The 63,637-nt window shown below is 41.1% G+C and overlaps 1 protein-coding gene and 1 non-coding gene across 2 annotated transcripts; both read right to left on the bottom strand.

The window, feature by feature from the left end:
* Window positions 1-3,418: 3,418 nt before the first annotated feature.
* Window positions 3,419-3,491, bottom strand: Trnam-cau. The gene has a single exon. It is a non-coding gene; the product is annotated as a tRNA-Met (tRNA).
* A 17,293-nt stretch (window positions 3,492-20,784) lies between these two features.
* On the bottom strand, window positions 20,785-48,261 carry Nrros (negative regulator of reactive oxygen species). The gene is made up of 4 exons (XM_015486823.2): window positions 48,113-48,261; window positions 26,603-26,723; window positions 20,960-23,243; window positions 20,785-20,925 (listed from the first exon to the last, which is right to left on the bottom strand). Exons 1-3 carry the CDS (start codon window positions 48,217-48,219, stop codon window positions 21,273-21,275), a joined length of 2,199 nt encoding a protein of 732 aa, XP_015342309.1. The 5' UTR covers window positions 48,220-48,261; the 3' UTR covers window positions 20,785-20,925; window positions 20,960-21,272.
* Window positions 48,262-63,637: the final 15,376 nt, after the last annotated feature.

The raw sequence follows: 63,637 nt of genomic DNA, 5'->3' as shown, positions 1-63,637 counted from the left end.
GGTACCAAGGATTGAACTTGGGGGCACTCAACCACTGAGCCACACCCCTAGGCCCATTTTCTATTTTATTTAGAGACAGGGTCTCACTGAGTTATTAAGCACCTTGCCGTTGCTGAAGCTGGCTTTGAACTTGCAATCCTTCTTTCTCAGCCTCCAGAGCCTCTGGGATTACAGGCATGAGCCACCACACCAGGCCAAAGATTCCCTCTTAATTTCAACTCAGATGGGATAATTTAGGCCTGAAATATAATGATTTCAGAGCCCAAGGAAAACTTTATTTCTCTCCTCTGCCTCAAACTGTTGGCTAACATTTATGGAACAGGAACAAAATGTTTTTGCCACCCAAATAGAAATTTGTCTTAATTTGTAAATATCTTTGAATGAAGTGTAACTATCTCAGATTTCATTATATAAATCTCTGATTTAACATTATTAAGGTCTAAGTAGGAATCATATCTGAAAAGCAGGTTGTGATAGGAGAGGAGATAGGCAGAAAGGAGAGGGCCTGAGGCGTACCACTGGGCTCACCTGGGGAAGACGGATGCGGCAGCTGATGGCTCTGCCAGTTACCGATCATACTACTCCACAGTGATACATGCCTTCCCTTTCATAAACCCTTGTCCATTATTCAGGTGGGATGACAGAGCCAGAGCCGAGGCCAACCTGGAGGCAATAAAAAGGTGGCAATGCCACAGGCTGGGGAAAAGGCCCTACACACTGTACCAGGCAGCTAAAGGTTAGGGCAAGAGTTCCAAGTATAGCTACTAAATGTGGGAACCTTGCTCCCACCCCTTGCCCACCCAATCCCATTCCTGAAATCATCCTCCTACTTCTTTCCCATCATTCTTTGCTTTCCTCCCTCACTCCCACTACAAACTTACATTTACAGTCATAAAAAGGAGGGAAGTATGATTTTTTTAAAAAAAGAAATTTGTTCTATGGGGTTGGATTTGTAATCCTAGTCCCTTGGATCCAATTTATAGCTCTCCCGATTCTTTGAGCTTTTTTCACATTATCACTTGCTAGATGGGGGAAGTTCCATAAGCCAAATGCTACCCCCTTAATTAAATCCAGTCAATCTACTTATTGCTTCATTTACTTTTTTTTTTCTTCATTCAATCTTGAATTCTTTGCATAGTCTTTCCACCTGCTAGTGCTGCAGCAGTTCTAGACATTTAAACAAGTGCTGGCTGGATTTTGCATATCCTTGGTGGGTTAGACTCTGTGATCACATCTCCTAAAAAGGCCATCCTAATGACAGGAAGTTATGGATAGGCTGTACAAATCCGTGTTCTCTAGAGGAGAAGAAAAATAAAAACGAAACCCAAGGTAAATGGTTGACTCCTGAAACTTCCTACAGGGTATGTTTGGCCTGATGGTGTAGGAGGGAGAAAGCAAGCGTGGGTTACAAGGAAGGCATCTGCTGCTTTTTGTTTCACAAGCTCCACATTTCATTTTTGCCCTGGTCACTGCCTACATAGTTCTAAAAATTGCCACCAGGGGGCAGGAGTATGCCAATGTTCCATCTCTCCACCTGTCCATATTGGACTTCGAAAGAATTTCTTTCTCTGTTTTTGTTTTTATTTTTTAATTTTTATTTTATTTTATTTTTTGTACAGGGGATTGAACTCGAGGGCACTTGGCCACTGAGCCACATCCCCAGCCCTATTTTGTATTTTATTTAGTGACAGGGTCTCACTGAGTTGCCTAGTGCCTCGCTTTTTGCTCAGGCTGGCTTTGAGGCTCCGGAGCTGCTGGGATTACAGGCATGTGCCACCATGTCTGGCTCTCTTTTTTTTTCTTACTGGAGTTTAACCCAGAGGCATTCTTTCACTAAGCTGTATCTGCAGTCCCTCTTTATTTTTATTTTGAGATATGGTCATCCCAAATTGCCCAGTTTGACCTCAAACTTGAGATCCTCCTGCCTCAGCCTCCAGAGTTGCTGAAATACAAGTATGTACCACCACACTGGGTAAAATTTCTTCACAGAGGAATTTCTTTCTTTTTTTAATATTACTTTTTAGTTGTAGATGGACACAATACCTTTATTTTATTTGTTTATTTTTATGTGGTGATGGGGATTGAACCCAGTACCTCACACATGCTAGGCAAGAGCACTACCACTGAGCCACAACCTTGGCCCTTATAGAGGAATTTCTGATACTATTGTACAGATTAAGAAACTAAGTAGAATGAGGTAAATAGGTGACAGCATTTTATGAGTGGCAGAGGTGGAATGTAATCCACAGACTGGGCTTTTTAGAACTCACCTGAGTTTATAGCTGATTTCAACATTAGTTTTCAATGTTTTACAACTTTTTTTTTTAAGGCAATACATTAAGAAAACTTCAATGTTGCTGTAGCTCCTTTTTTCTGACTTTCTTTCACGTGTCCCTAGTGTGTGTCATTTCTACTCCTTTCAGTACTTTGCCTAATTTCATAAACAGAGCCTTGCGTCCTTCCACTAACCTTTACTGTGTGTCCCTCAGTTGATACATTTCCTTCTGTGTTGGTATCCTCACTGTTGTCTGTGACTTAAAGATGTCAGCAGAATCACTGGGATATAAACATGTGTGTTAATAAGATAGCTCTACAAGTGAGAGCTGGCTACCTGCCTTAAACAGGAGCACACACTCTTGGGGTGTTTTGCCAAGTGGGTCAGCAGATGCCTCACAGTCCCCCGGAGGCTGCTGTGTTAACCAGCATAATGAGTGTGAAAGAAGTTTCACGGGGGGAAGTTTGTGGTGTCCAAGATGTGTGGATTACCTGGAAATAGTGAAGAGGCATCCCTGCCATTTCACAGGGGGGTCACAGGCTTGGTGGCCCATACCCTGGTAGAGCAGCACTCTAGACTTGACTCCTGACTGGACCAGCTACAGACCCAAGAGAGTCTGGTCCCTTGGAGTTTGACAAGATAGTAATTGACTCCCTTAATTTGTTTTAATTGAGATGGAGTGCCTAAAAGGACAGAGACCTGAGGTTTCATCAAGTCCACAAGTTGTTCGTTTGTTTGTTTATGGCGTAACTTTTATTTTTTTGACTGAGTAAGACAAAGTAATTAATTCCAAAATGTGATGGTAGAATGGGTGAAGTACATGAGGAGTCTTGAATATCTTGTTGTTTCAGAATGTATAAAAACAAACTCAACAATTCATGAAAAGAGAAATCATGAGCAAGTGAGGTTCCATCTCAGGAATACAAGATGAATTTAATATTTGGAAATCAATCAGTGCCATTCACTATGTTAACAGAATAAAGGAAAAGAAAGTCTACAAAAATTCAGCACAGGCAGTAAAAACATTGGACAGAATTAAAATCCCATTTATACAACAAAAACCTTAGTGGCAAACCAGGACTAGAAGGAAAATTCTTTACCCTAATTAAGGGCATCAACAAATATTTGACATTTTTCCTTTTTTGGTGGTGCTGGGGATTGAACCCAGGGCCTTGTGCATATGAGGCAAGCACTCTACCAACTGAGCTATATCCCCAGCCCTAGCATCATTCTTAATGATAAAATTTTAATCTTCTCACCAAAATTTGGAACAAGAAAAGGATATTTGCTTTTACCACTTCTATTCAACATTATACAGAGATTCTAGCCAGTGTGCAGGGATGTGAGAGAAAACAAAAACCTAAAGATTATAAAGAAAAGAACATAATTGTTTTTATTATTATATAACATGTCATTTAAATATAAAACTCTAGGAAATCTACCCCAAAACTCCATCAGAACCAATATGTAAATTAGGAAAGTAGCAGGATACAAAGTATAAAAGATCCATTATGTTTCAAATATACTTGTATAGATGACTTGAAAAATCTGGAGGATTGGTTCTAAAATCTATTTACGCGCTATTTCAGAGAAACACCTGCACCCCCCCCCCGCCCCCAGCAAACACATCTGCATCTCTTTCCTTCTTGGGCCAGGGAAAAGTCCCAGTGGCAGTGAGGCAAGAGACGTCACCTGCATCCTCTCTCCACCTGTACCCTCTGACTAGAGGAAACAGCTTTCCCTGCTTTCTGCTCTTTGCAGGCTTGTTTCCTGCAGCTCATTTTTCGCCCTCTCAGCACTAGTAGCAGGTTTTACACATCACGGTGTGTTTCCTAATTAACAAGCCTTTGAGCAAATTTTCCTAAGCTATATTGTAACACTTTTGAAAATCTGTTTATATCAATTGTTTAAAGCAACAATGTAACTTGAAATATAAGACAAAATTGCAAAGTAAACACTTTTTTTTTTATATATATCAGGGATTGAACCTAGGGGTTCTTAACCATTGAGCCACATCCCCAGCCCTTTTTAAATGTTATTTAGAAACAGGGTCTCGCTAAGTTGCTTAGGCCCTTGCTACATTTCTGAGGCTGGCTTTGAACTTGTGACTCTCCCTCTTCAGCCTCCTGAGTCCCTGGGATTACAGGAATATACCACTGTGCCCAGCTCATTTATGTTATCTTTGTTATCTTAAGGAGTGCATGGTTTTACTACTATTCTTATCCTTATCATCATCATCATCATCCTCCTCCTTCTCCTCCTCCTCCTCCTCCTCCTCCTCCTCCTCCCCCCCTCCTCCTCCTTCTAACTTTTCCCTCTTTCTAAGGAGGTGTCTTCTTGTTGGTTTCATTAATTCCTGAAGAATCATCTCAAAAATGACAGCTACCATCTCCATTCACTGTTCTTGCCTACTTTGTTATTGTCTAGATTGGTTACTATTGTTGTTCCATAGTTCTTTTTGTTTTATGGAGATTCAGCAAAGTACCAATTTTAAATGCACAGTTTAAGGAATGTTACACATAAATACATTGTCCTTATGGCTTATGGAGACGTGCAGCACATCTCCCACACCCCATCAACCTACTCAATACCCAAGCCCCTAAAAGTTAAGAGATGTTACTCTAACTTCTTCCACCATAGATTGTTTTCATCTTTCCCTAAATGTCATTGAATCAAATGGTATATATGCTTTGATGGTACTGATTTCTTTTCTCAACACAGGGCAATAAGATTTATTCTAGGGGTTGGGGTTGTGGCTCAGCGGTAGAGCGCTTGCCTCGCACGTGCAAGACCCTGGGTTCGATCCTCAGCACCGCATAAAAAAATAAACAAGTGAAATAAAGGTGTTGTGTTCAACTACAACTAAAAAATAAATTTAAAAAAAAAGATTTATTCTACAACAGCAATTTACTCTTTGTTCCCATACGGTGTTCCATTCTAGAAACATATCACAATTTGGTTATCTAGTCTTTTTGTGAATGACTTCTATGTTGTCTCAAGTTTTCGGTTACCGCGAATAAAACTGCTAAAAACGCTCTTGTTGGTAAATTCAGTTTCCTTGGTAATATGCTAGGAATGGAATTACTAGGTTAATAGTATAGATTTACAATTAGCTTTAATATATACTATCCTATAGTTTCCTAAAGTTGCTTTGATTTACATTCCTACCAGCAATGGACAGAGTTTAGTGGTTCCACATACTCATCAACAACTGATATTAACAGTATTTTTAATATGAGCCATTCTGGTAAATTATTAGTAATTTATGGGGGTTTCAATTTACATTTTCCTGATTTGAGCATTTGTGGATTTTTTTTAATTACTTATTTATTTTGGGTACCAGAGATTAAACCCAGGGGTGCTCAACCATTGAGCCACATCCCAACCCTTTTTATTTTGAAATGGTCTTGCTAAGTTGCTTACTGCCTCCTAAGTTGCAGAGGCTGGCTTTAAATTTATGATCCTCCTGCCTCAGCCTCCAGAGCCATTGGGATTACAGAAGTGAGTCACCATGCCAGGCAAGCATTTTATAACTGTGTTACTGGGGATGGAATCCAGGGATTTGTGCAATGCTAGGAAAGCACTGTATCACTGAGCTACATCCCCAGCCCTGATGTGAGCATCTTATGTGCTTATTGGTTCATTTGGATATCCTCCTATGAAATTTTGTTCATGTTTTTCTCATAAAAAAAAAAAAAAACTAGGTTGTGAGGCTGGGGTTATGGTTCAGCAGTAGTACACTTGCCTGGCATGTATGAGGCACTGGGTTTGATTCTCAGCACCACATATAAACAAAATAAAGGTCTATCAACAACTAAAAAAAATTTAAAAAAATAAATTAGGTTGTCTTTATTGATTACAAAAGTTCTTCATACAGTCAGAAAATGAGGTCTTTATTGGTTAAACATATTATAAAAATTTCCCAATGCAAGACTTGTCTTTTCACTGTCAGTATGTCTTTGATAAATAACCTCAATTATAATTAATTTAATTTATCTTTTTTTCTTTTGGGTATTGCTATCGCCTTTGTGTCATGGCTAAATAATCTTTGCCTACCTAAAAACATGACTATATGGTTTTATTTTCTCCTAGAAATTTTGTTTTAGTTTTAACAGTTAGGTCTACAATCCATTCAGATGAAATTTTATCTATGGTACAAAATGAAAGATCAAGGTTCTTCATTTCCCCCATAAGAATATCTAATTGCCTTAGTCCCATTTATTAACAAGATCATTCTTTACCCATTGCATTTCAGTGGTGGCTTGTATACAGCAAGTAACTAAATATATGTTGAGTTTTTCTGGATTCTATTCTCTTTTATTGGCATATTTGTCCATTTTTACCTTCAAACAATGCCATCTTGATTAATTATAAATTTCTAATAAGTCTTTAAATCTGGTACTCCAACTCCTCCAACTTTGTTTTTCTAGGTCTTTTGCATTGCCTTTTTTTTTTTTTTTTTTGTATCAGGGATTGAACCCAGGAGCTCTTTTGAAATTGTAAAAAAGTGTATCTCTAAATTGCTGAGGGTGGCCTTAAAGTTTGATCCTCCTGCTTCTGCCTCCTGAATCACTAGATTTTAGGTGTCTGCCACCATACTCAGCTCTTCCTACCAATTTCTTTTAAAAAGTTGGTTGGAATTTTGATTGGGATTGTATTGAATCTATAGATTAATTTGGTGAGACTTGATACATTAATAATACTGACTTCTAATTCATTCATGTTACATATTTCTCCATTTATGTTTTCTAATTTCTCTTATGTTTTGTAGTTTTCAGTGTAGGGTTTTTTTTTTTTTTTTTTTGAGAGAGAGAGAGAGTTTTTTTTTAATATTTATTTTTTAGTTTTCGGTGGACATAACATCTTTATTTGTATGTGGTGCTGAGGACCCAACCCAGCGCCACGTGCATGCCAGGTGAGCGCACTACCGCTTGAGCCACATCCCCAGCCCCAGTGTAGGGTTCTTTACATCCTTTGTTAGATTTATTCCTAGATATGTTTTCTATTTGTTGTTGTTGTTTGTTGTTTTGTCTTTTTGATGGTGGTGGGGGATCAGGGATTGAACTCAGGGGCACTCAACCACTGAGCTACATCTCCAGTCCTACTTTTGTATTTTATATATATAAAAAAAAAAAAGTTTAAAAGATAATGATATATTTTGTTGCATTAATGTAAAAATCACTTACGGCTAAATTTTATTAGCTTTTATTAAACACTAAATTTTGGTCAAGACTAATTTCTTTGACACAATGAACTACAATTATGTTCAAAAAATGAATTAAGGTCTGTATGTCTTCCAGAATAATACTAGTGTTGCTAGCTACAAGAGAAAGCCAAGGAAAGAAAAAAGGGCTACTTGTCCTCTTTGAGGACCAGATTGAAAGAATGTGAAATGGTATATGAAGCCAAGAGATAATAACTTAAGGTTTTATAATATATAAAAACTTATGGTTTCATAACATAGTGTAGAGGGTATAGGGAGGTCAAGGAGATGCTTAACAATCTGCTCTTCACAGATTGTGGTTATCAAAGGCCAGACACATTTGTCATTGAAGAAAGAACTCAATTTTATTGGTTCTTCATCTAAGACAAATTGTTTTTGGATTTTGGAATAATATCAGAAATGAAGCAACAATTGCCTGACAACTATAGTAGACTATTTGGAGAATTTCAATGTCAGTATTCTACTCTCAGACTATAAAGACTTTACTGAAGTTCTCATAAAATGTAATAAATGCTAAGAATATGGAAAAAAAACAAAAAAGAAAAAAAAGAAATGGAGTTCATCTAGCTTTTGCTGAAGCTAATTTTGAACTCTCAATCCTCCTGCCTCAACCTCTCAACTTGCTGGGATTACAGGCATGCACCACCATGCCCAATTATACCTGGTGTTTTTTTAATGTTATGAATGATGTTTAAAAGATTTTCATTTTCTAACTGATTGTAGAAGCATAGAGAAATAGGGTTAGTTTTGTATATTAACTTTCTATTTAGCAGCCTTATTAAATTCAGTTTTGAATTCTAATAGTTATTTACAGACTTTCAGAATTTCTATGTACATCATCATATCATCTGTGAATAATGACAGCTTTCTTTCTTTCTCCCAATTTTTTAGCATTGTTTGATCATACCTATAGGCTTTTTACAGATTGATGTCATTTATCAAGTTAAAGAAGTTTCTCAGTATTATTGGTTTGTAGAGTGTTATTACATTAACAAGTATTGAATTCTGTCAAATGCTTTTTGCATATTGAGATGATTACAGTTATTCTCCCTTAGTCTGGTAATGTTAAATTTACATTAGCTGATTTTCAAATGTAATGTTAATCTTGTATTACTAGAATAAATCTGGTGATTTTTAAAAATTTGTTCTTTTTAGGTATACCTGAGAATAGAGTGTATTTTGACATGTCATACATACATACATGGAAAGGTGTGATTTTTAAAAATATAATGTTGGCTTTGATCACTAGTACTTTTTTAACCTCTCTCCCACTGTGCTAGCAGGTGTAGACTAAACACTTCTAGGCACCCACTCCAGGGGTCTTATTGAAGCTAACAGAATGTTCCTGAAAGTCTTATCTCAGTTAAATTAGGTTAGGTAAATTTAGGGTTAATAAATCTTGGATTACAAATTTTTAGATGAGCATTCTTTAAATAATTAACATATTTGCATGCAAAACTAAGCAGGGAACATAAAGTTTAAGGTAATAAAGGAGACAGATTCAAAAAGAAGGCAGAGATGCCAGTTTATCCTGATTTTGGCTACCCATGGGACATTCACAGGCCAGGTAAAGAGTCAGTGCTCTTAGCAAAGTCAGCCTAAGTCCCTCTTACAATATCAGTTAATATGTTTTCCAGTTTCTTTAAGATTCTGAGTTCAGAGCCTGGACTAATGTGTGTATTGGGTGACCAGAACTGTGGCCGATTGATGTTGTATGTCACCCAGCTTTGAAACGAAGAACCGAAAAGGGCTATTACCTTGTATATGTACCAAAGGCATGATTGATATAAGAACAGAAACTGATTCCCCTCTCAGGAGCACATTAAAATAAAACTGTTGATGCAGAGAAGGACTTATATCTCACATGTGCCACACACCCCTCCTGTAATTACCCGAACAGAGTACAGAGTACTTCAGTCCAGTACTAACCAGAGTAATTCAGTACTCAGTTCTCAAGGATACTGAGGAAAGTCAACAACACAGGAGGGACTGGGAGATGCAAATGAAGAAAAGTAAGAATGCCAACCAATAAAGGGAGGGAAAGGCATCTTATGTATCTCCAGAGCCAACTAATACTTGGCACAGAGCAGGGGCTTTATGAATAGCTGCTGAATAAATGAATAAATGGCCATTCCCTGTGTAGGACCCTGAAGGACATGGAACTGTGCATTAGGACTTGAGATAAGACCTAAAATGTTTTGATGTCAAAAATCACAAGAAAAGAGACTGAACTGTAATTCCCTGGTTGGGACATCAGATTTGAGGATGTGGAGTGGGGTAATGAAGCGGTTTGTTTTTTTTTAAGTTCTGTTGACTGATATCAAGAAATCTGTGGGCAGTTCAGGGAGTGCCTACATCACGCTCAGGAACCTCTAACCTTTCCTTAGTCCTCTCCTCCTCAGTTGCTGTCAGTCTGTTTGGGGACTGGGGGAGGGGAATTCAGTTCATTTTAGAAGCATTTAGGAGAAAGATTCCTAGTCAATATCCCACAAGTGGGTCCTAGAACTGAGACATACCAGTCTGGAAGGGTTACTGGACTTTTGGAGTCCAAGCTATCTAAAACACCCTAGACAACAGCAAAAATATACATAGAGTTTCCCCACAGACCTGAAGTTTACAGTTACACACAATAAGATAAGTGTTGGGCCAAATGCAGTGGCACATGCCTGTAATCCCAGTGGCTGGGGAGGCTGAGGCAGGAGGATCACAAGTTCAAAGCCAGCCTCAGTAACTTAGCGAGGCCCTAAAAGCAACTTAGTGATATTCTATCTCAAAATAAGATATGAAATATGTCTGGGGGTATAACTCAGTGATTAAATGCTCCTGGGTTTAATCCCTAGTTAAAAAAAAATCATGTATCTGGAAAAGGGAGCTTGGTATTGGAAAGGACAATATGTCACATTAAAAAATTGAAAAACATACAAAGGAACAATATTGACCAAATTTTGTTGTTATACTGTGTGCATGTGTGGATACGTGACAATGAATCCCACTGTTATGTATAACGTATAATGCATCAATAAAAATATGAAAAAAAGTATGAGCCTCTGATGACTCAACTGAGTGGAATTATTCAATTAGCAACCCTCTCTCAACACTTCCTGCAACCAAAAAAAGCTATACTTAATCTTCTCAAAGGAGGTTATAAGCATTGTCTTTCACCACCAGAAATTAAGCAGGATCTAGAGTTTATATTGAAACTTGTAATATGATAAGTTTTGGTTAGCAACTCAAAATTAAATTGTCCTTAAAGAATGAACACAGCTCAGGATGGGACATCAAAGTTCAGGCACCACTTAAGTCTTAACAAACAGGTTATGACAGTTGTCATCTTGGTTAGCAGGCAACAGGAAGAATTCAGTTCCCAAAGTGATACAGGGATTAAAACTACAAATTACAAAAATAAAGTGCAGCATTTTGTAAGCATTATAGATAGGTATTTATGGGTAAAGAAATCAACATTAGAAAAGCAAGCCTCTTTAAAAAGTTAAAATTTGGGGCTGGAGTTGTGGCTCAGCAGGAGAGCTCTCACCTGGCGCTAGGTTCGATCCTCAGCACCACATAAAAATAAATATGTAAAATAAAGATATTATTAAAAAAGTTAAAATTTGCTATTAAATTCACAAAAATATACTCAAGAAGAGCATCTAAAAATGTAAGAAAAGGGGAGTGAGAAGGTGCAGTTTGGAAGGGAAAAAATTATAAATTCAGTGATGAGATAATGGCATTCAATACCAGATTCCAGGAGAAGCTTCTCAAAATATCAGTTTTTTTTTCCCTTCCTTTGAAACCTGAAAAATGCATGGTATCTATTTATAAGATTCTAAATGCTCAAAGGAGAGAGTACTCAAGTTAATAGCCATCAGAAGAAAACAAATCAAATTGCTAAATGATTTCACTGTCAGTCTGAATCAACTTTAAAAGAATGAACAACACACCAGATATGATGGCCCACACTTGTAATTGCCCCAGCTCAGGAGGCTGATGCAGAAGGATCATGAGTTCAAAATCAGCCTCAGCAACTTAGCAAGACCCTAAGCAACTCAGCAAAACCCTGTCTCTAAATAAAATACAAAAAAAAAAGTGGGGGGGGTGCTGGGATGTGGCTCAGTAGTTAAGCACCCCTGAGTTCAATGCCCAGTACCAAAAAGAAAAAGAATGAACAACATAGCTACTCAGAGAGGTGAAGGAAGAGAATCAAAACTCCAAGGCCAGCCTGAACTACTTAGTGGGACCCTGTCTCACTAAGATTATATTTCAGCCACAGACTTTGTAAAGGCATTTCTTCTTGTGAACACATACTTTATGCAAAGTTATTTCATTTCTAAATGGAAATGTCTTTATAAACTCAATTTTTGGGGGGGTCCTCCTTTTACTTTTCTCCCCATTATATAATATGCTTTACTGGCAATATCTCAACTGAACTGTTTCTATATTTTGCATATTTTGCATTTCTACTGTGCTACTAAGTTTTATTCTGCTAATATTTAAAAAGATGACATTTCTTCTTTTTGCATTTATGGACTCTCCTTTTTTATTTTTTCAATGTGTAATTTTTTCATTCATCTAAACCCAAATCCAAATGGCATTAACTGGGTATATGGTAAAGTCCTATATCTCTGCTTTATCTTGGGTAATTAGTTCCTCTACATCAAGAAAACACATCCATTCTCTGAATTCACTAAATGGACTGCTGTTGCTCAACAGTTTGTCATTCCTCATATGGTGCAAACCACAGAATGTCGAATCTGTTTTTATATCACCAACACTTAAGTTCCCAATTCCCAGGTTATACTTGTATAGTCTCTTCTTTTTTGGGGGGGTACAGGGGATTAAACTCAGGGGCACTGGACCACTGAGCCACATCCCCAGCCCTATTTTTTGTATTCTATTTAGAGACAGGGTCTATACTGAGTTGTTTACGCCTTGTTTTTTGCTGAGGCTAGCTTTGAACACACAATCCTCCTGTCTCAGCCTCCCGAGTCTCTGAGATTAAAGGTGTGGGCCACAGCGCCCAGCAGTCTCCCCTTCTTAATGAATATTTGCATTGTATTTGTTCTGATTCATGTCACAGTAAAATTTATAGCCATCTTGTCAATGAATGTAGGGTTTTTAATCAACAGTGAAAAAGAAAAGAGAGGGGCTGGGGTGGTGGCTCAGTGGTAGAGTGCTCGCCTAGCATGCATGAGGCACTGGGTTCGATCCTCGGCACCACATAAAAACAAACTAATTTATCCACCTAAAACTTAAAAAATACATAAATAAATAAATATTTAAAAAAAAGAAAAGAGAACTGAATTCAATTTATGTTACAGTATTTCCTGCTACCAAGGAGAGCCCACCGGTAATGCTGAGCAGCTTCCTGTATAGATCTTCTTTGCTTCTTTGCTTTGGGTTGTTACTGGATACAAACTGACCATTTCCCTGGGATCTAATACATATTGCAGAATATTTGACAATTTTTTTACAAAAATTGGTCCAGAAGATAATGAAAATGCAATTGGAACTTCTGGGAAAAAAAAGAGTTAAATAGAAAAAAATATTATTTTTTTTTAAGAGAGAGAGAGAGAGAGAGAATTTTTTTAATATTTATTTTTTAGTTTTTGGTGGGGACAACATCTTTATTTTATTTTTATGTGGTGCTGAGGATCGAACCCAGCGCCCCACACATGCCAGGCCAGCGCGTTACCTTGAGCTACATCCCTAGCCCAAACACTATCTTTTGTAACAAAACTGTATGTAAAAGGAAAGAACCTAAAGCAATGATAGCAGCAAAGGTGACCGAGCTTCTGTTTCTATCCTCACCTAATAGGTCATCAATAGTTGCCTGTTAGGAAAACTGTAGAAAATTGAGTTGAGGAAGTAAAATTTACCCATATTTTAAGAGGAAAGTATGACATTTTCAAAAAGTTAGAAAATTGGAGGTATTTCCTTTTCTAATCTACAATTATGATCAAAGTGGAATTTTTGTTGTTCTCTCTTTTTGAGGAAGGATGTTCTACAAAATGAGACACAGAAAATAGAGGAAGATGATATTGTTCAAGCAATCTAGTTCAAGAAGTCATGATTAGCCTGAAAAGCTGGAGAGAAGCGCTCACATACTCCAAATTTTAGGAGAGGTGACCATTAGCAAATCCCTGTTTGTAAACAGTTCTTCCCACAGTTGTCCCAAAGACATATTTAAGAGGACGTCGGGCAGGGGTGAAGGAATGCAGGCAAACAACATTTTAACTGGGATAAAATTGGCATTTGAAGAAAATAGACTACTCTTAGCTTGCTTTATACTGACAAACTTTTTTGTTTGTCAGTATAAAGCAAGCTAAGAGTAGTCTATTTTGGCAAGCGATAAACTCTTCAGTGATATAGACAATAAACTTGTTTATATTGATTATAGTGATATCAGTAAATATATAAATACATGATGACCTGTGTCACCAGCACCTGTGGATTTGACCTCAGGGGGCAGGGTGTTATTTCCACTAAATCCCATGAAGTATCTCATAAGTAGTGAGGATGATCACGGCAGTAAAACAATAAAACAAAATCTGACATAAAAGTGATTCTTTCCAACACTGCAAAACTTTGTGGTACAGGCTCACAGAATGGAGATAAAGTCAAGCATTGGGACTGGACCTCATTCCTGACTTCTTGTTTAACCTCATGTAACCTTTGTCTTCCACAATAATCAGATAAAGTATGTTTTATCTCATTATCATGAGTTTGGCTATTATCCAGAGGACCTTCGGACAGCTACCCAATCTAGCCTGTCTCATGTGTAATTTGTCATTTGTCAGGAACTGCATATGGGCAAACTAATCGGTGACAAGACTAGCTACAGGAAATATTGATATTTGTTGAGATTTGCAGAACTGAAAATCATCTTGTGACGAGGCGATTAGAATCAGATGTGCATCATCTGGCCACCCACTGTGAGCAGGCACCCACCCGTCTGGGAACATCCATTAACCACCTATGTAAACCACTCCTCACTCAGTTTTCCAAGCAAGATGGGTTTCATGACATGAGTCCTCTACCTTCTCATCTAACTAGCTTTTCCAATAAAGTCACCTTCCTTTACTCAACACCTTGTCTCTCGACCTAACCAGCCTGGTGTGTAGTCAGCAGCCGGACACATTCCCATAACTGAGAATTTTTAAGGGCAATAAGCAGCAGTTAGGTCTGTTTCTTTGGTAATATTACCCTAAACGTCTCTTTATACTTTATTTTAAGATCTCCAGATTTGTTGTCCATTCTGTTGTTTTTCAAAAGGTCCTTTTTATAAAGAGAAATTACTTTCTGGATCCTGATTGATTTGAGAAGCAATTGACATCTGGAATGTACCTCTTCCTCTATATCTCAAGGAAAAAGTGAGCAGTTTTCTTCCTGGAGGCTGGTGTCCCTGATCTGGCCAACAGAGTTTTCCATTTTTTCCCTTTTCCCCCTTTTTTTCTTTATTTCTAACTTGCATTTTGCAGCATTTGGTAAGACAACAGGAAGTGCTAGGCTTCCTCTCCAGGGCATTCAGCTGAAGGATGTGCTCACCACATTGAAAACAGTAGCCGGAAAAGAGAAACACACCCACCCTCCAGAAAGCACGACCCTCTCCCTGGCCCCCTCACCATGGCTCTCCATGTCCTCCCCATCCAGGCCCCCTCCTCGTTGGAGGCTAGGAGGCCCGATTAGGGTTGCAACTGTTCAGACCAAGCCAGTGTTCAAGCCAACTCTATCCCCATTAAAACTTGGTTTTACTGTATGGCTCCCCATAATCTCTTCTTATGCATTTTTTTAAGGTCTGTGGGAAAGACTGTTTTCAAATTGTCATCTTCTAATACCATCTCTCTTAAGGATTTTTTTTGTTTGTTCGTTTGTTTCACTTGTGGTGCTGGGAATTGAACTCAGTCAGAGTCTTGTGCATGGTAGGAAAGTGTTCTACTACCTAACTACATCTCTAGTCCCCCTCTTAAGATTGTGAGATTATGCAAGAGACTTCTCTCAATGTAAGTCACATCAGAGATACTATTGTGTAAAGTTCCTCAGGGTTAACCATTGAGATTCAGACTCATTTGAGGTCATAATTGCTATGGATGTTCTGCATAAAATGGTTTGCTCTGTTGCCCTTTCTTCCTTCCTTCCTTCTTTTTTTTTTTTTTTTTTGGAGGGAAGCAGGTACAGGGACTGAACTCAGAGGCTCTTAACAACTGAGCCACATCCCTAGCCACCCCCCCCCCCCCCTTTTTTTTTTTTTTTTTTACTTAGAGACAGGAACATGCTAAGTTGTTTAGGGCCTCCCTAAATGGCTGAGGGAGGCTTTGAACTTGTGATCCTCCTGCCTTAGCCTCCTGTGCCTCTGGGATTACAGGCATGTGCCACCGTGCCTGGACCCCTTTTATTTTTTGAGACAGGGTCTCACTAAGGTGCTTGGGGCCTTGCTAAATTGCTAACTTGCAATTTTCTTGTCTCAGCCTCCCAAGTCACTGGGATTATAGGCATGTACTACCACCCCTGGCTGAATTGCCCTTTATAATCTTAACACCCTTGAAAAAAAGCAAAGCGGAAGATTACTGATTAGAAATTTTAAATATGACAGTTGTTGGGAATCTAGTTTTCATGTTTCACATCTTAAAGGATCTGGAAGGTGGGAGTGCAGGACTGCAAAGCTGAAGAGTGACACAGGTCCAAGAGCCCAATAACCACCAAGGACTGTCACTGTACTGGCATTTAATGGACAATTAAAACAAAAGCTGGGTCTGATATGAAAAACACAAGCAACTCTCAAGAGCAGTCATTAAAAAAAGACAGTTTTTAAAAGTCCTGAAACGTATCATTTGAGAGAAACTCCATCTGAGATGTCAAGGTGTTGCATTGCAAGCTCCTTTGAAGACTTTTCTGGGGTTTAGTTAGTCCCCTTTGACTATCTCCTTGGTAACACCAAGAGTTAAGAACTGCCAAGTTTCAGAATGGGTCAGTGTCTTAACATCTCATAAGTCTGAGTTAGTTACGTTTATTAATGTTTAACTGAATCTTTCTTCCCTGAGAAACTGCATCTCTAAAAGTTATATGTTTGAAAGATTTGGATCAAGTGATCAGCCTTAAAACTGCCTCCTCCCTGGCAAGACTTTCAGTCTCTAATCAATACTCACATGCACGCTGAACCTTTAAAATCTTGGTGAAAACCAGAGGCCTCTTGATTAGCCTTTCATCAAGATTGTTCAGCAGGAAGACGTTGCACATCAAGAAGAAGGGATTGTGTGAGATTCCTCCCGTTGTAAATTACCTCCAGAAAATCACCACACCATGCTGATGACTTCTTAACAGTCTCAGTTGCAGTAGGTGATCTTCTACTATGCTGGTCTTCCTTACCCCTGCCCCATATGAAGCCTCTTCACATTTCCCATTAATCAGCAAATGCTTACTGTTCAGCAACTTCTTATCACCTTTAGATTGACGGACTCGATAAAGATGGTCAAGTTGCTGAAGCTGCTTTCTCTTAACATAATGATAACATTTCTTAACATAATGATAACATCTTGACCACAGTTCTCTATGACCTTAGGCGAATTTTAACTGCTCTCAGCCTAGGTTTCCCCAAGATTAAGTAATTTTAGCCATATAAAGTATTTAGCACACACAGAGAAAAAGTTTGGTAATCATTAGTGGTAACGAAAGATAAGAAGAGCACTTACTAGTAAGTAAGGAGTATTTTTTTAAATATTTTTTTTAGTTGTAGTTGGACAACAATATCTTTATTTTATTTTTTTATGTGGTGCTGAGGATTGAACCCAGAGCCTTGCACATGCTAGGCGAGCGCTCTACCACTAAACCACAACCCCAGCCCAGGAGTATTTTTTAAATAACATTTTTCCTAGCCCTGCCACCATCTGTTTACTTTGGCCATCACCACACCCAGTCTTAGAGATCTTTAAGGATAGAAACTTCTCGCACTCCAATTTGGGTAAAATCTGAATACATTTGTGATACAATGAGATATGCCATCTTACTCATGTCAACACAGTGACTCAGAGGGACGCCATCTTTAAGGAACTGGCCTTCCTAGCTCTGGCTGCATTCTTAGCATTCTCCCCCAGTTCTGGGATTTTCTATCACAATATCACTAAATAAATAACCAGCTGCATCACCAAGGGTCTCAAAAGGAACCAGATGGTGCATTCCAACAAAGGTAACTCAAGGAGGATTTACAAAGGGACTACTTACAAAGAGTCAGTTAGGGAAAGGCAACCAACAAAGGACAAGGCAGTTACACAGGGCAGAAGAGACAGAACTGTTACCTACCCTAAGCCCAGAGGGAGGGACCAGCACCAAGAGTGGTTCCTAGACCCAGAGGCAGAGATTTATATATAAAGAGCCACCTTGAGAGGAGTGTTATCTTTGGTTGATAGTACCTATTCACCAGTTTGAGACAAATCCAAATGACAAGAGGGTAAATAACTGAACCTCATTTTCCTCTTTCTCTAATCTGTCAAGACTTCTTCTTAGCCAGATAGAACTGGAAGCCAGAGGGAAAGGGAGAAGTCACCTTGGAAGTCACCATGGAAGTCACCCTCCTGGGCAACAGAAATATGGAAAGTGGATATGGAGGGGCAAAGGGAAGTTATCTGGCACATTAAGTAAGTAAAAGTGGGTCATGCATGAATCAATAATGATGACAGATGGCCAGTGATATGACCTAAGGATCATTGTTTATCCAATTTCTTGCAACTGGGGTCCTTGGAAAAAATCAACTAAGCTCTAATAACTTATATTGTGCCTCTAACAAAACCTTAAGCTTTTATTTTGACCATATTTTCAATATCTGAATTGTTGTTATTCATGTTAACAGACCAGTCTCTGACATTTATCTTTGATTCTGAACATTTTCCTGTGTGAATATTCTGGCATGTGGCGACTGGGGGTGGACCCCACTTCCCACCCACTGAGGAAGAACTGCTTGGTGCTCGGTTCTGGCTGTATGGGAGATCTTAGGCTGATAACCACCCTGGTCCTACCAAGGAATTCTGGTATCAGGCTCTGTGGGTCTTTCCCTCTCCAGTACTCCCTGAGAGGACATTAGAGTACACTCTCAGAGGTGGATTATAGTACACTTGATCTTAGCCAAAAGGCCGAGAAGCGATGGTGGATTATAGTATACAAAGCTGGGCAAGGGTACAGAATCTGCTGCAGAAACTGTAGCTCAGGCCTGGAGGCAGAAATCCACACACTCTATTCAACCTTCTCACCACACTGAAAGAAATCCAGAAAATAGCTTTTTTAACTTAGGGATGGAATAAACTAGTAAAGAGAGACCACAGCCTTCTGAAGTCACTATCACCAGCAGAGGTAGGGCTCTGTCCTAATTTCTCAGTCTGAGACCCTACTAGGCAGGGCCCTAAGAGCAGGAAAGGTGGGTGGTCTATGTGGTGCCACTTGAATAACTTTGAAGGGCCTTCCATACCCCAGAGATGATCTCTCCAGCAGACCTGAGTTTCTGTCTTAACTTTCCATCATTAGAGTCATTCCTTTATATGATGAATTTGTTTCCAGAATATGCTGCTTAAAAGGGAATGGTGCTTGTTATTCTTTTTGTTTGCTCAACATCTTGCTTCCCTTCTTTGTTTTGATAACTCTGTCCCTTATGAGTATTTGCAGGAAGCAGAGCCCAGCTATCATAAACACGTCACTGAGGGGTACAGCATGTGCTGTTCCAGTTCTTCCAGGAGCCAGGCAGGGGCATAGGACCTAAGGTCAAATGACCATACACTTGCTCCAGATTGTGCATTAGCTAGTGAGTGACACAACAGAATTTGGGGGCATTTATTTTCTGCAGTGGGTGGCAGCAGTGGTAGCAATCCTGCAGTGGTGACAGCCATGCAAACCATGGTGTCCAATATTAAAGAGTGATTACAGCAATGTTCTCTCAATGATTGTTTTTGACGTAGTGTGGGCTGAGATTCCAACTGCTGCATGGCATCCCCATCCCTACCCATTTTCTGAGCCTCATCCTCAGCCTTACCAGAGAGACTAGAATTTCCCAGCATCCTTGTACTAAATCCCCATGCTGCTTAAATCAGATAGGATCATCTTCAGTTGCAAGAAACTGGGAACGCTGACTGATACAAAGGGTGACACATTAACTCAAGATCAGTCACAGATAGATTCACTTGTCTAAGAAGCTAGTTGTCCCTTTGGGAAATAGCAGGGCCCTAGGGAAAGGGCTCTTTGTTCATGTAGGAAGAAATCAGGAAAGTCTGGTCTTATGGGCATTGGCTGGTGGAGCTTGCCAAGATGGACTGGCCAAAGGCAACCTGAGGGACAGCCATGGCACTGGATGGGGCCACTACAGGATGGAAACATTGATAGGAAATGTGGGGTCACTGTAAGGGCAAAATCTAATGCTATCTAAGGACTGCCACTGTTACTACAGAATGAAATAACCTAGGAGAGTAAACTTCCCTTGGGAAGTTTCTGCTTGTTAAAGTAATGCCACTTTTTTTTTTCTCTTTGATTTCTGACATTTAGTTTACACAGTAATAGAAATATAATAGAAATCAGTTTGTGGGATTTCTGTCCTCTCTCAGTTTCCCTCTTCCACACTGCAGTTAAACCCCTTTAAGATTAATAAGTGGAGATAAAAAAGTTCAAAGACAGTGTGAATTCTCAACTACCAAAAAGACAGGGGCTGTGTCTTTATTATCTTTTCCTAGAAAGGAGCTCAGGACTTGTTCACCATTCACTGAAGGAATGGAGGGAGAGAGGATGTGAGTACAGATGCTGAACACTGGCTAAGAAGTTATTCATCATCCTCTTGAAGAGTATGAGCACACTTCACGCCTTTTTGCATTTCTCTTTATTTTCCCTCAGAACAAAAACTGTTCCTAGTGCTCAGTTTACTGACTGGAGAAACTCTAAGCACAGTTATTGTTCTCTTTAGCTTTTCCATAGAAAGGTCATGTTCATCTGCCAGAGACTCTAGATATGAATCCGGGGACCCTGGAGAGGCCCTGCCACAGGCCCTTTCTCATTTCAGTGGCAACAGGGCCAACATCAGGGGGTGAGACTTGTCTCATGCCAGACCCTCCAGCTGTGCCTGGAAATCATTGTCCTTGCCAAATCCCCAGGGCACTGACTCTCACCCTCCCTAGGACATGCTCTCAAAGGTGTGCTTACTGTAGAGTAGCACTGGATTGCTACTCTTTTATCTCCATGGATGTCACCAAGGGAAAGGAACTGAAAAACAATAATGGGAAAATACACAAAAGAACATCAGAAAAAGAAAAAAAGGCAAGCTGTGTTTGATTTAAAAAATATTTGAGACACATTGTCTTTTATTTTCATAGTATGTCACTTAATAAATATTTTATCTGGATGATGAGGATGAATCACAAGGGTGGAGGAAGGACTTGAGGGGACTAAAGGATGGAGATATTTAAATTTAAATATCTTGAGGGGACTAAAGGATGGAGATATTTTAATTTAAACCTCAACTCATCAGACTTGGCCTCTGCAGCAGATTTTTCGGGGATTGAATCACAGAGTGCTTAACCACTGAACCACATCCCCAGCTCTTTTTGTATTTTATTTAGAGACAGGGTCTCACTGAGTTGCTTAGGGCCTTGCTAAGTTGCTGAGGCTGGCTTTGAACTTGCAGTGCTCCTGCCTTGGCCTCCAGAGCCACTGAGATTACAGGCATACACCACCACACCTGACCTCTGCAGCAGATCTTAAAATCTAGCAAAGAAAGTTGAACAAATCAAATTTCTAACCTGGTATGTCACCAGGTCAGTATATGGAGGACCAGTGGCAGCGGCTCTTGATTACCTGAAGCAAAGGCTTCTTAAAAGTGAGGAAGATCACAGTGCAGGCCACCAATAGGGTGAGGCAGCTGGGGAGAATAAGCACAAGGTAGAGCAGGCCCATGTCTACCCGCTCCCACTTGCAGTCCTGAGGCACGCCGCCTGGCAGCTCCAGCACACGAATGACCTTGGAGGAGAGGTTGCAAGTGACCATGGCCAAGTCGGCGACACTCTTTAGGTGCTGCAGGGCCCCCCATCCCTCCACTCCACAGCAGTCATATGGATTCTGACTGAGGTAGATGGTCTGCAGACTCCTCAGGAGCTGCTCAGACACAGCCCTCTGAGGAAGGGCAGTGAGAGAGTTTCTGCGGAGATCCAGGGTCTGCAGAGCCAGGCTGCTCCTGAACCTCGGGAAGCTAGTCAAGAAATTTCCTGACAGATCCAAGTCCCTCAGATTCCCAAATCCAGAAAAGTCCAATTCTGTGAAGCCAGAATTGAGGCCCACGTTCCTGAGAGATAGGACCTGTAAGGTGCGGGCAATATCCTGGAGAGGAGCAATGCTCCCATTCAGAATCCCCCAGTTGCTGGATAGGTCTAAGTGAGTGAGGGCCGTCCCTTGGAATGGGCAGTCTTGTAATGCCCCTAACCCACAGCCCTCCAGAGAGAGGCTCCTTAAAGATGTCATATTTCTGAAATCCACACAGCTGGGGGGTCCTGCCCTATCTAAGGGAGCTGGCTGGGGACAAAGTAAGACCTGATTATGGCTCATGTCAATTGTAGTGATGTTACTGGCATTGGCAAAAAGGCCAGTGGGGACACCCTGGAGCTGGTTGGAGCTCAGGTTAAACAAGCGGAGGCTCTTTAGGCAGCCCGTAAGCCCTGGAGCCAAGTGCAGCTCTGAGAGCTGGTTGTGGCTCAGGTCTAGTTCTGTAAGTGCGGCTAGGGGCTCATGCTCCCGGATGTGGAGCATCATCAGGCAATTCTGGTTGAGGTTCAGGTGGGAGAGGGAAGGCATTTTCTTTAGGAAGCCATCTGGCAGGTACTGGAACTGGTTCTGGCTCATGTCCAGGAAGTGAAGAGCTGCCAGGTCACTGGAGGCAAACTCTTCCCAGAGGCTGACAGTGGTGATGTTGGTCACGTTGCCGTCCACAAGGAGGAACTGGGCCACCATCTCCTGCGGTGACGAGGTATTATACAAGTCCCTGTAGAAGCCCATGTTGTTGTCCCGTAGCAGGAGAGTGTGCAACTTACTGCACTGGGGTAGGAGAGGGAAGAACAGCAGTTGGTTGTGAGACAGGTCCAGCATCTCCAGCTCAAAGGCAGCCTCCTCCTTGGCTGCCAGGAACCACTCCAGGGCATTGTAGCTGATGTTTAGAAACTGTAGCTGTGTGAGACCAAAGTCCACAATGCAGGGGAGGTTGTTGTAGGCCAAGTTGAGGCGTCTAAGCTCAGTCAAGCCATCAAAAGCACCACCCTCAATCTCAAAGATGTAGTTCCTCTGCAAATCCAGTTCCCTGAGGTGCTCCAGGCCCTCAAAGACACAGTCATCAAGCCTCATCAGGGTGTTCCTCGCCAGGGACACAGCCTCCAGTGAAGAGAGGTTCTGCAGCATGAGGGCTGCCATGTCTTCCGTTAGGGAGTTTCCTGACAAGTCGAGCCTCCGCAGATCTGGCAGAGTGTGGAGAGCAGCTGCTGTCTCCTTGTAGTTCTCAGAGAGGCAGTTGTCAGCCAGAGCCAGACTGTGCAGGTGGCCTTGCCCCTGGAAGGCATCAAGGCCGATGAGTCCCAGGTGGCAGCTGTGCAGGCTGAGGTTCTCCAGAAGAGGGTACGGCTGGAGGGAATGATTCCACAGGGTCTTGAGAGGGTTGGCGTCCAGGATGAGTGTCTGTGAGTGGGACGGGAGGCTGCTGGGCACTGAAGCAAGGTTCTGCCCTCTGCAGTCGGCAATGCCATCCCCCTAGGTCCAAAACACATGGGTCAGTGGAAAAGACATCTCTAAAGTACAGATTTATGCACAGATACTTGGTTCATTCATCAGACTGTCTCTGAAACCACTGGAAATGACTCTGGAGATCAGAGTTTTTGAAATAGGATAGGAAAATATTCTTTACCTTCACACTTTAAAAATAGTCAGCCAAGAGTTGAGTTCCAGGCCTCACTTAAAACACAGGGTGTCAGAGAAGATCTGACATCAGGTGCTGAGAATTGACAACTGTATTTGAAGTTTAGTTTTAACTCTGAGGGTTGAGGACCAGGTCTCTACTTGGATTTGAATTCTGCCTCTGTTGTTTATGTTCTGTGACCTTGGGGAAATAATTTAACCTTCAGTCTGTTCTGCAAAATGAAGATAAAAAGTGGCACCTATTTAGAAGGGTCGTTGTAAGATTAAAGTGGCTCTCATGAGGAGCTTAGCACGGTGCCAGGTACATAGTCGGTACAGGGTAAATGGTTCACACTGCACAGTACCACTGTGACATAATAGTTGGGTATCTACAGCGCCATTGCCCAACAACCAGCTGTATTGTGGCACCTTCATTTCACCCAAAATATTTTTGCCTGGGAAGCTCCCCTATACCTGTATCAAATAAATATGGTAGCAGGTCTACTGATTGTGCACTTTAAGGAGACAGAAGGATGGGGTGACCCTGATGTCACAGCAGAAATCATATAAAGCCTTCTTTAACTCAGCCAGATGTTTTATAGAATTGGCAAAAGCATAGGATGTAAGTTAGGTGTTAGTGAAAACAGTTTAAAATGGTAATTTAATAAAGCCATGTTATTCCTTTCTATAGGTTGGAAAACAAGGCCAATGATTGGCTAAAATTGTGGACCCCATCCCTGAGGGCAAATGGAACAGGGAAGAAGAGTCCTGGGTAAGAAATCCAAGTTAGGAGAGCTAACATTCAAGCTGGAAACTTGCTCTCCCACTTCTTAACTTTGGACCCTGGGCAAGGAACTAATCTCTTAGAATTTCAAGTTATTTTATCTTATGTATATTTTTTGGTGCTGGAAATTGAACCCAGGGACACTTTATCACTGAGCTTCATCCCCAGTCCTTTTTTTTTTTTTTTTTTTGAAACAGGGTCTTGCTAAGCTGATGAGGGTCTTGCTAAGTGGCTGAGGCTGGCCTTGAACTTGCCATCCTCCTGTCTTAGCCTTCTGGGATAACAGGCATGCGCCACAGTGCCCGGCTGAACCTGCAAGTTCTTTATCTGATTTTAAAAACAACATCCTCTGATAATTAAAAATTGATGCTATATTGAAATATAGAAAAATAAACTCTTCAGTAACCTCAGACTCTCCCTCAGAAAAACACACACTAACTTTTTGTTACATCTCTTTCTCACTCTTTTCTAAAGATATTACCTACCCTTTAAAAAAAATGAGAACAAACTCTACAAGATGTTCAGTAATCTACTCCATTCCCAATAATGCATGATAGACATATTGTTTTGGCAGTAAAAAATAAATTTGATCACATTTCCTTTTAGGAACCATATTAGTACACTGCATGAATAGCAATGATGAAGAACAAGAGTTCTAAGGTTCACTTCATTTGGGTTGTAATTTTCTTTTTGTTTTGTTGTGTTGTGTTGTTTTGGTACTGAGGATGGAACACAGGGCCTCACATAAGTAAGCATGTGTTCTACCGAGTTACACCCCAGTCCTTGACTCTGTTTTTTATCAAATGGGTGACCTTGGGATAGTTACCTCATCAGTAGAACTCTACTACCCTGCCTGCAAAGTGAAAATTATACTTGTATTTTTTATTTTTTTAGGATTGAGTGTGATTGCTTATATAAAACGCATTTATTATGTCCAAAGTTAGTAATAATTATTTGTTTCATCTAATTAATTAATCCCCCATTATTGAACATTTGAGTTGTTTTTAAATCTCCAGATGGATATTAGAATGAATTTGTCAGGTTCCTTCCACACCCTCCACTCCCCCTAAAAAAGTCTTTGGAATTTTGATTGGTATTTCATTACCATTTTACCATTATGGATTAATTTGGGGGAGAACTTGCATTTTTACAGAATTGAATGCCCCCCTCCCCTACCCCAAGACAAGGTGTTTTTCTATATTTGAGTAAGCGTTGGTCTCCTGGCTTCATGGGGAGTCTCTGAAGAGTGCTGTGGTTAGGGGCTTTCCTCAAGCTGTGAGACCCTGTCCTACCACAATTGCTGTAGTAAAGACCTTTGCAATTCTTTGTGGACCCACCAAAGCACTTCAAAGAACACATGGCCACCAGAGCCCCGGAAATCCTTACCATGTCCAGTTCATTTTAACATCAAATGGCCAGTGTAATGACTTGCAAACAGTTCTCAAATTGTAAGAGTCATGGGAAGTCCATTCTTTGAGCTTCCTGGCAGCTGAATCCCTGCTTCTGGCAGCCAAACCAGAAGGGTCAGGCAGAGAGTCTAGCCTGCACCCTGAAAAGCAGCCAAAGGTTTCATGCTTTATTCTTCTTTTATTTATTTATTTTTTTTGAAGTTGTTGACGGACCTTTATTTTCTTTATTTATTTGTATGTGGTGATGAGAATTGAACCCAATGCCTCCCACATGCTAGGCAAACGCTCTACCACTAAGTCACAACCCCAGCCCTCATGCTGTATTCTTTAAAACTCCAGCTGTCATGGTTCTGAACCACTAGCAGTAACCTCTAACCACTAGTCTAGAGTATGCTCCACTATGATATAGGGATTATGAGTCAGACCAATCCGGATTTTTGTTTTGTTTTTTGGTACCAGGGATCAAATCCAGTGATGCCTAACAACTGAGCCATATCCCCAGACTATTTTATTTAGAGACAGGGTCTCACTAAGTTGCTTAGGGCCTTGCTAAATTGCTGAGTTTGGCTTTGAACTCTCAATCCTCCTGTTTCAGCCTCCCGAGCTGCTGGGATTACAAGTATATGACACCACATCTTAGACACCAGGTTTAAAGCCCAGCCCCACCACTGATTAGCTGGTGACACTGAAGCCACTTTGTGCCATAGCCCCTGCTATCTATAAAATAGAGAAGTAATAATAATAATACCTATCAATAATTCCATAACACTGGGTTACTGTGATAATTAAATGAGTTAAAATATGTAAACCACTCTGGCAGTACCTAGTATGAGAAAGATGACAGGGATTGCTGGCCGTTCCCAGGCATTATCTTTAAAACCTTCAGTTAAAGAGCTACACATGGCATTGAGTGAGGCAGATTCACAGTGATCCAGACACTCCTCCTTGACTAACAATCTATCAATCAGGACAAGGTTGGGACAAGAGCAGCAGACAAGTCAGAGTTCAAGGGGGAAACTCACCAACTTGCAACCCCCTTGAGAAGCCACCATGGCCATCCCACTTCCATTCTTCCATTTCATGGTCAAGAAATGAAAACCCAGGCAGAGCCAAAGGGGCAGCAACTCCATCTCAAGGGCAGCACTGTGGACAAAGGAAAAGAAGCAGCATGTAAGGCAAGGGCATTCCAGAAGGTTGCTCTACGTTGGGTAGAAGGAGCCAGTTCCCAGTTTTGTCTGGTCTTAGAGGCCAGCAGCTACATGGAGGTGAAACCCACAGATTATTCAAATACCTCAATTTAACCAACACTTTCAACCTTTCACTGAAACCCTCAACAACAGCTCATTTTCACTTTGCCTCTACCATTTGATGGACAAGTGGCTGAACTCTGAAACTCCAGAGAGTCCAGCATTGAAGAAGCAGCAAAGGACTTAATCAGGTGTCATTGGGTATTTCCCAAGCTTTGTAATTCTGCTGGAGTTTTCTACCCTCCAGTTTAACTCTGCTGAGGCATGGCAGAAACTCAAGAAATATGTGCTGAATGAATAAAAGAACCAATGAAGGGTAAACTGGGACTGAAATACTACTCATGGCCTCAGGCTCTATAATTGAGTTCCTAATTATCTTGCTGACTGAGGCTTTTTTATAATTTTTTAAAAATATTTTATTTTTTAGTTGTAGTTGAACACAATACCTTTATTTCACTTATTTATTTATTTTTTAATGTGGTGCTAAGGATCGAACCCAGGGTCTTGCACGTGTGAGGCAAGCGCTTTACCACTGAGCCACCATTCCTGCCTTTTATAATGTTTTTAATTTTTGTTATTTATTAATTGATTACAGTGACCAATTTTTATATCTATCATATACATCATGATGTTTTAAAGTGTACATACAGGTGAAATGACTAATTTGAACTAAGTAACTCATGCATTATTTTATATAATTAGCATTTTTATTCTTAGGACACTTTGATCCATTTTAGTAGCATTTAGAAAGATACAATACATGAGTCAGGATGGCTACAAACACCTACAATCCCAGTGGCACAGAAGGCTCAGACAGGAGGTTTGCCAGTTCAGGACCACTGACTGAGGCTTTTAGAAAAGTGTGGATCTCAATGGTCACCTCATTTGAATACAGCCCTTTGAATAAAGGATTTTGATATTTTACCTGGAAGAGGAAAAAACTTGATGGGAAAATGAATGAGTGTTATGTTTAGATGTGGTGTCCCCCAAAAGCTCATATGTAAGGCAGTGCAAGAAGGTTCAGAGGAGAAATGACTGGGTTGTAAGTGTCTTAACCCAATTAGTGAATTAATCCCCTGATAGGGATTAATGGAGTGGTAACTGAAGTGGTAGAGTGTGGTTGGAGAAGGTGGGAATTGGGGCAAGGCTTAGGAGTATACATTTGTATCCTGCCAGTGGAGACATCTCTCTCTCTCTCTCTCTCTCTCTGTGTGCTTTCTGATCACCATGTGAGCTGCTTCCCTCTGACACAGTCTTCCACCTTGATGTTCTGCCTCACTTCGGGCCCCAAGGAATGGAGCCGCTCTTCTATGAACTAAGACCTCTGAAACGGTGACCCCCTAAATAAACTTAGTCACAGCAGCAAAAAAACTGACTAAAACAATGAGCAATCTTCAGATGTAATAAAGATTACATAATGAAGTATGGTTATCAGTCCTCTTGCCTGGCTAGTGCACAGAACAGCAGACATAAGAGGGCTTAACATTATACATATGCCATGCTGGTGTGTGGGGGTGATGGTGCAGGCCTGTAATCCCAAAGACTTGGGATGCTGAGGCAGGGGGATTGCAAATTTGAAGACTGCCTTAACAACTTAGTGAGACCCTGTCTCAAAATAAAAAGTGAAAAGGCTGGCTGGGAATGTATCTTAATGGTAAAGTGTCCCTGGTTTCAATCTCCAGTACTAATATATATATATATAGTCTCTTATNTATATATATATATATATATATATTAATCATACATATACCAGGAGAAGAATTTTAGAACTAAGAGGAACCATAAAGGCTATGTATTATATCATCCACCATCACATTTTTACAGTCAAAGGCCCAGAAATAATAATAGCCTATTCAAGGTTCCAGACTGACTGAGTGGTAAGGGGTCCCTCTCTGAGCTCCAGGATGAGTAACTGGGTAATTTCTTTCTCTGTATATTGCATTGACTGACTTCCAGAGTTAACAGTTGGTGGCATCCTCTCCCAGCTTGGCATTGAATGGGAGGCAAGTGCCTGGCCCAGCATTTCATCTGCCTCAGCCCCTCCTTGGCACCCTTGGGAAGGACTGCAGGTTAGCCCTTGTCTCCTCCTGGCCCACTGCTAATGCAAACCTCCTTACCTAGTCCATGCCATTCACAGCCTTTTCTGCTGACACATCTAGGCTACCTTTGGCCCCTTCCTGTTATCCTTTCTTCAAGTAAGTTTACTCATCTCAAAGACTAATTTTAACTTTCTGGTCAGATTTGAATATTCACCAGTGAAAAAAGACTAACAGAAAACCTACGTGAAATCAAGTGAATCAACCTCAGCCTGGACTTCTGGCTGGGTTACTTCTCCTTACCACACAGAGAACCTCTAATTCAGAATTCATGCTGGACACTGGGGATCCCCTTCCAGACCCTTTTTTCTGCTTCTGCACCTGTGCAGGAATAATTACCTCATGGCCTGCACAGATGGTAAATGCAGGGCCATATGGGCTCCTGTCCCCAGTATCCTCCCAGTACCCCTGCCATGCACACAAAAATGCCCCCTGAAACCTTGGAATCACATCTCGCCTTGAGATGATTGCCAGATTTAGCAAATGCTGAAATACCTCTTGAGTGTCAGATATATATTTATGCCAAAAACTTGTTTATCTGACATTCAAATTTTATTAGATGTCCTGTATTTTATTGATGAGAGATGGGAACCCTGTATATTGAAATACTAAATTGAGATGTGTACACGGCAAGAGTGTAGTTCTTCAGGGACAACATAACTCTCCAGACCAGAATGCCAGATAGTTCTGGTGTCACTTATACCCAGGAAGGTAATTTAATTTCTAGGTCAACAAGTATTTTTCAAATTTAAAATGTATCCTCTCCTTCTTCTGAAACTCAGCCAGCCAGCTAATAAAAAAAATCTTGCTATGCCCCCGGGCAACTTCTGGAATGAAACATCAGAATATCATGAGAAGATTATGGAGTTTGGAACCTGACAGTCCAGTTTAAATTCTGACTCAGGTACTTGCTGTTTGTCCTTGAGCAATTTATACAAAGTCTCCAAGACTCAGATAATACTTCTGTAAATTGGGAACAATATTAACATTTCAAAAAGTTTTATGAGAATCACACAGCATAATGTATGTGAAAGTGCTTCATGAACGGTGAAGGTAATTAACAATATAATTATTATTTATGAGTTCCAAACACCAATGAGCTGTTGTTGCTACTGCTATGCATAATTTCCAAGAATTCAACAGCTACACAAAGCAGGAAAAAAACAGTGCATAATTCATCTGAAAGGATGACTATTTCATTATATTAACTAAGTGCATAAAAGGTATACAGGAAGATTGGCTTAAAATTATATATTAATAATCCAGAACGAGATTAACTCCAGGGGCAATGACTATGCTGGTAGAGAGTTTTTGTCCTCAGAACTGTGCTTTCCCCTGCTCTGCTGCTCTGTAAGGTCGAGGACTGGCTTCTGAAGGCCCTGCTTCCCAAATCTGCTGTCAGCTGGCCTCCTGCAGGTTTGGCCAAAGGGGGACACTAGTGGGTGGCTAGAAAGCAGAATGAGCAAAGAGTTCAGGGGATTTCTGTCTCTGTCTTGAACAGAGATATCCTTGAGCCTTTCCTGGTGACCCTCAGGCTCTGGTATCATCACTTCTTCCTTCTTTCCTTCACCTACCGAGGGCAGGTCAAAGCCTCCTAAATTGCTCTTCTCTGGGTGGTCCGTCTATTGTCTGTTTGGCTTCTCAGGCTCCTCTGTCATTTGTTGCCAGTTTCCTAAATTAAATTTCCTCTGTTTTAAATAATCTAGATGATTTCTCTTTCCTGATTGGCCCCTGGCTGATCCAATAATATACGTGAGAATGGTCTTGAAGCAGGGCTAAATAAAAAGATGCAATGACTCTAAAAAGAAATAGAAGACTTTCAAATAGTAGCTATTCTGATTGAGAAACACTATTCTAGACTATGAAAGGTTTTTTCAGAGTCATAGCACTGCAAAGAGTCCAAGAGAAACAGCTCAGTATCTCACTGGAAAATCCCATGCGGTCTCCCAGGTGCACAGGACTGCTTCCCCTCCTCTTCCCCAACCCCCAACTGCTACTACTACAGCAGCTGCTGCCTGGGTAGAACTGTAACCTCTTTGCCCCAAGAGCTTTCAGCAAGTGTTATACATATATTACCACATAATCTCTCCTCAAAATAATAGGCTGAAAAAGCTTTAAAGAAAGAAGGCTTATGCAGAAAGCAGTTAGCTATCAAGGTATCTGCGTTAGGGATAAGTATTGACAGATTGGTTTGGGGGAAGGAATCTCCAGAAGCAGAGTAGGCAGGAGTATGTCATAATGTGTAACGGTGATACTCATGAATATGCAAAAGTGTAACTACCTTATGAGATGGAGGGCCCCACAAGAAAGTGGGTCTTCGTTTGTTTAAAAGTAAGGAGCCAATCCCACCTGGCATCTTGGGAGAAAGCGAAAGGCAGCTGTTCACAGACTACAGAGAATAAAGACAAAAACCCCAGTCTGTGACCCCTCCAAACCATTCCTACTACCAAGAAGCATCTGAAAGCTCTACCAAGCAGCTTTGGTCCCTTTGACTCTTAGCAGAAAAATCAAGGAAGGTTGAAGCATCTCCCATGGTAAGATCCCTCAGAACCCAGCATCCCAGTGGGGATTGCTGGGAACACAGAGTACCATCCTGAACGTCCCCTTGCCAAAACGTGTGCACTGAATCTAGTCATGAGGACACCTCCAATAGATCCAGGCTATATGATGTCCTACAAGACAGGATTTTCCAAAAATCAGGCTTGAAAAACAAAGAAAGGCTGGGAGGGGGCAGGGTAGCAATGTCTGTTCTCAATTACAAGTGACTAACAATAAGCCAATTAGCCACGTGCAATTCATGAATCAGGAGTGCATCTTGGACTTTAAAAAAAAATAACCAAAAGAAAAAATTTGAGACAGTTGGGGTGGATGATTTAAATATGTATTAATGAAGATGGTTTCATTTACAGATGATATTAGCAGATTTTTTATTGCTATTTTTTTTTCGACAATAATGTCCTGTTTGTGTTAAAAAAATAAAAAGTGCCCTTCTTCTTAGGAAACGCAAGCTGAATTATTTAGAGGTAAAGCTTCATGGTATTTATAATTTGTGTAGATTATTTAAAAACGGCTCACTAGAGAAAGATAAAGCAAACTACTAACTGATCAATCTAGCACTGGGCTTTAACTTTTCTGCACATCTGAAATTTTTCAAAATAAAAAGTTTTTTGTTGTTGGAATTCCTAAAGGAGGAGAAAAAATTATGGTAACCTTTTGTCCACACATTTCCAGGTATTTTCATTAGACTTTTTCAATATTCTTGTCAGGAAGAGGCTCAGTAAATGTTTGCTAGGTTAAAAAAATCAATACATACATAATCTTAAAGATATTCTAAAAGTTTTAATATTTTGGCATTCAAACTAGAGCTTTCAGATGTATTTATTTATTGGAGGGGTGGTGGAACCCAGGGTCACTCTACCACTGAGCTACATCCCCTATCCTTCTTAGTTTTTATTTTGAGACAGGATCTATGCTAGGTTGTCCAGGCTGGCCTCAAACTGTGATCCTCCTGCCTCAGCCTCCTGAATAGCTGGAAGGACAGGCATGCACCTCCATACCCAGCTCCAAATGATCTTTTATACCTATGAGAAGCACTGAGGTATTAGAGCACAAGTCCTGATGTAGTTCAGGAAATACAGTTGATGCACAAACATAACTTCCCCTGTCCAGGTGGATTGCTCTGACTAGCACACCCACAGTCCCTCCGGAGGGGCAGTCCTCAGAAGAATCACATGACAGCACCATCAACCACACTAAGCTGCCAGAATCTTGGGGAAGCACTTGAACATAAGTAGTAAATTGTTACCTGACAGCAGCACCCTGTGAATGAGTCTGGTACAAAGACAAGGAAGAGAATTAGGTCGTTAGCAGTAGATTTGAGCTAAAAGGCACAGAGGGAGAAGGTAGAGATGACTTCTTCAGAGATCTTGCCATGGGGAACAGATGCTATGAGGTACGTAACAAGGCACATAGAAAAGAATAAAACAGTCAACAGAGGACAGAGAAGATGGAATAGAAAGAATGACCGGAGGATTGACCAAGCTAGCTGAGAGAGGGCGGACAGAGTGGGCTCAGGTTGCCTCCTGATGCCTCAGGGTTTTTTCCAAGTCCAAGGCCATTTACAAGTGTCATATTCTCTCTTGATAAACATCCCTCTACCCCTATCCTCAAGAGCTGGCTCAAATGTTGCATCTTGAAAACAAAAAGAACTGAACTAAAATAGAATTTGGACTCTTTACCCACAAAGTCCCAAGTTTTCACATTCTGTGAGTATTTCAACAAAATTGACACAGGTGCATTAAAATAGTTTTGAAATTACAATCTATAGATTCTATAAAATAGGTCGCTGGGATGTTATAATTTTCTTGAGCATTCAGAAAAGTGTTTTCTCTAATATCTTCTTTGGAGTATAAAAACACAGGTCACAACTGGTCAACAAAAGAACATGAGTAGCAACACATTAGATTTTGTCAGGCAGCAGTTCAGTGCAGTATACATTGTCCCTGGGCCCTATTTTTAGGACAGTTACTTTTGTGTGTGTGTGTGTATGTGTATGGTACTGGAGACTGAATCCAGGGCCTGTGCATTCGAGGCAAGCACTCTATCAACTGAGCTATAGCCCCAGGCCCCAGGACAGTTACTTTTGAACATTAATAATTTGAAATATAGTGCATTCCTTGAAATAAAATAATAACCAAGTTCTAGAAAATATTTTCATGAATACATGTCTTATATCACATATCACTTATGTATGCAATATTTTTTCAGTTGAATATTTAGTAAAAGTAATTTTTGCACAAAGTTTATGCCATTTTCACAATGAATTTAAAAATATCTTCAAACACTCTCATCACTCACCTATTACTTTTCTCAAAAGAATACAACTTTAAAAAGATAATATTTTACTTCAAAGTTACATAATTGTATATTTATTGCTCAATTTTGGTTTTTGTAGGTGTCCCACATCTGAGATGATGGGATAAAATGGGTTAATAAACCTAAGTGCAAAGTACAAATCTGTACATAATATTTCCAAAAAAGTAGGTGAAATATTTATGATGTTACCTGAACATTTAAATAAATTGCCTAAAATCTGCATCTGGTACCGCATTTTTCAAAGTGCATGCTGCAGATAAGCATGCACTCAGAGGGGACTGGGGTTGTGGCTCAATGGTAGATCGCTCGCCTAGTATATGTGGGGCACTAGGTTCTATCCTCAGCACTACATTTAAAAAATAACAATAATAATAAATAAAATAAGAGTATTGTGTCCATCTACAACTAAAAAATAATATATAAAAAAATAATCAACCAGAGATGTTAAAACTGGAGGGTGAAAAATTGTTGGGAAATAAAATATTAATGTAATTTTTTTTTTTAGAGAGAGAGAAGAGAGATTTTTTTTTAATATTTATTTTTCAGTTTTCGGCAGACACAACATCTTTATTTTATTTTATGTGGTGCTGAGAATCGAACCCAGCGCCCCACACATGCCAGGTGAACGTGTTACCGCTTGAGCCACATCCCCAGCCCCTTAATGTAATTTTAAAGCATTTCCCTACTGGTTACTTGTTAATTTTACAAAAGCAAAAATGGAAACTTATGGTGGGGAAACCAGGAGATACCTCAACCAAATGCTCAAATTATTATAGAGGCATCACTAGGCACTTTTGAATGTTTCCAAAATTCAATTTTGAAAATTTTACTGGGTCAACTTTGAATACAGACTGGATGAAATAATAGTGTTATATCAACATTATCTTTTCAGACTTTATCATTATTCTGTGGTTATACAAGAAACTGTCCTTCTTGGGAAATGTGTACTGAAATATCTATATCTGTAGAGAGGAAAAAGTAAAAGTGACACACAAAATGTTAATAATTGTTAAATCTGGATGAACCGTCTGGGTCCTTTTTAATTGCAACTTTTCTGCATTTGAAATTTCTTTTAAAAATAAACAAAATGTGATATATATATATGTATATATGTATATACTCAATAGAATATTACTCAGCTTTAAAGAAGAGTGAAATTATGGCATTTGTCAGTAAATGGTTGGAGTTGGAGAATATCAGGCTAAGTGAAATAAGCCAATCCCACAAAACCATAATCCCAATGTTTTCTCTAATATGCATTACTAATTCACAATAAGGCGGGGGGTGGGGCACTAGGGAAGAATAGCATTACCCTAGACTAGGTAGAAGGAAGTGATGGGAGGAGAGGGAGGGGAATGTGGGAATAGGAAAGATAGTAGAATGAAATAGACATTATTACTGTATGTATATATGTTACTATGAGACTAATATGACTCTGCAACATGTACAACTCAGAAAACTGAAAAATTGTATCCCATCTATGTATGATATATCAAAGTGCATAAATGCATTCTACTATCATTATAACTAATTAAAACAAATTTTAAAAATCAAAAATATACAAATAAGTTCCCCAAAATTAACTCATGAAAATATAAAATGCTTTGAAAAATTCATTCTAATACGAATTACATTTATGTAACACATGAAAAATTGTCTCTTTTGAATATTGATACATCATAATGTTAAAAAAAAAAAATCTGTGTGCCAGAGTCATGGCACAAGCCAGTATCCCAGCTATTCAGGAGGATGAGACAGAAGGACTGTCTTGAGGCCAGACTGGGAAACTTAAGCAAGACCTTCTCTCTCTCTCTCTCTCTCTCTCTCTCTCTCTCTCTCTCTCACACACACACACACACACACACACACACACAACTCTGTTTATAAAACTAAACTTATTTGCAAGATTTTTGCTTGGATATATATTTATACCAAGGAAATATCTTAACAAAACATATTAACTGCTTAAAACATAACCTGGCAAAGAAAAGACAAAGAGAGGAGCAGAAGGAGTAAGAAAGCCAGAGAGACATTTTGGTTCAAACTTTTAACACTAAAACTATTCAATTTTTAATACCTTTATTTTATTTATTTATTTTTTATGTGGTGCTAAGGATTGAACTCAGTGCCTCACACTGGGCAAGGGCTGGGCAAGTGCTCTACCACTGAGCTATAACCCCAACCCAAAAACTATTTAATTTTTGATAAGTGAGATTAGAATTACTTTGATAATTAGCTATTAAATCTGAAATGTTTAAAACTTTAAAAAAGATACCATATGGTCCTATTCCCTAAAAATAAGCCACAATATGGGCTTTTAAAATATGAGTTTATTCAGCCATAAAAATGAAATTATGTCATTGCAGGAAAATGGATGGAACTAGAGAACAAAATAAGCCAAACTCAGAAAGTTAAGGGATGTATGTTTTCTCTCATATGCAGAAGTTAGAAAGGAAAAAGGAAAAACAGTGAGGGCAGATCTCATGGAAATCAAAGGGAGTTCAGTAGAGGAAAGAGACCAAAGGGTGGGAGGTGAGGAGGGACGGGGGATGTTTTGGGGAGTGATATTGGCGACATTAGACGGTTACATTGCGTGCATGTATGAAAATGTAATAACAAATCCCATCATTATGAACCACTATAATATACCAATTAAAAATGTGGAAAAATGAGATACAATGCATATACCATAAAATTTACTCTTTAAAAATGTACAGTTTAGTTTATTCACAATGTTGAGCAATCATCAATACTATGCAATCCCAGAGTATTTGCATTGCCCCCAAAAGAAAGCTCATATTATTAGCAGTCACTCCCCATTTCCAACTTTCCCCCATCCCCTGGATACTACTAGTGTACTTTCTGAATATGGATTTGCCTATTCAAGACATTTTATGGGCTGGGGCTGTAGCTCAGTGGTAGAGCGCTTGCCTCACATATGTGAGGCACTGGGTCTAATCCTCAGCACCACACATAAGAAAATAAATACATAAAAAGATATTGTGACCATTTACAATTAAAAAACATTTTTTAAAAAAAAAAAGACATTTTAGCTGGGCTCATTGGCACACACCTGTAATCCCAGCGGCTTAGAAGGCTGAGACAGGAAGACCATGGGTTCAGCAAGTGAGAAGCTAAGCAATTCAGTGAGACCCTGTCTCTAAACAAAACACAAAATAGGGCTGAGGATGTGGCTCAGTGGTTGAGTGTCCCTGAGTTCAGTCCCCACTACAAAAAAAAAAAAAATTATATAAATAGAATCAAACAATACGTGACCTTCTATTTCTGGCTTCTCTCACTTAGCATAATGCATTCAAAGTTCATTTATGTTGTAGCAAATATCAATACTTCATTTCTTTTAAATACCACTAAAATTCCATTGTATGTATGAATATACCACATTTTGTTTATGTTTCATTCATCAGTTGATTGACATTTGGGTTGTTTCCACTTTGGGGCTATTATGTGTAATGCTATTATGAACATTCATGTACAAGTTTGTGTGTGGGCATGCTTTCAGTTCTCTTGGGTATATACCAAGGAGCAGAATTATTGAAATTGTTTTGTTTTAAGGAATTGGGGATGAACCCAGTGCCTTGCTCATGTACTCTACCACTGAACCATAACCCAGCCCTATTTAACATTTTGTTGTTGTTGTTTTTAGTTTATACATGACAGTAGAGTATATTTTGATGTATTTATATAAACATGGAGTACATCTTCTTCTAATTAGGATTACAGTTTTGTGGTTGTACATGATGTGCAGATTCAGTGTGTGTGTTCATATATGTACCTAGGAAAGTTAAGTCAGATTTCCTAATTCTGTCCCCCATTCCTTCCCTTCATTCCCCTTTGTCTAATCTACTGAACTTTCATTCCCCTCCCCCCTTGTTGTGTGTTAGCATCCATATATCAGAGAGAACAACTGACCCCTATTTGGGGGGGAATTGGCTTATTTCACTTAGCATAACAGTCTCCAGATTCATCCATTTACCAGCAAAAGCCATTATTTTTTACCCAGCCCTATTTAACTTTTTGAGACACTGCCAGACTGTTTTCCAAAGGGGCTGCTCTGTTTTACATTCAATCAACAGTATAAGAAGGTTCTTAATTTCTCTACATCCTTTCCAGCACCATTATTACCTGTCATTTTTAATTATTGTCATCTTAGTGAGTATGAAGTAGGATATATTGTGTTTTTATTTCCATTTCCCTAATGACTAAAGATATTGGGAATCTTTAAATGTATTTACTAACCATTTCTGTATCTTTGGAGATATGTCCATGTGTACTCTTAAAATCCAAAATTTTTTAAGTAGATTTTGGAATTACATGTAAAAGAAAATAAAAGAACCAGCTATATACTCTCATAAATTAATGCATTTCTATGTTTTACAAATAGCTAATATTCAAATGCTGGGTGCATTAAAAAAGAACTTGTAAATTGAGGGTTAAGGCAACAGAGCATTTAGAATTGTGACATATGAATTCAAATCATGTGATTCATTTCTCTGACTTTCTCTTAATAATGAATTTTTTTAAAATATAGCAATACAATGGTTTTTGAGTTTTCTTCTCTTAAGAATCATCCTATGCCCTGTAAGTGGAAAAGCAAATTGGCACACCTTTTCTGAAAGACAGTTTGGCATAATTTATCAAAGACTTGAAAGCATGAATTCTTTGTGATTCAATAATTCCATTTCCAGGAACTTATTCTTAGGAATTAAAAGCATGTAAAAAATATTCAAATGAATATAAAGCATGGATTCTTTGCGATTTAATAATTCCATTTCCAGGAACTTATTCTTAGGAATTAAAAGCATGTAAAAATATTTAAATGAATATTCATTACAACATTAGTAATAATAATTAAAAAGTTGATGTTGGGAGCAGTGCTGCACACCTGTAACGCTAGCTACTTGGGAGGCCAAGGCAGGAGGATCATGAGTTAGAGTCTAGCCTGAGCAACTAAGCAAAACCCTATCTCAAGATATTAAAAAAAAAAAAAAAAACAGATGGTGGCTCACAGCTATAATCCCAACAGTGTAGGAAACTGAGACAGAATAATCATGATTTCAAAGCCAGCCTCAGCAATACAGTCGGCCCCTAAGCAACTAAGTGATCCCTATCTCTAAATAAAATATAAAAAGGGTTGGGGATATAGCTCAGTAGTTGAGCACTCCTGGGTTCAATCCTTGGTACCAAAAAAAAAAAAATGTTAATAAAAGAGTGGAAATCAGCATAAGTCAGAAGTCCAACAATGGAAAGAATGGTTAAATACATTATGATGCAACTATATGACAGGACTCGTGTGCTGCAATGAAAAAAAAATTGGTAGATATATATATGACCTGAAAAAAATATTAATAGAATAGTATTAGGAAAAAAGTAACGTGCAAACAAAATATAATTCCAAGATTTTTTAAACTTTACATGTATCTGCATATTTTCTATAAAATTCTTGAAGGGACACATCAGAATCTTAACATGGGAGAACTGTACACTGTTTACTTTTTCTACATCTGTATATTTTTTCTTCTTTGTATTTTCTATTTTTTCAACAATCAACTTCAATTGAAAAGAAGTTCTAAAGGAACAGAATAAATCTGTTATAATTTAAAAATTAAAATATGCATCATAATCAGAACCTAATAAATATCACTGACATAGAGAATTTCTTATAGATACTTAGAATTGAAATTATTGTAAGTGTGCTTCAAATGATTTTGTTTAGAGTTAGTGGGAAAAAGTAACATTGACTAATGATTAAGAAAAGTTTAATTTTTTTTTTTTTTTTTTTTGTGTGTGTGTGTGTGTTGCTGGGGATCGAACCCAGGGCCTTGTGCTTGCGAGGTGAGCACTCTTCCAACTGAGCTACATCCCCAGCAAGAAAAGTTTTATTATGGACATCACTTTTCCTTTTCAGGGTGAAGAGGATTTAGATTTGGGGTTTCATGTTGGCAAATTAGTCCCTGGAAAGGCATCTGTCAAGGGAGAAGGAAGACCCAGGCCAAGGGGACAGATGGAACAAGTTCAAAGCCTGACTCTGACTTTGGGCCTTAATTTCGTCCCAGTAAAATGGGAATTACAGTGCCTGTGATGCAGATTGCTGCAATATTAGGACAAGTTTTTTTTTGTTTGTTTGGTTTTATTTTGTATTTTGTTTTTTGCTTTTTTAATGTTCAAAAAAATAGTCTTTGTCATTATTACAGCATCCCTGCAGGATGTCAACCTGCCTGCACTCACACTCACCCACAGCGGGAAATCACTACCTTGGAAGCCGCTGATTGGACTACTGGGTCCCCCTCACACTGGCCTCTGGGGCTTGGATTCCCCTTTCAGCCTGAACAAGTAAAGAGTTGTATTATTTGAATTTGTTGGAAGGCAACTTGAAGCATGGTCCTGAGAATTTGTCTAAGAAAGGACAGTTCTGTTGCATGTGACCCTCATTCAAATATCTTAAAATGACCATCCTTTTGAAAAGAACTGGAGCAGTTTCTGGGGACCCCCACCAATTCTCCAGGGATCATAGCAATAACTAAGGACTAGCCCACCATTTTGGATGTGATAACACTCAGGCCGAGCGATAGAAGGTGCTCAGGGAATGCCCTGCAATGGTTTCCAAGCACTGGTCAGGAGTCCCACCCTAAGCAGTGCACTCCTGTTCAACTAGGGCTCTGACCAGGCTTGAGACAGAGGTTTTGTCTAGGAATGGCTCAGGCTCAGCTCTACCTGGACAAAGGTTTAAGGCCACTGCAGCTGTCCTTCCCTTGAGCTCTTCCCATTGCAACTTCAGTGTGGGCTGAGCACTACCTGCTCAAACTTCATTCTCTCAGGGCCACAGATGAGTCAACTGGTTTCCCTATGTGGTCAGGGCCAGCCCATCACAACCAAAAGAGGCCAGTTCGCTCTGTCCTATTCCATGGCCACAGGCTGCCTCTGGTCACAGGTCTTAGAAAATGCAAATCTGCCCCCACTGGGAGATAACACCTTGATTTTATATGTCTTGTTGTGGCTGGGAGGAGGTCCCAGTGTCATCTTTGTATATGAGGGACCCACATAATCTGTACAGATAGGCCCAACCCTTTAGGTATCACAGGTTTATAATCTCTGGTCACTTCTGAAAGAGTGATGACCTGCCACCATCCTTCTCAATAAGAGCAACCTGTGCAGAGGAAGGAGCCCCAGATGGGGGTAAGAGATCTGGACCAGTGTAGCTCTTTCACTCCAGTGGTGGCCATGGGTGAAAATATTAATTGTCTCACTGACCTTCAAGGATTGTGTCAAGACTAAATGAGAGAAAGTGTGTAGAAAAATTTTGGCAATATAAAGGGATGCTTCAGGCTTCATTTCAAGTGCAGGAGGCTGGGGACTCTCACCAATTCTCCAAGGCTTGAAGGAAAACCCCTCATTCCATCCCCTAATGGCAGACATTTCCTACAGGGAGACTGGTTATGTCAAAGGGAAAGCAGAGTCACCCTTGCAAACAGGGAGTTAGTGTTGAAATAAAAAAGACAAAATGCCTACACTATGTCCTGTCTATGTGAAGTGCAGTGTAGACCTTGGGACACGCAGTGGAGGTGAGACCACTCAGAGTCTGTGGAGTACTGGGGCAGGGATCATAGCAATAACTAAGGCCAATTGCTGGGCGTGGAATGAGAATGAAAATATAGGCCCCCTCCCAACTTGGTTTCCTTGCAGAAGAGCAACAGGGGTGTGACAATTTTTTTGCAAGCTCTTTTGCAACTGGGGAGTGGCTGATACAGATTCCTGACATGGACCTGCACAATAGAATAGTATTCAAGGTGTACAGAAGAGTTCTCGGATTCCTTCCAGGCTCTTAAATATAATAGCTCAAGTTTATTGAGTGCTCACCGTGGAATAAGTTCTATGCCAAGTGCTTTACATATAATAATCCTCTCAAAATCCTGGCAGGATTATTTATCCTGTTGCATTCACAATAGAGTGCGGCTCCCAGGGGTGTGGTCGTACACCTGGAGAATGTTAGAGCTGTGATTCAAATTCAGGCCTCTGAGTTCTGTATCAGTTCAACCTCAATACCACAAGCCTCAGCCACTCTGGGATACTTGGTAGCCTTGACAAAATCACACATTTCACATGCTGCTTCATCTGTGGGAAAGACCCTTTCACTGATCTTCTTTACCAAACTCCTGTTCAGACTTCAAGGCCCACTGCATGTATCAGTCCTTACCATAGTCTGATATTTCAGCTGAATGATAATCCAATTATCCACATGACATGATTATAGGTAGTTATAGTTTCTATAGTTTTTAAATTTTTTAATTATTAATTTGTTGAAAAGCATTGTGAGCAGATACTACATATTATTAGTAATTTTTTCCCAATATTTTGTTATGAAAAAGTTTTAACATATGGCCAAATTGAAAAAAAAAAAATTTGACAGTGATCACTGGTATGTCCACCACCTAGATCCTACTCTGGACATTTTACTATAACTGCTTCATCATATATCTATCCATCTAACTATCCATCTAGTCATCCTTCAGTTTATCTTATTTGTTGATGCATTTCAAAATAGGTAGCAGTCAACAGGACACTTCCCCCTTTAGTACTTCATAAGATATATCAAATGATTTAACTTTTTTAAAATGTTCCTGCTTTTTCAATCTTCTGGATCAATTTAACTGAAGAGCATCCTGAAATTGCAAAGTCAGAGGCTTACTTTGTTTTACTTTGGATGGAGACAAATGTCTTTGTGCTAAAAAAAAAAAAAAAAAAAAAATTAACCACTGGTATTCCCACAAAGGTATCAAAAAGGCAATGGATGAGGAGTCAGTGCACCTTAGTTTATCTATAAAATCAGGGAATTGAGGGATAAATGGAAATGATCTCTAGTGAAGTGTCCACTCTGAATCTACAAATGTTCATATTTTTGGTTCATGAAAAAGAGTCACTATAGCGTGTTCCAGCTTCCCCCTCACTCTCTCCATTGCACAGGCACAACCTTAATGAAGAAAATGATGCTCTAATACAGGAGGAAAAAAATAGGATAATCTAGATTGTGGCTTCATGTTTTAATTTCACTAGGGACAAAGACCCCAGTGTCAGTTGTAGAAGGGCTGTCTGTTGAGAGGAAATGCTGAGATGAAGGGCACAAAGCCATGTGCGAACTGCTAAAAAAGAGAGAAGCACTGAAGAACTGAGATCATTTTAAAGGAAAGATAATAACAAACTTTGCTACATTCTTCTGGCTACAGATTGCTTTACAGTCATTCTTAAAGGCTAGTGGAAAGGGAACAGGAGGAGATAGAGGTGTAGGAGCTTACTTTTACAGAACACACCAGCCATCTTACAGGTTTTAATGCCCCCACTCATGGCAGAGAATGTTTAAAGCCCAAGTTTGGGAACAAACCTGTGTCATTCAAATTTTTTTNTATATATATATATATATATATATATATATATATATATATATATATATATATATATATATATATTTTTTGTTTATCCAGCCATCAGTTGGTGGGACATTGGGTTGTTTCCACCTTTTGGCTGTTGTGAATAATGCTGCTCAATTTGAACATGGGTATACGCATATCCTATTCAAGTCCCTGCTTATTATTTCCATTTTACTGATAAGAAATCCAAGACTCAAAAGGTCAAAGTTCAAGTCACACAGACTATGCATAAATCCAGAAGTGAGTTCAGACCCAAGTAGGAGATGGATATTCACCTATCTGGGAGACATGTGCCCTACAAATATTCAGCTGGAGTTGTGCAGATACATATTTGCTAGTAAATAGCTATCCCATGAGCCTTTACCCCAGATGCCTGGCCCCTCTTGGAACTCCCAGAGACCCTAACCATGATTCAGCAACCAAATAGGTAGCAGCTGATCCCCCAGGACCCTGCTTCTGATGAGAGCACCCCTTCTGATCAGTGCCATGCTGTCTTGGATATTCGGAATAGCAGCCCTGCCTGTGTCACAGAGTACCATGATCTTCTGTAAGGGTAAGTTAGACAGAGGTCTGTTAGAGGTGCTGCCAAAGGAGCTAGACATCTTAGAAAACACTGGGAATTTAGAAGGAAATAAGAGGCCAGAATTATTAGCTAAAATGGAGGCTTCAGTTTAAGCACTAGAAAAAGGGCCCAACAACCCAGATGAAGAGAAAGGCCACTGAGGGAATGCCATGAGGCGGTCCTAGAGTGCCAGGCAAGGCAATGACAGGGACACCATTAACTTGACTGAAGCTGAAGGAAGTGGCTCAGGGCCAGGAAAGTAAGGACCAGCCGATCCCTGAGCCTAAAGACTGAGGGACAGCTCAGCCTTGTCATCTGAGGGAGATGCTGGGAAGGCAGCAGAGACCTGGACTGCTGCAGGTGCTTAGGTTCTGCCTGAGAGAGTCAAGGCGAGAAGACAACGCCCCGAGCGCTATCTCCCAAAGAGAACTGATTATTATCTTTCTTGGAAATGGCAGCAGAAAGTTGCTCGGGGCACAAGCACACAGCACAGCACCTGCCTGTGGTGACTTTTTGGGTTGGGGTTGGAAGAGGGGAGTCCCCGTGACCTCACAGGGCTTTGTGGCCACATTCAGCCCATCGCTGGTACCAGCCATGCGCCTCATGCCCATCTCGCTGGTAAGAATCATGGCAGAGTTCTACTTCCTTCTTTATTCCCTACATTGAGTCTGAAGTCATTCATGCATTAAAGTGAGAAAAGACACGTGGTTTTGGTCTCAGCACCTGACTCAATTGCTCTGGAAATCAGTTGGTTTTGCCTTCTAACAGACATTTCTCCTCCTTATGATAACAATTCCTCAATTCCTCTTTGGGGGGAACCACCACCTTCTTTTCTTCTTTTTAGAATTTAATTATGGTAAAATATGCATAATGTAAGATTATCATCTTAACCATTTTTAAAACAATTTTTTTTAGTTGTAAGTGGACACAACACTTTTATTTTCTTTATTTATATGTGGTGCTGAGGATCCAATCCAGTACCTCACCCAGACTAGATGAGCACACTACCATTGAGCCACAACCCCATGGTTAAGTCCCATCTTAACCATTTTTAAGTGTACAAGTCAGTATTGTTGTGTACATCTTATTGTTGAGCAACAAATCTCCTTCTCTCTCTTTCTTTTTTCTTTTTTTTTTTTTTTTTTACCACGGAATGAACCCATGGGCACTTAACCACTGAGCCACAGCCACATCCCCAGCCCTTTTTATTTTTTATTTTGAGACAGGGTCTCACTAAGTTACCTAGGGCCTCACTGAGTTGCTTTGGACTTATGATCCTCCTGCCTCAGCCTCCCGAGTCACTGGGATTACAGGGGTGTGCCACCTTGCCTGGCTCCCTTCCTTCTTAAGAAGTAATTTATTTGGTCTCATCCCAACTTCTGGCTCCGGGATGGGGCCTTTGAATGAGGCTAGACTTATTACAGTATCCTATATCTCTAGCTGCACTGATTGGCACATCACAGAAGCTGAGTCCATGAGAATCAATACAAGGATAGCTGCTAGAACTAATGGGAGCAGGCCTTGTCTTCTTGCTCCAGATGCCAAACTGGTGAGGATTAACTTGGAGCCACAGGTGGCTATCTTTGCCACCAACAACAAGATGTGCCTAATAATAAAGCCTGCACAGGGGAAAGCAAAGTTGAAGGATGAACACAGATGGATTTCTGGCAAATGTTTTTGAGCACCTGGATCCAGCTATGCCTGAAACAATTGCCTAAAAACTTTACAGTTGCATGAAACATAAATCCTCTTTTTTTTTTTTTTTTCTGAACCCAATTTGAGTCGGGTTTTTGTCATTTGTAACTAGAAGAATCTTATCTAAAGCTAAGGATGTAGCTCCTGATACAGCTCAGTGGTAGAGGGTTTAGCATATGTGAGGCCCTGGGTATAAGCCCTAACACTAAAAATAAATAAGACAAATACAATAAAATAATCCAGGGTTAGGGTTATAGCTCTGTAGTAGAGCACTTGCTTAGCATGTGTGAGGCCCTGGGTTTGATCTGCAGTAAGAAAAAAAAAAAATTAAATCTTATCTAATAGACCCCTGAACTTAAGTCTAGAATTTTATGAGACTCTTAAGATCCAAGCACTAATGTTCTTCTCCCTTCTGCTTATCTCTCTGAGCTTTCAAAAATCATCAACTGCCAGGTACAGTGCCTCATGCCTGTAATCCCAGCAGCTCAGGAAGCTGAGGCAGGAGGATCGAGAGTTCAACGCCAGCCTTTGCAAGTTAGAAGGCCCTAAGCAACTTACTGATACCCTGTCTCCAAATAAAATATAAAGAGGGCTGGAGATGTGGCTCAATAGTTAAGCACTCCTAAGTTAAAAAAAAAAAATCATCTAACCTATCCCAGAATGCCCCCTCCTCACAATTAACACATGACATTTGTTCAATGATGAAGCTGAGAAGAATGCTGGGTGGGTGTGGGGAATTAGTATAATATAGAAATTATATCAAAGGAAAAAAAATTTATAAATATGTATCTAGATGACATATCAGCGACCACACGTGAGCACAGACCCCTGGAACTACAGTGTAAACAAACAGCTCCTGAGAAAGAGAGCGCTTGTCAGTCGTGAGAGGCCACCCTCTCCTAACTTACATGGCTATAGTGTGGCTCTGAGCATGGCGTAAGGAGCACTAATCTTCCATGCAAGAGTCTAGTTTCAGCTCTGTGGGGGGGGGACAAGCCCAAACGGGGTTGTAATGAGTACTAGCACAGCTCTTCTGCAGGAGTCTAGAAGACCAGAGAAAGAGGCCAGCGCCTTCCTCACACAGGCCTCAGAACAGACACTGGGCGCCTGCTTGCTGTTTGGGATGTTCTGGCTCCCTCATGAAGGCTTAAAGTCTAGGGGGATGGAGTTTATCTAGGTGTTCATGAGGATCCCACGAGGGCACCCATTAGATGAAAGCACCTCTGTGAAGGTTTTTGTTTTTAATCTCAAAGCAGGCCAGGGCCCATGATTCTACAATCTCCCCTAGGAGCTCTGGGCATACATGTACAAACCTGTGGGGGGTCTGAGAAAAATAAGTCTCCAGGCTATAGAGCGCAGCAACCCGCCAACAGAGGGAACAGTCTTGTTCCCCAAGTCAGGAGGTAAAATGGGCAGGGGAAATCATGAAGGGCCTGCTCCATAGACTCTGGATGTTTCTACTACCCAAACTTTTAATAGACTGTGCCCATCATGGAAGAAATCTCTGGTGAGGTCCCCTCACTCTCCCTGGAAACATTCTTGCTGGTAGTTGGGGGAACCCTGCCCTAGCCTTCTCAGTCCCGGCCATGATTAAATGATCCCCCACGTGCTTGCCTTCTCTCCGTCCTGAGGTGGAGCTCACCACCCATTCTGAGCGCAGTACTTCTTCCTGACACTTGGGGATATATATATATATATATATATATATATATATATATATATATATACACACACACACACACACACACACACNTGACACTTGGGGATATATATATATATATATATATATATATATATATATATATACACACACACACACACACACACACACATATATATATATATATCCCTAGAATCCAGCCCACATGGACAGGCCACGAGGGCTACAGAAGAGCACTGGACAAAAAAATCAGAAGAGCCCGAGTTCTAGTCTTCCTCTGACACTAGTAAAAGAGTCCAAGAAACAGAATCCTAGAGAATCTCCCCAGGACAAAGCCTCTGTGGGTGGCGGGAAGGAGCTTTGTGAGTCTTCTCAGCTGCATCCCCAGGATGGTGAATACACATCCTGGCACTTGGAAATATGTGTTCCATTTCCCGATGGAAATATGTGTTCCTGTAAATGAGTCACCACGTATTTATCAATGAAATAGTGATTCTCAAGCTATGTTGTGGGGCAGGAAAGGAGATCCAAGCACCCCGCGGATTCTGAGTGTTCGCAGAGTAGTCTCATTACATCCTATCATCCAGCCCAGGGAGGGAGCATTCCCATTCCCATTTTGTAGATGATAAAACTGAGGTTCATAAACTCTCACTGACCTGCTCACATTCTCCCCAGCAGAGCCAGGAATCAAAAACACGTCTGATTCTGAAGCCCTGGTTGTTTCCACTACCTCACATCACTCCAAGCGCTCCTGCGGGATGCATGTCCACCTACACCCAGAGCTGTAGCCCCCAAACCCTACGCAGAGGCTGGGAGCAGCCCGCCACAGCTTCCGGATCAGCCACCAACAGTGGACCACGGACGCTGACCTCCCACCCACCAAGTTGACCCGAACTCGCCCACCTAGAAGGGCGGTGGCTGCCGGGCGGGGAGGTCCCCCGTGCAGGAAATACTCACGGCTCCCGGAGGCCCAGGTGGCTCCGCGGGGCGCATCGTCTCCCAGGCTCGGCCTCCTCCTCGAGAGCAGCCAAACGCGGCGCTGGGCTGCCTCCTCTCTGGGGCATCAGATTATTTTAGCACTTGCGGAAGGAACGGACGGAAACTGAAGTCACATGGAGACCGAGCAGCTCAGCGACTCAGCACCCAGGCTCACACAGACCGTCTCAGAGGGAACTGCTGCGCGCGGGGGGCGCGGGGGATGGGAGAGGGCGGCGAGCTGCGCCCCTTGCAAAAGTGATGGGGTGTAGTCACCAACGAGGTGGATTTTTAGGGATCTGCCGCAATACTTAGCAGGCTTCTCTTAAGACTTCCTCACCTTAGTATTTTTCCTGAGGTGGTAGCTGGGGGTCCTTGCCTGTGTGAGGTCTGCTGACCCAGGAACTCTTCTCCAAGGTCCTTCTATCCAAGGACCAAGTTAGGATAGACTTTGGGAAGTGGTGGCACATGTTTCCCATCTGCAAAGGGGGAGAAACCATCATCTGGAAGAGTTATCCACTCTCTAGTATTTCTTTTAATACACTTAGCTAGTTCCTATTAATAATCTTTTAAGGTTCTAGCTCTGAAAAAGAAAAAGAAATGGAACTTGCAGTGTGGTAGATTGTCAGTATCATGAGCTTCTTGATAATAGTCCGCAAGGATGGGTTTCTTGTAGCTGAATGATACATAGTTTCCCAATAGCTCTTGCCAAAAATTCAAAAGAATAATGCAAATTAATAATATAGCCATCATGCTGGGTGCAGTGGTGCTGCCTATAATCCCAGTAACTCAGGAGTCTGAGGCAGGACGATTACAGGTTTGAGGCCAGCCTCAGCAACTTAGAGGGACCCTTAGCAATTTAGCAAGATCCTCCCTTTCTCAAATAAAAACTAAAAAGGCGTGGGGATGTAGCTCCGAGGTAAAGCACTCCTGGGCTCAATCCCCAGTACCTAAATATATAAATACATAATCATCATCAAAGGGGTGCCAGACACTGTTAGGAACTTGATGTGCATTTTCTCTGAGCTCCTGTTTCCAAGGAGCTTCACTTCTAGTGCAGAAGGCAAAGCACCTGCTACACGGTGAAGGAGTGATGCAGCCTGTCACACTGCCAGGGTGGAGAAGGGGTCTCCAACCCTGCTCTCCAGTTTTGCAGTAGATCTTGAACATCCTCCAGGGTTGAGTCACCTCTCTTGCAGTGTGGCAATTTGGGATTCTGTACAGCATAATTATTCTTGCCGTGTCCATCCTAAAAGTACAGGAGCAAGTTCTTTCTGCTTCAAACATCCAGCAAATTTTCTCTGTTCTTTAAAATATTCACTTGTAAGGGTGATAATGATGACACCAATGAAAACAACTAAGTAAAAATCAAATTGTCACAAACCAAGTTTTCTGATTCTTGCTTTATATACACTCTTTACTCCCATGTCCTTCGTGTCTACCAATATGTTGATAACTCCCAAATATTAATCTCTAGCTCCAAAATTCTCTTCTAACAGATAAGATTCAGACTTGTATTTTTAACTAATTACTAATTATGTCCCAGACTGTTATTATCACTGTAATATAATATATCCCAACACAAGTCTCTTTCCCCCCCACACATCCCTAGCCCCCACCCCTTTTTAAACTTCAAAACAGGGCCTTGCTTAGGGCTTTGCTAAATCGCTAAGGCTGGCTTCGAACTTGTGATCCTCCTGCCTGGGACTCCCAAGCCCTTGGGATTACAGGCATGTGCCACCATGCCCAGTTCAAATCAGAACTCTTATCCTTTGCCCCAACTGGTTTTTCTTCCTGTGGGCAGTCATCATTGATGGCATGCTTCAATTTAGGCAGCCCAGCCCTCTCAGACTCCACCCCTCACTTTAAATTGGCCACGGATTTTTGCTGATTCTAAGTTACAAATTTTTTAAATATGTTTTTTTAGTTGCAGATGGACACAATACCTTTATTTTGTTTATTTATTTTTATGCGGTGCTGAGGATGGAACCCAGTGCCTCACACATGCGAGGTAAGCACTCTACTGCTGAGCCACAACCCCAGCACCTAGAAGTGTTTTTTTAATCCAATCTACTCTTCATCCTTGGGCCACTGCTCTGGTCTAGACCAACCAACTCATATCTGGATCATTTTGACAACTGGCTCCTTGCCCCTAATGTTGTCTCTCCAATGCAGAATGTGTGGACACATTAAAAAATTGGTATTGATTTATCTTATTCCCTGCTTAAACCCCTTTCATTATTGCCATTGCATCACTTTAACTGGACAGAGCTTAAAACCAGGTACAGCAGGTTCAAATTCCTCATTGATGGCCTAAATTCTCCCCTTCTCTTCCACTTTCATATGTTTTACACATTGGCCTTTTCTATAGGATTTCTTTCAAGAAACGCAGCTGCTACACCTCAAGATTTTTTTTTCTTTTTTCTTTTGGTTCCAGGGATTAAACCCAGGGACACTTAACAACTGAGCTACATCCTCAGCCCTTTTTATTTTTTGAGACAGGGTCTCACTAAATTGCTGAGGCTGGTTTTGAACTTGTGATCCTCCTGCCTCAGCCTCCCAAGCCATTGGGATTACAAGCCTGCACCACTATGCCTGGCTCTCCAACAAAATTTTTAAATCCAATGATTTTTTTTCTTTTTTTGTACCAGGGATTGAACTCAGGGGCACTCAACCACTGAGCCACACCGCCAGCCCTATTTTGTATTTTGTTTAGAGACAGGGTCTCAGTTGCTAAGCACCTCACCATTGCTAAGGCTGGCTTTGAACTCTTGATCCTCCTATCTCAACCTCCCGAGCTACTGGAATTATAGGTGTGTGCCACCACACCCGGCCACCAGTGATCTTAGTGGTTGTATAGAGACAAACCAGTTTGTTGGAAAACAGCACCAACAGCTCTCCTCTAGCAGCAAGCTGGCTCAGCACGGGGACCCTAACACTGTAACTGAAACCAGGGAAGATCTGCAGCTGAAAACAGAACATTCCTCATGCCTGCAGGGTTGTAAGCTGTCAACTCAGCTAGGATTCTCCAGCTTGGCTGGATGCTCTAGGCTCCCTCCCAGCTGTGCTGCTCTAGACTGAGGGGATCAAAGTACTTCCTCTCCAACATGACCCAGAGTGCACCCTGCACTCCCAGCCTGGCACGTCAATTCATGAGACCATGAGAGTCTCGTGGACTATATGCTTCTTTATTTGAGCCTGTGGCATGTGCTGTCGTGTTTGTACCCGCCCCCTGCTCAATAGAAATTAAGCAAGTTGTGTGCCTAGGATATGGAGGAGATCTGAGGTGAAAACAAGGAACCAGCAGATCCCAGAGGGAGGAAAAGAGTTCGATCAGGTACCAAGTTAGCCTCAGTCTCTTCCACACTTCATCTCAGGTCTACAAGTGCATTTCAGCCAGTCTGGTCTTTTTGTTATTTCCCCAGGCAGAGGACAAAGCTCCCCACTCTGTGCTCCTTCCATCAGAGGGTTTCCTTGCTTGGGATAGCTTCTCCTGTGCCTACCACATCCCAAAGAATGGCTAGGCTCTCCCTCTCTGTGAAGACTTCCCCACCCCATTTGTACTTCTTCCTCTGAACACAGGGTCCCAGTGCCTGCAACACCCACAGCCTCCTGATAGCTCTTGTGTTGTGATTTATATTTTTGGATTTTGGTCTTGTTTTCCCAACTACATTATCAACTCTTGAGATTGGTGACCATGTGCTATACCAAAAAGCATAATGTCCAATGCACATAAAAAGGCTCAGTCAATATTTACTCCAAGAAGAAAGGAAGAAAGAAGACAATAAACCTACCTGTAAGTATTGCCTTCAAAGATTCCTTTCTTCCTTTTTCTCTTCCTGTCCCTCCCTCCCTTTTTTTCAGCTAAGCCTCATAATAGTTGGTCATTGTGAAACTTTTCAATCTCCCAAAGAGATCAATAGGAGCTTTGGTTTCTGCCCTCTGCTTCCACTGCTTCGCGAGATGATCAGACATAATTGGGGCAGAGATGAGGGGACTACAATGTAGACTGTCAAGGGAGACTCCTCTGAGTAGGGGGCACATCTGCAAGGGATCCAGTGGGAGAAATAAAGGTCAGTTTCCCTCCTCCAGCCAGCTCCATGGGAGAGAAGAACAGTCCACTGTACCTGGAAATGGAGTGGTAAGGAAATAGACCTGGCCACCCACCCAGACCCATGATCTTGGTCCTCCCGCTCTTGCTTCTAATGTTTCCCTCTCTGTTTTGGGCTGCCACAGACAGGGCAGCCCTTTCATCCCAGTGCTTCATCTTGGTGACCGGGCCTGGCCAAGCACAGAGCTGATGCCTCCCCTTCCTCTCCCAGCCTCAGCACATGACAGGGAGGGGATTTCCTTTGGGGCCTTAATTGGGAATTGTTTTCTTGCCTTACATCAGCTGGTTACTGGGGGAGAGTTTTCAAAAGTTTCATTTCCTTCATTTGGAATGGAGTTTTTAAGAACCAAAAATGAAAACCGGAAAGAAGAGAGGCCACCGCCCACGCTGGTACCACTCAATGCCTCATGATGCCAGTCCTGGAAGGGCATAGGGGTTAGGGCAAAGATCCCTATGACTCAGGCAATATGAGCGGGGAGGGTGGATGGAGGGTCCTTCCTGAACTGTTCACTTTTCTCCTCTAACCTTCTTGGGGAAGGGATGGGATTCCTATCCCAAGGGTCAGCTCCTCTTTCTCTGCGTTGCCCATGACCTCCCTTCAGGCACTAAGTCTAGTGACTGAACCCTGTGGGTTTATTGCCATCTTTCTGGAAACATTGACAATATCAACATATGATCAAAGACTTCAAGATTTATGTACAAAGATAACAAGATGGTCATGGAAGAATCCTGTCAATGCCAGGGCATGACTGGCAGTGGACAGCAAGGAGAAGAAACCCACATAACTAACTACATCTCAGGTCAGGGAAGAATGGAAGAGGACCATGGCAAATCAGAAGCAAGGAGATGCTGAGAGCTTCATCGGAGGAGGCGAGCACAACTGGTGGGAGATCTGAACTGGACCATCTTGAGATGGGACTGAATACCAGAGATAAAAGAATTAAAGAGGATGAAGAGTCAGAATAAGGTCATGCCAAGGAGCACAGACTGTAGGGATGATGGCATCTCTTTGTCCCTCTAAAGGACTTTGTTCATGTCTCTGTCCAGTACTCCTGTGAGGAATCACAGTCCTCTGTTACAGCTCTACATTTCCCTCAGGACACCGAGTCCTTGTAGGCTAGGACTATGGTTTGTGTTTCCCCAAGCAGTCCTTAGTCTAGCACCTTCTAGCAAAGTTTTCTTTATTGAATGAAGGTTGATGTTATTTGTTCTAGAGCAGTTAGAGAGATTGAGGACTTGGGAAGCTATTTGATGGTCATTGAGAAGTCTTTTTTTCTTTCTTCTTCTTCATAGTTGATGATGTAAATCACAGAGTCCTTACCATGGGCTCAAGGCCCTATGACCACATCCTTTCTCTGCTCCTTTTGATTTCATACACCACCATTTTCCTTCCCACTTAACTCCACTCAAAGCATAAAGTTCTTTTCATAGCTCCTTGGTTAAGCCATTTCCTCCTTCCTCAGCCAGATCTACTAGATAAGCAGATAGCTTGCTCCATAACTTGCTTTAGGCCTCTGCTCCAGAGTCACCTTCTCAAAGAGGCATTCCCTCACCACACCATCTAAAAAAAAGCACATGCTTCCAAAACTTTTTTTCTTCTTACTATGCTTCCCCCCATTTTTTAAATTTATGTCACTGCCTGATATTTTATTATATATATATTAGTTATCTGTCCTCCCTCCCCAACTAGATTGTGTGATAGGAAAAGAACTTTATTTGCTGATGTTTCCCAGGGCTTATAACAGAACCTGACATAGATAGGAGCTTATGAATTTCTGTGGACTACATGATTGAATGAATAATCTTACAAAGAGCAGTTTCAGTAGAGTAGTAGGTTTAGGAACTGGATTACATGTATTGGTTGATTGATAAATGGGGGTTCTGAGCTAGGCATGGTGACTACACACCTATAATCCCAGCAACTCAGGAGGTTGAGGTGGGACGATCACCAAGTTTGAAGCTAGCCTCAGCAACTTAGCAAGGCCCTAAGCAACTTAGTGAGAACCTATCTCAAAAGTAAAAAAATTAGAAGTATTCGGGATAGAGATATAGGTAGATAGATAGATAAATGTATAGATACAGATATATATAGATAAAGATATAGATATATAGATATATAAATTAATGGGGGTAATGATGTAAAAACAGAGAAGGACAACTGTCCTCTCAAGAATAAGGTAAGAGCCAGGCAGTATGGCACCTATATACCTACAGTCCCAGCTATTCAGGAGGCCAAGGCAGCAGGATTGTTTGGGCCTGGAAGTTTAAGGCTAGTCTAGGCAATATAATGAAATCCTATCTGTTAAAAAAAGAAAGAGGGGCTGGGGTTGTGGTTTAGTGGCAGAACACTTGCCTTGCACATGTGAGGCACTGGGTTCAATCCTGAGCACCACATAAAAATAAATAAGCAAAATAAAGATATTGTGTCCATCTATAACTAAAAATTAAAAAAAGAAAGAAAGAAAAGGGGGTTAGCGAGGGAGGAGAGAAAGCAAGAAACAAATAAGGTAAGAAAGAGAAGAGTCAGTATGTGAATACCTTTTTTTTTTAAGAGAATTTTTAATATTTATTTTTTAGTTTTCGGCAGACACAACATCTTTGTTTGTATGTGGTGTTGAAGATCGAACCCCGGCCGCACGCATGCCAGGCGAGCGCGCTACCGCTTGAGCCACATCCCCAGCCCATGTGAATACCTTTTGAAAAATAGGAAGTGCCATATAAACTTATCTCTTTTCTTTGTCAGAATAGGTCAGGGAGAGATAAATAGAGATGTAACTGAGTGTCCATAAAATGGGGTTTAGCTTTGGCAAAGTAGAAAACTGTCTGCATGTGAGGATGAAATCAAGGCAGTGTGATAGGGAGGGGGAAAGACACTTGAAAGTCCCCTCCTGATCATCAGCAAGGATCCACTTGGAAAATAGCAAACAAAGTGTAGCACCTGGGTTTACACTATTTTATGACAACAGTGAGTGGCCCAGTCCTGCCTGGCAGAGGATAAAGCAGAGTTTGATATGGGGCCCACTCTCTGCCCCACATACACACATTATTCCTCAACAATTTTGCTTGGTAGGTATTAATAGTCCCAGTTTACAGAAGAGAAAATATGGGCTCAGATTAAGTCATTTGCCCAAGATCACACAGTAGAAAGTGTCAGTACCAACTTGGTTTTAGTAATATTTATGGGTTTTTTTTTCCTGATTATAAAAGTATTACATGGCTACTGGTAAAGAAAAGCTAAAAAGAAGAAAATTAATCATAGGTCCACAACACAGAGACAAGCCATTATTAACATTATGGTGTACTGTTTGTCAAGCTTTTCCCATGCAGATGCAAGGATGAATAGATAGATAGAAATATGGACGGATAGATAGGTAGGTAGATAGATAGATAGATAGGGATATATAGTAGGAATCAGGGTCCAGCACAGTGGTGCATGCCTATAATCCCAGCAACTGGGGAGGCTGAAGCAGAAGGCAGAAGGATTGCAAATTCAAAGCCAACCTTGGCAGATTATTGAGGTACTTAGCAATTCAGGGAGACCCTGTCTCTAAATAAAATATTAAAAAGTATTAGGTGGGGCTGGGGATATACCTCAATTGGTAGAGTTCTTGTCTAGCATACAGAAAGCCCTAGGTTCAATCCCTAGCACCACAAAAAAAAAAAGGTTGGGGGGTTAAGTACCCCAGTACCGAAAAAAAATAGGGAATCAGTTCTGTATGCTCTTTTGTAAATTCATATGTATAATTTACAATATGCAAATAACATGGAATTGTTTTCTCATATCCTTAAATTTTCACAGATATGATTCTTATTAACTCCATAGTATTCTGTCACATGAATGCCTATAATTAACTATCCAGTCATCTTTTGAGTGGTATTACGGTACAGATCCAAAATCTCTTATCCTAAAATTAGGGGGCCAGAGGGTTTCAAAGGTCACACTTTTTCTGTGGTTTACAGAGGTATCACAGTGCATATGTAACTTATTTATATAATTCCTCCACCAGGGTGTTGAAACATTCCCCAACATCAACACGTTAATATTTTGGCAATAAACATGAATGTTAACATTAAGTGGACAAAGTGAACAAAACAGCCCTTTTGCCACTTTACGTTTTGCAACTAAATGAGTTTGTGCCAAAATCGAGAAAAGCAAGCAAGCGCGCGCGCGCACACACACACACACACACACACACACACACACACACAACCAAATTTGGTTTTTAGAGTTTTTTTAGAGTTTTGAATCATACATTCATCTCAGGACCTGAAACCTGCCATGTTCCACCGCCTGACCGCCTTTCCCAACAGCTGTGGCGCTCTAGAGTGGCAGCAGAGTGAAAGGCAAGGTTCTGGCTGCTCAGAGAGGCGAAGGAAGCAAATAAACGCGGTGGCAGATTCCTGGAACAGGGAGGGGTGCAGGCCTGGGGGTCAGCTGCAGGTTCCTGAGAAGTGAGGAAATGCATGGGAAGGAGGAAGTGTTTGTGACAGATCAGAGGGGCCTTGGCAGTTGGGCAAGGTGCAAACTTCCACAAAGAGTCAAAGCTCCCAAATTCATTTCGCACCCACCTACCCCCAGAAGCTCTACTGGTCAGGATCAGACCACCAGCGGGGCCCCTGCTGGGCCTCCTGAGACCCAAGGAGAGGAAGGAAGGGGGAGGGATCTGTAGCAGCTTGCGGTGGGAGCTGGAGCACGCCCTGTCGATTTTGGAGGCCCAGGGCGAAGGGCCCCTCCTTCCTGCGTAGTGTGGTTTGCTGTCAAGTGGTAGCAGGTTCAGCCACAGTCAAGGGAGGTGGCGGCGGAGGCCCCCAGAGAGCAAGAGGCCCTGCGGTGGACACCCTGAACCTGGAAGGAGATTTGCTAGCGCCCCTTTCAGCTGGGGAGCGAGGGCAGTGGAGGGGACTGGGGCATCTGGGCGGCGCAAGGCACGCTGGGAAGTTGGGTTTTCATTGGCAGTTGGGCAGTTTAGCCACAAGCTGGGGGCAGGGTGGGGTCCGCAGGGAGGGTGCTGGGAAGGCGGAAACGGGAGAAGTAATTTTTTTTTTTTTTTCCTTCACACCAACAAACCAAAGGAAGATGAGCCAATCAGAACCAATTATTATCATCAGCTGCCCTCAGAGTGCAAAGGCTGAATTAGCCCCTTCAGGGTTCTGAGATGCACTCTTCCTCTTTTGTTGCTTCTCACCTAGTTACCAGGGTCACTCACACCAACAATGCGATGACTTCCCTTCGTCCTGTGTATCCCTTCTCCTTGTACTGACCACTGCCCACCCCACTCTCCAGTTCACGGGCCTGGGGACCTCCTCCTCTCTGTTAGTTTCCCACCGTAGCCTTGGCAAACCTGCCCCAAGCAGTAAGTGGTCCCACCCTATTCAATCTACCATCTCTAGGTAAAATGCCACCTGATTGTTCCAGAGATCAGACTCCTGGCAACTTCCAGGTGCCCAAATCACAGCAGAAAACTGTCTTAAAACCCAGGCACTTGATTCATGGGAGAAGCTGAGCCTCTATCTAATCCATAAACAATAATACATATTTAGTACTGTGGAAACAAGGGACAATAGGAGAGAGAGAGAGAGAAGAATCTAAATATATAAATATATGACATATCCTATCTGCTTTTTTGTTTTTACCGACAGCTCTGTTTTGCTGACTACAGGTTTTCCACGAGAGTCCCTTCCTTTCACAACCACGGCCATTTATGCTTGAAAGTATCCTCAAGAACAGATTAACTTGCCGGTGGCCAAGAAGCACAGAAAATATCCTCAATATCAGTCATCATCAGGGAAATAGAAATCAAAACCATAATGAGAGACCGCTTAATATCCACCAGGATGGCTAGAATAAAAAAGTGAGGTAATAACATGTGTTAGCGAAGATGTGGAGAAATTGGGACTCTTATGCTGCTGGTGAGAATGTAAGATGGTGCAGAAACTTTGGAAAACAGTCTGGGAATTATGCTAATTCTCACTAATTCCACTCCTGGGTACCCAAAATAAATGAAAACATATGGCCACATAAAAACTTGTACACATATGGTCATAGAAGCATTGTTAATATCAGCCAGAAATTGGAAACAACCTAAATATCCATCAACTGATCAATGGATAAAATACAGTACAGTAATCCCTCTGCATTCTCAAGGAATTGATTCCAGGCTCCCCTCAGATATCAAAGTCCACAGATGCTCAAGTCCCCCATCCAAAATATGTTGGGTTTGCATATAACCTACACATACCCTCCCATATACTTTAAATAATCTTTAGATTACTTATAATACTGATACAATGTAAATGTGGTATAAATAATTGTTATACTGTACTATTTAGGTAATAAAAATCTGTCCATGTTCAGTACAGACATAATTTAAAACATTTTTTTTTTCTATGCTTGGGTGGTTGAATTCACAGATGTGAAACCCTCATATAATAGAAGGCCAATATGTATCCACTCAGTGGAATAGTATTTGACCATAAAAAGAACAATATTCTGATGCATGCTACAACATGGACAAACTTAGTCACAAACGGTCACATGCTATATGATTCTATTTTGTATGTGAAATATCTAGAATAGGCAAATAGAGACAGAAAGATGAGTAGTTACCTAAGTCTGGGAGTTTGGGGAGTAACTGCTAATGGGTATGGGGTTTCCTTGTAAGATGATGAAAATATTCTGAACTTGTATTGAGGGTTTCACAACTCTATCTACATGCTAAAAAGGACATTGCCTTGTATACTTTAAATGTGTGAATTACATGGCATGTGAGTTATATCTCAATAAAGGTATTATACATAAATAACTAAACTCAAACCAGGAAACAATAGAATCCCATAGATAAGTATCTTAAATATAAGAAAGGGAAATGTACAATTTATTTAAAATTTCAAAAAGAGAATGAAAAAGATTAGTACTTAAATTGACACTCTCTAGTTACCTAGAAATACGTTTATGTAAGTCACCATATTTTCCAACTATTAGAATTTTTTATTGTTCTACAAATGTGTTTAAAACCTGTTATGGAGCACCATCCATATGCAGAGCACTATACAGGTATTAATGATAAAATAGAAAATGAGAAAAACTTAAGTTTTTGTCTACTGAAGGCTACAGTCAATGGATAATTACAACTCTGTGAGAAAACTGATGTGTAGTGGAAAATAGAGTAAAACAATATGCTGAAAAGTAATGAGCTAACTTCTAGTTGTGAAAATATAGTAGGTATTTGCTTTTTTTCCTTCTTTTTACCCTTCTGCATTTTAAATTTATAATAGTTTTTCTTTTCTTTTTAGTAAGACATATACTTAATTACTAAATTTTCTCAGAAACGTGCTTTCCCTCCTTGACCTCCCAAATGCTACACAACCATGGCTCTGGGAAACACTTGGGTACATGTGGTCCAATGCAGAGGGCTCAGCTTTGCACTAGGGCAGATGTGATTATGAATCTCAACTCAGTCCCTCCTGGCTGTGTCACCCTGTGCATGCTGGTCCCCAAGCCCCACAGACATGGTGTGCTCCATAAATGCCCAATGATCAAGGGTTGATATTTGTTAACTTATTGAACCAAGTAGCTTTCAGCAGCTGCCTACTCTCATCATTCTGTTCTTGCTTCCATTTGACAAATGTAGCTGGGTGAGGTGAGGAGGTGCACACTTGAAATCCCAGAGACTTGGGAGACTGAGGTAGGAAGATCACAGGTTCAAGACAAGCCTTAGCAACTTAGTGAGACCCCCATTTGACAAATATCATGAGGACCATTTATCCGATCATCTTTTTTTTTGATACCAGGAATGAACTCAGGGGCACTCGACCACTGAGCTGCATCCCCAACCCTATTTTGTATTTTATTTAGAGACAGGGTTTCACTGAGTTGTTTAGCACCTCGCCATTGCTGAGGCTGTATGATCCTCCTGCCTTAGTCTTCTGAGCTGCTGGGATTACAGGCGTGTGCCATCTTGCCCAGCTCAGATCATCTTTTGAGAGCCATTCTAGGGAGTTTGATCAGTGGTGGAACCATGTCCGAGGGCCTGTCAAGCGACACCAACATGGTCTATGTGTAGTGGTGTCTCTCCAGAGAAAGACCCCAGAGCAGGCTGCCTCCAGGAAACCACACTATAGTGGAAAGACGCAGGCTGCAGCTCTGCAGTCTAGGAGCAAACACCAAGGCTAAGGAGTGCTGCACTTGACCTTCCATCAATGGCAACAGTGGCTGCCCACCCTGCTTTCTGTCCTCCGTGCTCATCACCTTGGCAACCAAAAAAAAGCACAAGTATAATTGGCTCTGCAGTCCTGGGAGGGACAATGCCAGTGGTAAGGGTATTTCCAGAGAGGTTGAGGTGAGCATATATGTTTCTCTCTGCCCTTCATAGTTGTGACACAATAGATGGGTGACAGCAGTTAGCTGCCTCTAAGAGCTCCTCAGACAGCAAAGGATGAAGAAAGTACGAACAAACCAAACTCACAGGAGCCATGGTGCTCAGAGAAGACTTCTCCCCAAAGGGCACTTCTGAAATCTCAAGAGAATCTTTTTCCCTTTCCTGTTCCTGGAATGAGTCTGATCTAGTGACAAGCACCAAGAGATGGGAATATAGCCGACCAGCTTGGGCTGGGGCAGAGCTTTGTCCCACTCTAGCCTCATTTCCACCTGTAAAACATATCATCTGGACTAGGTGACCCTAAGGCCCCTGTCTCTGCCTCCATGGGAATTGGGGGAGGACAGTCATTTTCCTTTCTGTCTCTCAGGAAAATCGTGCCAATTTTTCTCTTCGTTCTTTCAACACTGCTTCATAAGTGGCTGTGTTTTCCTTTCTGCCCTATTTACCTGACCATCAGACAAAACCTGATAGCATAAGGGTGCTTTGGGACAGAAGAAGCCACCAGCTCCCATGGAAGGTCTCTGAGAGGGCAGCATGGTGGTGAGGAAGGAGGGGAACAGAGTGAGTCTCCAGAATGGACCAAAAACAATTCTAAAACCTCAGGCTCAAAACCTTGCAAAACCCAGCTTGATTTGTTCAAAGTTCCAGCTAACTGACCCGTGAATAGTTCACAGAGTCTGCAGTGTTGGGCAGCAAGCTTTCTATGGATGGTGTTTTCCAGCTGTGGAAATCCACACAATGGAATTGGCTCATTTACATTAGTTTACCTCAGGCTGCATGACAAAGAACCACAGAACAGAAAGTTTCTACAGCAGAAAAGTATCCTGGTGCTAGAGACTAGAGCCCAAGGTAGAGCTGTGAGCAGGGCTGGTTTTTCCCAAGGCCTCTCTCCTCAGCTTACAGTTACCTTCTTATCTGTGTCCTCTCTTGGTTGTATCTCTGTTTTTGTCAGTGCTTAACCTCCTCTTCTTTTTTTTTTCTTTCTTTTTTTAATTTTTTTTTTTTTTTTTAGTTATGGTTGGACACAATACCTTTATTTTATTGATTTATATGTGATGCTGAGGACCCAGGGCCCTGAACGTGCTAGGCAAGTGCTCTACTGCTGAACCGCAACCCCAGCCCCAACCGCCTCTTCTTTAAAGCACACTGGTCAGATTGCATTAGGATCTCTCTAGTGACCTTACTTTAACTTACTTAACCTCTTAAAAGGCCTCAGTCTTTTATCTCCAAATACTGTCACATTTGAGGTTAGAACTTTATCATGTGAGTTTTAGGGACATAGCTCAGACCATGACATCCAAACTTATTTTACAGACAAGTGAGGTAGGCCTGGGGGCAAACTTATTTTACAGACAAGTGAGGTAGGCCTGGATCTCAAAATTGGTGTCAGAAACAGGAGTGGAGAGATGAGCCCCCAACCCCGTTCTGCCTCTCCTGACAGCCTGGAATTCTCTTTGTCAGCTCTTTGCAGTGTGTAAGTATATTTTACCCTGAGTAAACTTCCACTCGTTTCTTTGTGGAAAAGAATTGGATTTCAAGATGAAATGCTCATAGATAGGATCTACTTGCCAGCTGTGTGGTTTCTGGCAACTCATCTAAAGTTCTTAAGCCTATATTTCCTCATCTATAAAATGGGAAGGTTAGTCCTAAATTTACCAAACTATAGTCAGAATATGTTTTTCTGGTGAGAGCTGTGGGGTAAGGACAGAAAGGGAGGGTGGGCCCGAGGGTGGCCCCAGTCAAACGAAATTTAAAAGGGCTCCTGACAACACAAACCAAATGAGCGCATGCTCTATATATGCTTTAGAAGTTTACTGTAATTTACATTTAAATTTTGAGACATCGGAGCAAATTCTCTGGCCTCAAGTCTACCTCCAGATCAAGTTGATACAACTACGTGGGTTTCCACACATTTGTAAGAAAAGGTAGACTGCAATTCTTCTAATTTCAAGGCTGCAGAGTATCCCAGTGTGATAAGGCCAGCTCTCCCTGTCTTCTGCATGCATCACTGGCAGAGGAGACATGTGAGGCCCCCAGCATTCCAGAAGATAGAGGTTCCATAAGTTTCCAGATCCTGGTGCCATGTTGGCTCGTAGTGTGGAAACTCCTCCTCAGGACTTCTCATTGCTCACCTTTTCCACCTGGCTCAGAAAACATCCTCAGGCTCTGTGGCTTCATCAGGAATGAGGGGCTTGATGTCCCCTGGCCTCAGCCCAAGCTGCTGGTGACCACACGGGGGAAGGAGACATCGTGGTCTCTGAGGTGTTCCATGCCACTAGCAGCTGCTATGAATTCCACAGGTCCCTGCCACTTCTCACCAAGTTCCGGAGACTGGAAGTCCAAGATCAAGGTGCCAGCTGATTTTCTGGCGAGAGTTCCTTCCTAGCTTCAGATGGCCACCTTCTATGTCCTCACATGGTCTTTCTTTCAGTGTCTATTATAGAGCAGGAGAAGTGGGAGAAGGTGAGAGAAAGAAAGAACCCAACTATTAGAATTTAAGTCAGATGGTATATTAAAGCAACAAGCAGCATTTTTTTTCTTCCCCTCTTGGCATTGCCATTTATTAGATATATGACCTTGATAAAACTTGATGTTTAACTAGCAGCATCTTAAAGCTACTTAAACAATGACACAACATATTAACCTCCTGTGTGTGTGTGTGTGTGTGTGTGTGTGTTTTACTGGGGATTGAACCCAAGGGTGCTCTACCACTGAGCAACATCCCCAGCCCCTCATATTTTTTTTTATTTTGAGACAAGGTCTCACTAAGTTCCCTGGATGATCTTGAACTTGAGATCCTACCTCTCCCACTCCCATGAATACTTGGAATTACAGGTATGAGCCACCACACCCAATTTCACCTCACTATTTGAAGTTGTGCAGTATTTCTCTTTGTTGCTGTTGAGTGTTTCATAAAATATATATTTGGCTTCTTGAAGTAAAAATATTCCACTGCTATTGAAGTCTGTCCTTCTGATACCTGTTTAAATGTTTTAAATATTATATTTTGAAGCTATA

This window comes from Marmota marmota, unplaced genomic scaffold (assembly GCF_001458135.2).
Source record: "Marmota marmota marmota unplaced genomic scaffold, marMar, whole genome shotgun sequence".
NCBI classification, from domain to species: domain Eukaryota; kingdom Metazoa; phylum Chordata; class Mammalia; order Rodentia; family Sciuridae; genus Marmota; species Marmota marmota.
The sequence above is the reverse complement of the archived record's forward strand: the minus strand, read 5'-3'. Positions and strand labels throughout refer to the sequence as shown.

Excerpts from the sequence above, each read along its gene's own strand:
- Nrros (XM_015486823.2), bottom strand. The coding sequence starts at position 48,219 with ATGCCCCAGAGAGGAGGCAGCCCAGCGCCGCGTTTGGCTGCTCTCGAG. Across the intron at positions 26,724-48,112 it reads CACCTGGGCCTCCGGGAGCC|TGCTGCCCTTGAGATGGAGT; the intron begins GTGAGTATTTCC and ends CTTTGTCCACAG. Across the intron at positions 23,244-26,602 it reads CTCAAGGGGGTTGCAAGTTG|GGGGATGGCATTGCCGACTG; the intron begins GTGAGTTTCCCC and ends TTTTGGACCTAG.